We start from the raw sequence: 70,966 nt of genomic DNA on the forward strand, positions 1-70,966 counted from the left end.
AGACTCACATATTCCTCAACTCTTGGGTCTAGTGTGGTGGATTATACAATCACTGACCTGGACCCCTGCGATATCAACGCATTCACTGTCAGGCAGCAATCCCCCCTCTCAGACCATAACCAAATAAATGTGTACCTTAAACTTTCTGCCCAAACTACAGACACAAAAAAGGAACCCAGTAAGCTACATAAAATAAACCAGACATACAGATGGGCCCCAGACAGTGGAGATAAATTCATCACAGCACTAAATTCACCTGATCTCACAAGTAAAATTTCAAAATTTAAAGAAAATCTATATGAGATCACCAGAGATGGGGTAAACATGGCCATAGAGGATATAAATATGATCTTTCATGAGGCAGCTGTAAAAGCCGACCTCGTGAAACAGAAGAGGAAGAGTCACAAAAGACAAAATAAAAATAAGAAATGGTTTGACCACGAATGCAAAAATGCCAGAAAAGACCTGAGAAAAATATCAAACCAAAAGCATCGCCAACCAAACAATCCGGACCTACGTACTAGATACAATGAAACCCTCAAAAGATATAAACACACCATTAGGAACAAAACACAAAACTATACCCACAAAATACTAGAAGAAATTGAAAACTCCACCAACCCAAAACAATTCTGGGAAATGTGGAATAACCTGAGTACAACACAATTGCAAGCATTACCAATCCAAGATGGCGACATCTGGAGAACACATTTTGAAAACCTCTACAAAGACATCCCAATAAACGAAACAAACCCAAGTCAACATCAGGTCACAGAAAAACTCCACACATTAGAAGCAACAATCAAAGACAACCAAAACCCTCTAGACTCCCCAATCACATGGAAAGAAATGGCCACAAAAACAAAATCTCTCCACCTAAAGAAAGCCTGTGGCCCAGACAACATCAAAAATGAAATGCTCAAGTTCAGCAATATGGAGATGCAGGGTGCGGTACTCAAATTATTCAACATCATATTACGTTCAGGCTGTTTTCCCGATATCTGGTGCCAAGGACTAATCTCCCCCATATATAAAAGCGGAAACAAATCAGACCCAAATAACTACCGCGGCATCTGTGTCAACAGTTGTCTAGGGAAGTTATTCTGCAGTATTCTAAATAGTAGATTACTTGATTTTCTTAACAAACATAATATCCTCAGAAAAAACCAAATAGGCTTTCTCCCAAAACACCGCACCGCCGACCATATCTATACCCTTCACACCCTCATTGAAAAACATATACACCAAACAAAAAATGGGAAAATATTCGCCTGTTTCATCGACTTCAAGAAAGCCTTTGACTCTATATGGCACGAAGGGCTCTATTATAAACTTCTTCAATGTGGAATAGGGGGCAAAGTCTATGACCTTATTAAATCAATGTATCTGAAAAACAAATGCGGGGTCAAAATTGGAGACAAACGCACCGACTTCTTCACCCAGAGAAGAGGCGTCCGGCAGGGCTGCAATTTGAGCCCGACCCTGTTCAACATATACATAAATGAATTAGCAGACATGCTGGAGCAAAGCGAGTCACCAGGTCTCCGTCTCCTGGATGGAGAAGTGAAATCCCTGTTCTATGCGGACGACCTGGTTCTGCTGTCTCCCACAGAACAGGGATTACAGCAACAACTAGACCTACTCGACAAATACTGCCAAAATTGGGCTCTAACAGTAAATCTAAAGAAAACCAACATCATGATTTTTCAAAAAAGGCCCAGATGTCAGGAAAACAAATACCAGTTTACCCTCAGTGATATCACTATAGGACACACTATGAGCTACACCTACCTTGGTCTAACTATTACAGCATCAGGGAGCTTCAGCATAGCAGTGAATGCACTAAAAGAAAAAGCCCGAAGAGCCCTATATGCAATAAAAAGAAAATTCTACAACATCCAAATCCCAATCAAAATCTGGCTCAAAATATTTGACAGCATAATCCTGCCCATTGCACTGTACGGTAGTGAAGTATGGGGCCCGCTAAATCACCAAAGCTACACTAAATGGGAAAAACACACAATAGAAGCCCTACATGCAGAATTCTGCCGAAGCATCCTTCGCACCCAAAGAAAAACGCCAACAAATGCATGCAGAGCCGAACTAGGCAGATACCCACTGATAATAAACATCCAAAAACGAGCACTAAACTTCCTAAATCACCTCAAATCTAGCTCCCCAGACACCCTTCATTTCAAAGCCTTTCAGACCCAAGAGCTAAACCCAGAAAAGAGTCCCCTGAGTCAGCTGCTACGGAAACTAAGTACTCAGCCGGACCCTGACCAGCCCCAGACCAACACAGCCGTCCAAACACCAATCCGAGTGAACCAAATCATTAAAAAATGCAAAGAAACCTACCTGGAACATTGGAACAAAATAACCGAAAGCCAAAGCAGATTAGAATGTTACCGGGCCCTAAAAAGAGAATATAAACTGGCAGACTACCTCACGACCATCAGAGACACAAAACAGAGACAGACCCTCACCAGGTACAGACTAAGCGACCACCAACTGGAAATTGAAAAAGGCAGATACAAGAAATCCTGGCAGCCTAGAGAGAATAGAATATGCGATCAATGTATGGCTGGCGAGGTTGAAACAGAAATGCATTTCCTCCTAAAATGCGAAAAATTCAACACATCAAGAAACATATTATTCAACAAGCTAAGCCAAACAACCCCAGATTTCAAGGAATTGGATGATCTGTCAAAATTGAGATTAGTCCTAGGAGAAGGAGACAGACCATACCTTGGGGCCAAATATGTAACAACATGTCACAACCTGAGGACTGTTTAAAATTAAGACTGTTTAAAATTAATATTGAACGTACCAAATGAAGTACAAAGACTGTTTAAAATTAATATTGTTTAAAAGTAATATTGTATGTACCCAACAAATGTCAAATCGATTGACACCTACAGAATGTTGGAAAACTGTACCTTTTTGCTATGTAAGCTTTGGCAATATGGTTCTCTGTAAACTTTCATGCCAATAAAGCATTTTAATTGGAATTGGAATTGGAATTGGAATTGGGTGTGTGAGAGAAATAGAGATTGGGAGTGTGAGAGAGAGAGATTGGGAGTGTGACAGAGAGATTGGGAGTGTGAGAGAGAGAGAGATTGGGAGTGAGAGAGAGAGAGACTGGGAGTGATAGAGAGAGAGATTTGTGGTGTGAGAGAGAGAGATTGGGAGTGTGAGAGAGAGAGAGAGAATGAGAGTGTGAGAGAGAGAGATTGGGAGTGTGAGAGAGAGACATTGGGAGTGTGAGAGAGAGAGAGACTGGGAGTGTGAGAGAGAGAGAGAATAGTAGTGTGAGAGAGAGAGATTGGGAGTGTGAGAGAGAGAGTGGGAGTGTGAGAGAGAGAGAGATTGGGAGTGAGAGAGAGAGAGATTGGGATTGTGAGAGAGAGAGTGACTGGGAGTGAGAGGGAGAGATTGGGAGTGTGAGAGAGACAGAGACTGGGATTGAGAGAGAGAGAGATTGGGATTGTGAGAGAGAGAGACATTGGGAGTGAGAGAGAGAGATTGGGAGTGTGAGGGAGAGAGACTGGGAGTGAGAGAGAGAGAGAGATTGGGAGTATGTGAGAGAGATTGATTGGGAGTGTGACAGAGAGAGAGATTGGGAGTGAGAGAGAGAGAGAGATTGGGAGTGTGAGAGAGAGAGAGATTGGAAGTGAGAGAGAGATTGGGAGTGAGAGAGAAAGAGACTGGGATTGAGAGAGAGAGAGATTGGGAGTGTGAGAGGGGGAGAGCCTGGGAGTGTGAGAGAGAGAGAGAATAGTAGTGTGAGAGAGAGAGAGATTGGGAGTGTGAGAGAGAGAGATTGGAAGTGTGAGAGAGAGAGAGATTGGGAGTGTGAGAGAGAGAGAGATTAGGAGTGAGAGAGAGAGAGATTGGGAGTGTGAGAGAGAGAGAGACTGGGAGTGAGAGAGAGAGATTGGGAGAGAGAGAGAGAGAAAGACACTGGGAGTGAGAGAGAGAGAGATTGGGAGTGTGAGAGAGAGAGAGATTGCAAGTGTGAGAGAGAGAGTGATTGGGACTGTGAGAGACAGAGAGATTTGGAGTGTGAGAGAGATTGGGAGTGTGAGAGAGAGATTGGGAGTGTGAGAGAGAGAGAGACTGGGAGTGTGTGAGAGAGGGAGACTGGGAGTGTGAGAGAGAGAGAGACTGGGAGTGTGAGAGAGAGAGAGACTGGGAGTGTGAGAGAGAGAGAGATTGGGAGTGTGAGAGAGAGAGATGGGGAGAGTGAGAGAGAGAGAGGTTGGGAGTGTGAGAGAGAGAGAGATTGGGAGTGTGAGAGAGAGAGAGATTGGGAGTGAAAGAGAGGGAGAGATTGGGAGTGTGAGAGAGGGAGAGATTGGGTGTGAGAGAGAGAGATTGGGAGTGTGAGAGAGAGAGACTGGGAGTGTGAGAGAGAGAGGTTGGGACTGTGAGAGGGAGAGATTGGGAGTGTGAGAGAGAGAGAGTGATTAGGTGTGTCAGAGAGAGAGATTGGGAGTGTGAGAGGGAGAGAGATTGGGAGTGTCAGAGAGAGAGATTGGGAGTGTGAGAGAGAGAGAGATTGGGAGTGAGAGAGCGAGAGAGAGATTGGGGGTGTGAGAGAGAGAGACTGGGCGTGTGAGAGAGAGATTGGGAGTGTGAGAGAGAGAGAGATTGGGAGTGTGAGGGAGAGAGACTGGGAGTGAGAGAGAGAGATTGGGAGTGTGAGAGAGAGAGAGATTGGGTGTGTGAGAGAGAGAGAGAGATTGGGAGTGTGAGAGAGAGAGATTCGGAGTGTGACAGAGAGATTGGGAGTGTGAGAGAGAGAGAGATTGGGATTGAGAGAGAGAGCGACTTGGGGTGATAGAGAGAGAGAGATTTGTGGTGTGAGAGAGAGAGATTGGGAGTGTGAGAGAGAGACATTGGGAGTGTGAGAGAGAGAGACTGGGAGTGTGAGAGAGAGAGAGAATAGTAGTGTGAGAGAGAGAGAGATTGGGAGTGTGAGAGAGAGTGGGAGTGTGAGAGAGAGAGAGATTGGGAGTGTGATAGAGAGAGAGATTGGGAGTGAGAGAGAGAGAGATTGGGAGTGTGAGAGAGAGAGAGACTGGGAGTGAGAGGGAGAGATTGGGAGTGTGAGAGAGACAGAGACTGGGAGTGAGAGAGAGAGAGATTGGGAGTGTGAGAGAGAGAGACATTGGGAGAGAGAGAGAGAGATTGGGAGTGTGAGAGAGAGAGACTGGGAGTGAGAGAGAGAGAGAGATTGGGAGTATGAGAGAGAGACTGATTGGGAGTGTGAGAGAGAGAGAGATTGGGAGTGAGAGAGAGAGAGAGATTGGGAGTGTGAGAGTGTGAGAGATTGGGAGTGAGAGAGAGATTGGGAGTGTGAGAGAAAGAGACTGGGAGTGAGACAGAGAGAGATTGGGAGTGTGAGAGAGAGAGATTGGGAGTGTAAGAGAGTTAGAGATTGGGAGTGTGAGAGAGAGAGATTGGGAGTGTGAGAGAGAGAGAGATTGGGAGTGTGAGAGAGAGAGAGATGAGGAGTGAGAGAGAGAGAGATTGGGAGTGTGAGAGAGAGAGAGACTGGGAGTGAGAGAGAGAGATTGGGAGTGAGAGAGAGAGAGAGACACTGGGAGTGAGAGAGAGAGAGATTGGGAGTGTCAGAGAGAGAGAGATTGGGAGTGAGAGAGAGAGATTGGGAGTGTGAGAGAGAGAGACTGGGAGTGAGAGAGAGAGAGAGATTGGGAGTATGAGAGAGAGAGAGATTGACAGTGGGAGAGAGAGAGAGATTGTGACTGTGAGAGAGAGAGAGATTGGGAGTGTGAGAGAGAGAGAGATTGGGAGTGTGAGAGAGAGAGAGAGATTGGGAGTGTGAGAGAGAGAGAGATTGGGAGTGAGAGAGAGAGATAGATTGGGAGTGTGAGAGAGAGAGAGATTGGGAGTGTGAGAGAGAGAGAGATTGCAAGTGTGAGAGAGAGATAGATTGGGAGTGTGAGAGACAGAGAGATTTGGAGTTTGAGAGAGATTGGGAGTGTGAGAGAGAGATTGGGAGTGTGAGAGAGAGAGAGACTGGGAGTGTGTGAGAGAGAGAGACTCGGAGTGTGAGAGAGAGAGAGACTGGGAGTGTGAGAGAGAGAGAGACTGGGAGTGTGAGAGAGAGAGAGATTGGGAGTGTGAGAGAGAGAGAGATTGGGAGTGTGAGAGAAAGAGAGATTGGGAGTGAGAGAGAGGGAGAGATTGGGAGTGTGAGAGAGGGAGAGATTGGGAGTGAGAGAGAGAGATTGGGAGTGTGAGAGAGAGAGACTCGGAGTGTGAGAGAGAGAGATTGGGACTGTGAGAGAGAGAGTTTGGGAGTGTGAGAGAGAGAGAGTGATTGGGAGTGTCAGAGAGAGAGATTGGGAGTGTGAGAGGGAGAGAGATTGGGAGTGTCAGAGAGAGAGATTGGGAGTGTGAGAGAGAGAGAGATTGGGAGTGAGAGAGAGTGAGTGAGTGAGAGAGAGTGAGAGTGGTTCTGCTGTCTCCCACAGAACAGGGATTACAGCAACAACTAGACCTACTCGACAAATACTGCCAAAATTGGGCTCTAACAGTAAATTAAAGAAAACCAACATCATGATTTTTCAAAAAAGGCCCAGATGTCAGGAAAACAAATACCAATTTACCCTAAGTGATACCGCTATAGGACACACTATGAGCTACACCTACCTTGGTCTAACTATTACAGCATCAGGGAGCTTCAGCATAGCAGTGAATGCACTAAAAGAAAAAGCCCGAAGAGCCCTATATGCAATAAAAAGAAAATTCTACAACATCCAAATCCCAATCAAAATCTGGCTCAAAATATTTGACAGCATAATCCTGCCCATTGCACTGTACGGTAGTGAAGTATGGGGCCCGCTAAATCAACAAAGCTACACTAAATGGGAAAAACACACAATAGAAGCCCGACATGCAGAATTCTGCCGAAGCACCCTTCGCACCCAAAGAAAAACGACAACAAATGCATGCAGAGCCGAACTAGGCAGATACCCACTGATAATAAACATCCAAAAACGAGCACTAAACTTCCTAAATCAACTCAAATCTAGCTCCCCAGACACCCTTCATTTCAAAGCCTTTCAGACCCAAGAGCTAAACCCAGAAAAGAGACCCCTGAGTCAGCTGCTACTGAAACTAAGTACTCAGCCAGACCCTGACCAGCCCCAGACCAACACAGCCGTCCAAACACCAATCCGAGTGAACCAAATCATTAAAAAATGCAAAGAAACCTAGCTGGAACATTGGAACAAAATAACTGAAAGCCAAAGCAGATTAGAATGTTACCGGGCCCTAAAAAGAGTATATAAACTGCCAGACTACCTCACGACCATCAGAGACACAAAACAGAGACAGACCCTCACCAGGTACAGACTAAGCGACCACCAACTGGAAATTGAAAAAGGCAGATACAAGAAATCCTGGCAGCCTAGAGAGGATAGAATATGCGATCAATGTCTGGCCGGCGAGGTTGAAACAGAGATGCATTTCCTCCTGAAATGCGAAAAATTCAACACATCAAGAAACATATTATTCAACAAGCTAAGCCAAACAACCCCAGATTTCAAGGAATTGGATGACCTGTCAAAATTGAGATTCGTCCTAGGAGAAGGAGACAGACCATACCTTGGGGCCAAATATGTAACAACATGTCACAACCTGAGGACTGTTTAAAAATTAAGACTGTTTAAAAATAATATTGAACGTACCAAATGAAGTACAAAGACTGTTTAAAATTAATATTGTTTAAAAGTAATATTGTATGTAACCAACAAATGTCAAATCGATTGAGACCTACAGAATGTTGGAAAACTGTACCTTTTTGCTATGTAAGCTTTGGCAATATGGTTCTCTGTAAACTTTCATGCCAATAAAGCATTTGAATTGGAATTGGAATTGGAATTGGATTGGGAGTGTGAGAGAGAGAGATTGGGAGTGTAAGAGAGAGAGAGATTGGGAGTGAGAAAGAGAAATTGGGAGTGTGAGAGAGAGAGAGATTGGGAGTGTGAGAGAGAGAGAGATTGGGAGTATGAGAGAGAGAGATATTGGGAGTGTGAGAGAGAGAGATTGGGAGTGTGAGAGACAGAGAGATTGGGAGTGTGAGAGAGAGATAGATTGGAAGTGTGAGAGAGAGAGAGATTGGGAGTGAGAGAGAGAGAGAGATTGGGAGTGTGAGAGTGTGAGAGATTGGGAGTGAGAGAGAGATTGGGAGTGTGAGAGAAAGAGACTGGGAGTGAGACAGAGAGAGATTGGGAGTGTGAGAGAGAGAGATTGGGAGTGTAAGAGAGTTAGAGATTGGGAGTGTGAGAGAGAGAGATTGGGAGTGTGAGAGAGAGAGAGATTGGGAGTGTGAGAGAGAGAGAGATGAGGAGTGAGAGAGAGAGAGATTGGGAGTGTGAGAGAGAGAGAGACTGGGAGTGAGAGAGAGAGATTGGGAGTGAGAGAGAGAGAGAGACACTGGGAGTGAGAGAGAGAGAGATTGGGAGTGTCAGAGAGAGAGAGATTGGGAGTGAGAGAGAGAGATTGGGAGTGTGAGAGAGAGAGACTGGGATTGAGAGAGAGAGAGAGATTGGGAGTATGAGAGAGAGAGAGATTGACAGTGGGAGAGAGAGAGAGATTGTGACTGTGAGAGAGAGAGAGATTGGGAGTGTGAGAGAGAGAGAGATTGGGAGTGTGAGAGAGAGAGAGAGATTGGGAGTGTGAGAGAGAGAGAGATTGGGAGTGAGAGAGAGAGATAGATTGGGAGTGTGAGAGAGAGAGAGATTGGGAGTGTGAGAGAGAGAGAGATTGCAAGTGTGAGAGAGAGATAGATTGGGAGTGTGAGAGACAGAGAGATTTGGAGTTTGAGAGAGATTGGGAGTGTGAGAGAGAGATTGGGAGTGTGAGAGAGAGAGAGACTGGGAGTGTGTGAGAGAGAGAGACTCGGAGTGTGAGAGAGAGAGAGACTGGGAGTGTGAGAGAGAGAGAGACTGGGAGTGTGAGAGAGAGAGAAATTGGGAGTGTGAGGGAGAGAGACTGGGAGTGAGAGAGAGAGATTGGGAGTGTGAGAGAGAGGTCCATTTTATTTCGTTTTATTGAACTATATAAATGCGTTCTTTCCACATAAGCTGCTGGAATATCCAGGGCCTCCGCTCCTCAACTTTTGGGATGAAGAGTACAGACACTGAATTCCTAAAAGCTATAAAAGACATTGATATAATTGTGTTAACAGAAACATGGTGCCAAAAGGACATGCCGACCCACTGTCCCCCAATGTACCATGAAATTATTGTGCCTTCAGTAAAGAACATTAAGACACGCAAGGGCAGAACCTCCGGGGGAATCCTGGTGTGGTATAAAGGAGAACTGAACAAACACATCTCACCGATAAAACAGGGAAAATCACACGTATGGCTAAAATTAGATAAAAATATAGGAATAGCAAAAAACGATGTTTACTTATGTGCGATCTACATACCTCCAATAGAATCGCCATATTTTGAAGAGGAGATATTTGACACTCTCCACATGGAAATCAGCCATTTCCAGGCCCAAGGAAAGGTGCTACTATGTGGGGACCTAAATGCAAGGACAGGATGTGAACCTGACTTCATAGACCCACAGGGCAACAACCATGTGTTTGGCCAGACCCCTCTATATGTCACACCAGCCATCGCAAACCGAAACAACCTCGATTGTGAAATAAATAAAAGCGGTAGGGAGGTAGTGCAACTCTGCCGAGCCTTAGGCCTGTACATAGTTAACGGTAGGTTCAGAGGGGACTCCTTAGGGAGACTCACATATTCCTCAACTCTTGGGTCTAGTGTGGTGGATTATACAATCACTGACCTGGACCCCTGCGATATCAACGCATTCACTGTCAGGCAGCAATCCCCCCTCTCAGACCATAACCAAATAAATGTGTACCTTAAACTTTCTGCCCAAACTACAGACACAAAAAAGGAACCCAGTAAGCTACATAAAATAAACCAGACATACAGATGGGCCCCAGACAGTGGAGATAAATTCATCACAGCACTAAATTCACCTGATCTCACAAGTAAAATTTCAAAATTTAAAGAAAATCTATATGAGATCACCAGAGATGGGGTAAACATGGCCATAGAGGATATAAATATGATCTTTCATGAGGCAGCTGTAAAAGCCGACCTCGTGAAACAGAAGAGGAAGAGTCACAAAAGACAAAATAAAAATAAGAAATGGTTTGACCACGAATGCAAAAATGCCAGAAAAGACCTGAGAAAAATATCAAACCAAAAGCATCGCCAACCAAACAATCCGGACCTACGTACTAGATACAATGAAACCCTCAAAAGATATAAACACACCATTAGGAACAAAACACAAAACTATACCCACAAAATACTAGAAGAAATTGAAAACTCCACCAACCCAAAACAATTCTGGGAAATGTGGAATAACCTGAGTACAACACAATTGCAAGCATTACCAATCCAAGATGGCGACATCTGGAGAACACATTTTGAAAACCTCTACAAAGACATCCCAATAAACGAAACAAACCCAAGTCAACATCAGGTCACAGAAAAACTCCACACATTAGAAGCAACAATCAAAGACAACCAAAACCCTCTAGACTCCCCAATCACATGGAAAGAAATGGCCACAAAAACAAAATCTCTCCACCTAAAGAAAGCCTGTGGCCCAGACAACATCAAAAATGAAATGCTCAAGTTCAGCAATATGGAGATGCAGGGTGCGGTACTCAAATTATTCAACATCATATTACGTTCAGGCTGTTTTCCCGATATCTGGTGCCAAGGACTAATCTCCCCCATATATAAAAGCGGAAACAAATCAGACCCAAATAACTACCGCGGCATCTGTGTCAACAGTTGTCTAGGGAAGTTATTCTGCAGTATTCTAAATAGTAGATTACTTGATTTTCTTAACAAACATAATATCCTCAGAAAAAACCAAATAGGCTTTCTCCCAAAACACCGCACCGCCGACCATATCTATACCCTTCACACCCTCATTGAAAAACATATACACCAAACAAAAAATGGGAAAATATTCGCCTGTTTCATCGACTTCAAGAAAGCCTTTGACTCTATATGGCACGAAGGGCTCTATTATAAACTTCTTCAATGTGGAATAGGGGGCAAAGTCTATGACCTTATTAAATCAATGTATCTGAAAAACAAATGCGGGGTCAAAATTGGAGACAAACGCACCGACTTCTTCACCCAGAGAAGAGGCGTCCGGCAGGGCTGCAATTTGAGCCCGACCCTGTTCAACATATACATAAATGAATTAGCAGACATGCTGGAGCAAAGCGAGTCACCAGGTCTCCGTCTCCTGGATGGAGAAGTGAAATCCCTGTTCTATGCGGACGACCTGGTTCTGCTGTCTCCCACAGAACAGGGATTACAGCAACAACTAGACCTACTCGACAAATACTGCCAAAATTGGGCTCTAACAGTAAATCTAAAGAAAACCAACATCATGATTTTTCAAAAAAGGCCCAGATGTCAGGAAAACAAATACCAGTTTACCCTCAGTGATATCACTATAGGACACACTATGAGCTACACCTACCTTGGTCTAACTATTACAGCATCAGGGAGCTTCAGCATAGCAGTGAATGCACTAAAAGAAAAAGCCCGAAGAGCCCTATATGCAATAAAAAGAAAATTCTACAACATCCAAATCCCAATCAAAATCTGGCTCAAAATATTTGACAGCATAATCCTGCCCATTGCACTGTACGGTAGTGAAGTATGGGGCCCGCTAAATCACCAAAGCTACACTAAATGGGAAAAACACACAATAGAAGCCCTACATGCAGAATTCTGCCGAAGCATCCTTCGCACCCAAAGAAAAACGCCAACAAATGCATGCAGAGCCGAACTAGGCAGATACCCACTGATAATAAACATCCAAAAACGAGCACTAAACTTCCTAAATCACCTCAAATCTAGCTCCCCAGACACCCTTCATTTCAAAGCCTTTCAGACCCAAGAGCTAAACCCAGAAAAGAGTCCCCTGAGTCAGCTGCTACGGAAACTAAGTACTCAGCCGGACCCTGACCAGCCCCAGACCAACACAGCCGTCCAAACACCAATCCGAGTGAACCAAATCATTAAAAAATGCAAAGAAACCTACCTGGAACATTGGAACAAAATAACCGAAAGCCAAAGCAGATTAGAATGTTACCGGGCCCTAAAAAGAGAATATAAACTGGCAGACTACCTCACGACCATCAGAGACACAAAACAGAGACAGACCCTCACCAGGTACAGACTAAGCGACCACCAACTGGAAATTGAAAAAGGCAGATACAAGAAATCCTGGCAGCCTAGAGAGAATAGAATATGCGATCAATGTCTGGCTGGCGAGGTTGAAACAGAAATGCATTTCCTCCTAAAATGCGAAAAATTCAACACATCAAGAAACATAGTATTCAACAAGCTAAGCCAAACAACCCCAGATTTCAAGGAATTGGATGATCTGTCAAAATTGAGATTAGTCCTAGGAGAAGGAGACAGACCATACCTTGGGGCCAAATATGTAACAACATGTCACAACCTGAGGACTGTTTAAAATTAAGACTGTTTAAAATTAATATTGAACGTACCAAATGAAGTACAAAGACTGTTTAAAATTAATATTGTTTAAAAGTAATATTGTATGTACCCAACAAATGTCAAATCGATTGACACCTACAGAATGTTGGAAAACTGTACCTTTTTGCTATGTACGCTTTGGCAATATGGTTCTCTGTAAACTTTCATGCCAATAAAGCATTTTAATTGGAATTGGAATTGGAGAGAGATTGGGACTGTGAGAGACAGAGAGATTTGGAGTGTGAGAGAGATTGGGAGTGTGAGAGAGAGATTGGGAGTGTGAGAGAGAGAGAGACTGGGAGTGTGTGAGAGAGGGAGACTGGGAGTGTGAGAGAGAGAGAGACTGGGAGTGTGAGAGAGAGAGAGACTGGGAGTGTGAGAGAGAGAGAGATTGGGAGTGTGAGAGAGAGAGATGGGGAGAGTGAGAGAGAGAGAGGTTGGGAGTGTGAGAGAGAGAGAGATTGGGAGTGTGAGAGAGAGAGAGATTGGGAGTGAAAGAGAGGGAGAGATTGGGAGTGTGAGAGAGGGAGAGATTGGGTGTGAGAGAGAGAGATTGGGAGTGTGAGAGAGAGAGACTGGGAGTGTGAGAGAGAGAGGTTGGGACTGTGAGAGGGAGAGATTGGGAGTGTGAGAGAGAGAGAGTGATTAGGTGTGTCAGAGAGAGAGATTGGGAGTGTGAGAGGGAGAGAGATTGGGAGTGTCAGAGAGAGAGATTGGGAGTGTGAGAGAGAGAGAGATTGGGAGTGAGAGAGCGAGAGAGAGATTGGGGGTGTGAGAGAGAGAGACTGGGCGTGTGAGAGAGAGATTGGGAGTGTGAGAGAGAGAGAGATTGGGAGTGTGTGGGAGAGAGACTGGGAGTGAGAGAGAGAGATTGGGAGTGTGAGAGAGAGAGAGATTGGGTGTGTGAGAGAGAGAGAGATTGGGAGTGTGAGAGAGAGAGATTGGGAGTGTGACAGAGAGATTGGGAGTGTGAGAGAGAGAGAGATTGGGATTGAGAGAGAGAGCGACTTGGGGTGATAGAGAGAGAGAGATTTGTGGTGTGAGAGAGAGAGATTGGGAGTGTGAGAGAGAGACATTGGGAGTGTGAGAGAGAGAGACTGGGAGTGTGAGAGAGAGAGAGAATAGTAGTGTGAGAGAGAGAGAGATTGGGAGTGTGAGAGAGAGTGGGAGTGTGAGAGAGAGAGAGATTGGGAGTGTGATAGAGAGAGAGATTGGGAGTGAGAGAGAGAGAGATTGGGAGTGTGAGAGAGAGAGAGACTGGGAGTGAGAGGGAGAGATTGGGAGTGTGAGAGAGACAGAGACTGGGAGTGAGAGAGAGAGAGATTGGGAGTGTGAGAGAGAGAGACATTGGGAGAGAGAGAGAGAGATTGGGAGTGTGAGAGAGAGAGACTGGGAGTGAGAGAGAGAGAGAGATTGGGAGTATGAGAGAGAGACTGATTGGGAGTGTGAGAGAGAGAGAGATTGGGAGTGAGAGAGAGAGAGAGATTGGGAGTGTGAGAGTGTGAGAGATTGGGAGTGAGAGAGAGATTGGGAGTGTGAGAGAAAGAGACTGGGAGTGAGACAGAGAGAGATTGGGAGTGTGAGAGAGAGAGATTGGGAGTGTAAGAGAGTTAGAGATTGGGAGTGTGAGAGAGAGAGATTGGGAGTGTGAGAGAGAGAGAGATTGGGAGTGTGAGAGAGAGAGAGATGAGGAGTGAGAGAGAGAGAGATTGGGAGTGTGAGAGAGAGAGAGACTGGGAGTGAGAGAGAGAGATTGGGAGTGAGAGAGAGAGAGAGACACTGGGAGTGAGAGAGAGAGAGATTGGGAGTGTCAGAGAGAGAGAGATTGGGAGTGAGAGAGAGAGATTGGGAGTGTGAGAGAGAGAGACTGGGAGTGAGAGAGAGAGAGAGATTGGGAGTATGAGAGAGAGAGAGATTGACAGTGGGAGAGAGAGAGAGATTGTGACTGTGAGAGAGAGAGAGATTGGGAGTGTGAGAGAGAGAGAGATTGGGAGTGTGAGAGAGAGAGAGAGATTGGGAGTGTGAGAGAGAGAGAGATTGGGAGTGAGAGAGAGAGATAGATTGGGAGTGTGAGAGAGAGAGAGATTGGGAGTGTGAGAGAGAGAGAGATTGCAAGTGTGAGAGAGAGATAAATTGGGAGTGTGAGAGACAGAGAGATTTGGAGTTTGAGAGAGATTGGGAGTGTGAGAGAGAGATTGGGAGTGTGAGAGAGAGAGAGACTGGGAGTGTGTGAGAGAGAGAGACTCGGAGTGTGAGAGAGAGAGAGACTGGGAGTGTGAGAGAGAGAGAGACTGGGAGTGTGAGAGAGAGAGAGATTGGGAGTGTGAGAGAGAGAGAGATTGGGAGTGTGAGAGAAAGAGAGATTGGGAGTGAGAGAGAGGGAGAGATTGGGAGTGTGAGAGAGGGAGAGATTGGGAGTGAGAGAGAGAGATTGGGAGTGTGAGAGAGAGAGACTCGGAGTGTGAGAGAGAGAGATTGGGACTGTGAGAGAGAGAGTTTGGGAGTGTGAGAGAGAGAGAGTGATTGGGAGTGTCAGAGAGAGAGATTGGGAGTGTGAGAGGGAGAGAGATTGGGAGTGTCAGAGAGAGAGATTGGGAGTGTGAGAGAGAGAGAGATTGGGAGTGAGAGAGAGTGAGTGAGTGAGAGAGAGTGAGAGTGGTTCTGCTGTCTCCCACAGAACAGGGATTACAGCAACAACTAGACCTACTCGACAAATACTGCCAAAATTGGGCTCTAACAGTAAATTAAAGAAAACCAACATCATGATTTTTCAAAAAAGGCCCAGATGTCAGGAAAACAAATACCAATTTACCCTAAGTGATACCGCTATAGGACACACTATGAGCTACACCTACCTTGGTCTAACTATTACAGCATCAGGGAGCTTCAGCATAGCAGTGAATGCACTAAAAGAAAAAGCCCGAAGAGCCCTATATGCAATAAAAAGAAAATTCTACAACATCCAAATCCCAATCAAAATCTGGCTCAAAATATTTGACAGCATAATGCTGCCCATTGCACTGTACGGTAGTGAAGTATGGGGCCCGCTAAATCAACAAAGCTACACTAAATGGGAAAAACACACAATAGAAGCCCGACATGCAGAATTCTGCCGAAGCACCCTTCGCACCCAAAGAAAAACGACAACAAATGCATGCAGAGCCGAACTAGGCAGATACCCACTGATAATAAACATCCAAAAACGAGCACTAAACTTCCTAAATCAACTCAAATCTAGCTCCCCAGACACCCTTCATTTCAAAGCCTTTCAGACCCAAGAGCTAAACCCAGAAAAGAGTCCCCTGAGTCAGCTGCTACTGAAACTAAGTACTCAGCCAGACCCTGACCAGCCCCAGACCAACACAGCCGTCCAAACACCAATCCGAGTGAACCAAATCATTAAAAAATGCAAAGAAACCTAGCTGGAACATTGGAACAAAATAACTGAAAGCCAAAGCAGATTAGAATGTTACCGGGCCCTAAAAAGAGTATATAAACTGCCAGACTACCTCACGACCATCAGAGACACAAAACAGAGACAGACCCTCACCAGGTACAGACTAAGCGACCACCAACTGGAAATTGAAAAAGGCAGATACAAATAATCCTGGCAGCCTAGAGAGAATAGAATATGCGATCAATGTCTGGCCAGCGAGGTTGAAACAGAGATGCATTTCCTCCTAAAATGCGAAAAATTCAACACATCAAGAAACATATTATTCAACAAGCTAAGCCAAACAACCCCAGATTTCAAGGAATTGGATGACCTGTCAAAATTGAGATTAGTCCTAGGAGAAGGAGACAGACCATACCTTGGGGCCAAATATGTAACAACATGTCACAACCTGAGGACTGTTTAAAATTAAGACTGTTTAAAATTAATATTGAATGTACCAAATGAATTACAAAGACTGTTTAAAATTAATATTGTTTAAAAGAAATATTGTATGTAACCAACAAATGTCAAATCGATTGACACCTACAGAATGTTTGAAAACTGTACCTTTTTGCTATGTAAGCTTTGGCAATATGGTTCTCTGTAAACGTTCATGCCAATAAAGCATTTGAATTGGAATTGGAATTGGAAATTGGATTGGGAGTGTGAGTGAGAGAGAGATTGGGTGTGTGAGAGGGAGAGAGACTCGGAGTCTGAGAGAGAGAGAGATTAGTAGTGTGAGAGAGAGAGATTGGGAGTGTGAGAGAGAGAGAGATTGGGAGTGTGAGAGAGAGAGAGATTCGGAGTGAGAGAGAGACAGATTGGGAGTGTGAGAGAGAGAGAGACTGGGAGTAAGAGAAAGAGATTGGGAGTGTGAGAGAGAGAGAGACTGGGAGTTAGAGAGAGAGAGATTGGGAGTGTAAGAGAGAGAGAGATTGGGAGTGTGAGAGAGAGAGACTGGGAGTGAGAGAGAGAGAGAGACTGGGAGTGAGAGAGAGAGAGAGATTGGGAGTATGAGAGAGAGAGAGTTTGGGAGTGTGAGAGAGAGAGAGATTGGGAGTGTGAGAGAGAGAGAGATTGGGAGTATGAGAGAGAGATTGGGAGTGTGAGAGAGAGAGATTGGGAGTGTGAGAGAGAGAGAGAGACTGGGAGTGTGAGAGAGAGAGAGATTGGGATTGTGAGAGGGAGAGAGATTGGGAGTGTGAGAGAGAGAGAGAGATTGGGAGTGTGAGAGAGAGAGAGATTGGGAGTGTGAGAGAGAGAGAGATTGGGAGTGTGAGAGAGAGAGAGATTGGGAGTGTGAGAGAGAGAGAGAGATTGCAAGTGTGAGAGAGAGAGAGATTGGGAGTGTGAGAGACAGAGAGATTTGGAGTGTGAGAGAGATTGGGAGTGTGAGAGAGTGATTTGGGAGTGTGAGACAGAGAGAGACTGGGAGTGTGTGAGAGAGAGAGACTGGGAGTGTGAGAGAGAGATAGACTGGGAGTGTGAGAGTGAGAGAGTGGGAGTGTGAGAGAGAGAGAGATTGGGAGTCTGAGAGAGAGAGAGATTGGGAGTGTGAGAGAGAGAGAGGTTGGGAGTGTGAGAGAGAGAGAATTTGGGAGTGTGAGAGAGAGAGAGATTGGGAGTGAGAGAGAGAGAGAGATTGGGAGTGTGAGAGAGAGAGATTGGGAGTGAGAGAGAGAGATTGGGAGTGTGAGAGAGAGAGACTGGGAGTGTGAGAGAGAAAGATTGGGAGTGTGAGAGAGAGAGATTGGGAGTGTAAGAGAGAGAGATTGGGAGTGTGAGAGAGAGAGAGTGATTGGGAGTGTCAGAGAGAGAGATTGGGAGTGTGAAAGGGAGAGAGATTGGGAGTGTCAGAGAGAGAGATTGGGAGTGTGAGAGAGAGATAGATTGGGATTGAGAGAGAGAGAGAATGGGCGTGTGAGAGAGAGAGATTGGGAGTGTGAGAGAGAGATACTGGGAGTGTGAGAGAGAGATTGGGAGTGTGAGGGAGAGAGATTGCGAGTGTGAGAGAGAGAGACTGGGAGTGTGAGAGAGAGATTGGGAATGTGAGAGAGAGAGAGATTGGGTGTGTAAGAGGGAGAGAGATTGGGAGTGTGAGAGAGAGAGAGATTGGGAGTGAGAGAGAGACTGGGAGTGAGAGAGAGAGAGATTGAGGGTGTGAGAGATTGAGATTGGGAATGTGAGAGAGAGAGAGAATGGGAGTGTGTGAGAGAGAGAGAGAATGGGAGTGTGAGAGAGAGATTGGGAGTGTGAGAGAGAGAGACTGCTAAATCACCAAAGCTACACTAAATGGGAAAAACATACAATAGAAGCCCTACATGCAGAATTCTGCCGAAGCATCCTTCGCACCCAAAGAAAAACGCCAACAAATGCATGCAGAGCCGAACTAGGCAGATACCCACTGATAATAAACATCCAAAAACGAGCACTAAACTTCCTAAATCACCTCAAATCTAGCTCCCCAGACACCCTTCATTTCAAAGCCTTTCAGACCCAAGAGCTAAACCCAGAAAAGAGTCCCCTGAGTCAGCTGCTACGGAAACTAAGTACTCAGCCGGACCCTGACCAGCCCAGACCAACACAGCCGTCCAAACACCAATCCGAGTGAACCAAATCATTAAAAAATGCAAAGAAACCTACCTGGAACATTGGAACAAAATAACTGAAAGCCAAAGCAGATTAGAATGTTACCGGGCCCTAAAAAGAGAATATAAACTGGCAGACTACCTCACGACCATCAGAGACACAAAACAGAGACAGACCCTCACCAGGTACAGACTAAGCGACCACCAACAGGAAATTGAAAAAGGCAGATACAAGAAATCCTGGCAGCCTAGAGAGAATAGAATATGCGATCAATGTCTGGCTGGCGAGGTTGAAACAGAAATGCATTTCCTCCTAAAATGCGAAAAATTCAACACATCAAGAAACATATTATTCAACAAGCTAAGCCAAACAACCCCAGATTTCAAGGAATTGGATGATCTGTCAAAATTGAGATTAGTCCTAGGAGAAGGAGACAGACCATACCTTGGGGCCAAATATGTAACAACATGTCACAACCTGAGGACTGTTTAAAATTAAGACTGTTTAAAATTAATATTGAACGTACCAAATGAAGTACAAAGACTGTTTAAAATTAATATTGTTTAAAAGTAATATTGTATGTACCCAACAAATGTCAAATCGATTGACACCTACAGAATGTTGGAAAACTGTACCTTTTTGCTATGTAAGCTTTGGCAATATGGTTCTCTGTAAACTTTCATGCCAATAAAGCATTTTAATTGGAATTGGAATTGGAATTGGAGAGAGACTGGGAGTGAGAGAGAGAGAGATTGGGAGTGTGAGAGAGAGAGAGATTGGGAGTGTGAGGGAGAGAGAGAGTGGGAGTGAGAGAGAGAGAGATTGTGAGTGAGAGAGAGAGATTGGGAGTGTGAGAGAGAGAGACTGGGAGTGAGAGAGAGAGAGATTGGGAGTGTGAGAGAGAGAGATTGGGAGTGTGAGTGAGTTAGAGATTGGGAGTGTGAGAGAGAGAGAGATTGGGAGTGTGATGGAGAGAGACTGGGAGTGAGAGAGAGAGATTGGGAGTGTGAGAGAGGGAGAGATTGGGAGTGTGAGGGAGAGAGACTGGGAGTGAGAGAGAGAGATTGGGAGTGTGAGAGAGAGAGAGATTGGGAGTGAGAGAGAGAGATTGGGAGTGTGAGAGAGAGAGACTGGGAGTGTGAGAGAGAGAGATTGGGAGTGTGAGAGAGAGAGATTGGGAGTGTGAGAGAGAGTGATTGGGAGTGTGAGAGAGAGAGATTGGGAGTGTGTGAGAGAGAGAGATTGGGAGTATGAGAGAGAGAGATTGGGAGTGTGTGAGAGAGAGAGATTGGGAGTATGAGGGAGAGAGAGATTGGGAGTGTGAGAGAGAGAGAGATTGGGTGTGAGAGAGAGACAGATTGGGAGTGAGAGAGAGAGATTGGGAGTGTGAGAGAGAGAGACTGGGAGTGAGAGAGAGAGAGATTGGGAGTGTGAAAGAGAGAGAGATTGGGAGTGTGGAGAGAGAGAATTTGAGTGTGAGAGAGAGAGAATGGGAGTGTGAGAGAGAGAGAGAGATTGGGAGTGTCAGAGAGAGAGATTGGGTGTGTGAGAGAGAGAGAGTGGGAGTGTCAGAGAGAGAGATTGCGAGTGAGCGAGAGAGAGTGAGATTGGGGGTGTGAGACAGAGAGAGACTGGGAGTGAGAGAGATATTGGGAGTATGAGAGAGAGAGAGATTGGGAGTGAGAGAGACAGATTGGGAGTGTGAGAGAGAGAGACAGGGAGTGAGAGAGAGAGAGAGATTGGGAGTATGAGAGAGAGAGAGATTGGGAGTGTGATAAAGAGAGATTGGGAGTGTGACAGAGAGAGAGATTGGGAGTGTGAGAGAGAGAGACATTGGGAGTATGAGAGAGAGAGAGATTGGGAGTGTGAGAGAGAGAGATTGGGAGAGTAAGAGACAGAGTGATTGGGAGTGTGAGAGAGAGAGAGATTGGGAGTGTGAGAGAGAGAGACATTGGGAGTGTGAGAGAGAGAGAGAGATTGGGAGTGTGAGAGAGAGAGAGATTGGGAGTGTGAGAGAGAGAGAGATTGGAAGTGTGAGAGAGAGCGAGATTGGGAGTGTGTGAGAGAGCGAGACTGGGAGTGTGTGAGAGAGAGAGACTGGGAGTGTGAGAGAGAGAGAGACTGGGAGTGTGAGAGAGAGAGAGACTGGGAGTGTGAGAGAGAGAGAGATTGGGAGTGTGAGAGAGAGAGAGATTGGGAGTGAGAGAGAGAGAGATTGGGAGTGTGAGAGAGAGATTGGGAGTGTGAGAGAGAGAGACTGGGAGTGAGAGAGAGAGAGATTGGGAGTGTGGGAGAGAGATAGATTGGGAGTGTGAGAGAGAGAGAGATTGGGTGTGTGAGAGAGAGAGATTGGGATTGTGAGAGAGAGAGATTGGGAGTGTGAGAGAGAGAGAGAGATTGGGAGTGTCAGAGAGAGAGATTGACAGTGTGAGAGAGAGAGAGATTGGGAGTGTCAGAGAGAGAGATTGGGTGTGTGAGAGAGAGATATGGAGTGTGAGAGAGAGAGGGATTGGATGTGTGAGAGAGAGAGAGATTGGGAGTGTGAGAGAGAGAGATTGGGAGTGTGACAGAGAGATTGGGAGTGTGAGAGAGAGAGAGATTGGGAGTGAGAGAGATAGAGACTGGGAGTGAGAGAGAGAGAGATTGGGGTGTGAGAGAGAGAGATTGGGAGTGAGAGAGAGAGAGACTGGGAGTGAGAGAGAGAGAGATTGGAAGTGTGAGAGAGAGAGATTGGGAGTGTGAGAGAGTTAGAGATTGGGAGTGAGTGAGAGAGAGTGAGATTGGGGGTGTGAGAGAGAGAGATTGGGAGTGTGAGACAGAGAGAGATTGTGTGTGTGAGAGAGAGAGATTGGGAGTGTGAGTGAGTTAGTGATTGGGAGTGTGAGAGAGAGAGAGAATGGGAGTGTGAGAGAGAGAGATTGGGAGTGTGAGAGAGAGAGGTTGGGAGTGTGAGAGAGAGAGAGAGATAGGGAGTGTCAGAGAGAAAGATTGGGAGTGTGAGAGAAAGAGAGATTGGGAATGTCAGGGAGAGAGATTGGGTGTGTGAGAGAGAGATTGGGAGTGTGAGAGAGAGATACTGGGAGTGAGAGAGAAAGAGATTGGGAGTGTGAGAGAGAGAGATTGGGAGTGTGAGTGAGTTAGAAATTGGAAGTGTGAGAGAGAGAGAGATTAGGATTGTGAGAGAGAGAGATTGGGAGTGTGAGAGAGAGAGACTGGGATTGTGAGAGAGAGAGAGAGATTGGGAGTGTCAGTGAGAGATATTGGGAGTGTGAGAGAGACAGAGATTGGGAGTGTCATAGAGAGAGATGGGGAGTGTGAGAGAGAGAGAGATTGGGAGTGTGAGAGAGAGAGAGATTGGGAGTGAGAGAGAGAGAGATTGGGAGTGTGAGAGAGAGATTGGGAGTGTGAGAGAGAAAGACTGGGAGTGAGAGAGAGAGAGATTGGGAGTGTGAGAGAGAGGTAGATTGGGAGTGTGAGAGAGAGAGAGATTGGGTGTGTGAGAGAGAGAGATTGGGATTTTGAGAGAGAGAGATTGGGAGTGTGAGAGAGAGAGAGAGATTGGGAGTGTCAGAGAGACAGATTGACAGTGTGAGAGAGAGAGAGATTGGGATTGTGAGAGAGAGAGAATGGGAGTGTGAGAGAGAGATTGGGAGTGTCAGCGAGAGTGATTGGGAGTGTGAGAGACAGAGATATTGGGAGTGTCAGAGAGAGAGATTGTGAGTGTGAGAGAGAGAGAGATTGGGAGTGAGTGAGATTGGGGGTGTGAGAGAGAGAGATTGGGAGTGTGAGAGAGGGAGATTGGGTGTGTGAGAGAGAGAGACTGGGAGTCTGAGAGAGAGATTGGGAGTGTGAGAGAGAGAGAGATTGGGAGTCTGAGGGAGAGAGACTGGGAGTGAGTGAGAGAGATTTGGAGTGTGAGAGAGAGAGAGATTGTGTGTGTGAGAGAGAGAGATTGGGAGTGAGAGTGAGTTAGTGATTGGGAGTGTGAGAGAGAGAGAGAGATTGGGAATGTGAGAGAGAGAGATTGGGAGTGTGAGAGAGAAAGGTTGGGCGTGTGAGAGAGAGAGAGAGATTGGGAGTGTCAGAGAGAGAGATTGGGAGTGTGAGAGAGAGAGAGATTGGGAGTGTCAGGGAGAGAGATTGGGTGTGTGAGAGAGATTGGGATTGTGAGAGAGAGAGAGATTGGGAGTGTGAGAGAGACAGAGATTGGGAGTGAGAGAGAGAGAGACTGGGAGTGGAGCGCGATCAATGTCTGGCTGGCGAGGTTGAAACAGAAATGCATTTCCTCCTAAAATGCGAAAAATTCAACACATCAAGGAACATATTATTCAACAAGCTTAGCCAAACAACCCCAGATTTCAAGGAATTGGATGATCTGTCAAAATTGAGATTAGTCCTAGGAGAAGGAGACAGACCATACCTTGGGGCTAAATATGTAACAACATGTCACAACCTGAGGACTGTTTAAAAGTAAGACTGTTTAAAATTAATATTGAACGTACCAAATGAAGTAGAAAGACTGTTTAAAATTAATATTGTTTAAAAGTAATATTGTATATACCCAACAAATGTCAAATCGATTGACACCTACAGAATGTTGGAAAACTGTACCTTTTTGCTATGTAAGCTTTGGCAATATGGTTCTCTGTAAACTTTCATGCCAATAAAGCATTTGAACTGAACTGAACTGAACTGAGAGAGATTGGGGTGTGAGAGAGAGAGATTGGGAGTGAGAGAGAGAGAGACTGGGAGTGAGAGCGAGAGAGATTGGGAGTGTGAGAGAGAGAGAAAGATTGGGAGTGTGAGAGAGAGAGAGCGACCACCAACTGGAAATTGAAAAAGGCAGATACAAGAAATCCTGGCAGCCTCGAGAGAATAGAATATGCGATCAATGTCTGGCCGGCGAGGTTGAAACAGAAATGCATTTCATCCTAAAATGCGAAAAATTCAACACATCAAGAAACATATTATTCAACAAGCTAAGCCAAACAACCCCAGATTTCAAGGAATTGGATGACCTGTCAAAATTGAGATTAGTCCTGGGAGAAGGAGACAGACCATACCTTGGGACCAAATATGTAACAACATGTCACAACCTGAGGACTGTTTAAAAGTAAGACTGTTTGAAATTAATATTGAACGTACCAAATGAAGTAGAAAGACTGTTTAAAATTAATATTGTTTAAAAGTAATATTGTATGTACCCAACAAATGTCAAATCGATTGACACCTACAGAATGTTGGAAAACTGTACCTTTTTGCTATGTAAGCTTTGGCAATATGGTTCTCTGTAAACTTTAATGCCAATCAAGCATTTGAATTGGAATTGGAATTGGAATTGGAATTGGAGAGAATGGGAGTGTGACAGAGAGAGATTGGGAGTATGAGAGAGAGATTGGGAGTGTGAGAGAGAGAGACTGGGAGTGAGAGAGAGAGAGATTGGGAGTGTGAGAGAGAGAGATTGGGAGTGTGAGTGAGTTAGAGATTGGAAGTGTGAGAGAGACTAGGAGTGTGCGAGAGAGAGATTGGGAGTGTGAGAGAGAGAGACTGGGAGTGTGAGAGAGACAGAGAGATTAGGAGTGTCAGAGAAAGATATTGGGAGTGTGAGAGAGAGAGAGATTGGGAGTGTCATAGAGAGAGATGGGGAGTGTGAGAGAGAGAGAGATTGGGAGTGAGAGAGAGAGAGTGAGATTGGGGGTGTGAGAGAGAGAGATTGGGAGTGTGAGAGAGGGAGATTGGGTGTGTGAGAGAGAGAGACTGGGAGTGTGAGAGAGAGATTGGGAGTGTGAGAGAGAGAGAGATTGGGAGTGGGAGGGAGAGAGACTGGGAGTGAGAGGGAGAGATTGGGAGTGTGAGAGAGAGAGAGCTTGTGTGTGTGAGAGAGAGAGAGATTGGGAGTGTGAGAGAGAGAGATTGTGAGGGTGAGAGAGAGAGAGAGATTGGGAGTGTCAGAGAGAGATATTGGGAGTGTGAGAGAGACAGAGATTGGGAGTGTCAGAGGGAGAGATTGGGTGTGTGAGAGAGAGATTGGGAGCGTGAGAGAGAGAGAGATTGGGTGTCTGAGAGAGAGAGAGATTGGGAGTGCGAGAGAGAGATTGGGAGTGTGAGAGAGAGAGAGAGATTGGGAGTGAGAGAGAGAGAGACTGGGAGTGAGAGAGAGAGAGATTGGGTGTGTGAGAGAGAGAGATTGGGAGTGTGAGAGAGAGAGATTGGGAGTATGTGAGAGAGAGAGATTGGGAGTATGAGGGAGAGAGAGATTGGGAGTGTGAGAGAGAGAGAGATTGGGAGTGAGAGAGAGACAGATTGGGAGTGAGAGAGAGAGATTGAGAGAAAATGCAAAGAAACCTACCTGGAACATTGGAACAAAATAACCGAAAGCCAAAGCAGATTAGAATGTTACCGGGCCCTAAAAAGAGAATATAAACTGGCAGACTACCTCACGACCATCAGAGACACAAAACAGAGACAGACCCTCACCAGGTACAGACTAAGCGACCACCAACTGGAAATTGAAAAAGGCAGATACAAGAAATCCTGGCAGCCTAGAGAGAATAGAATATGCGATCAATGTCTGGCTGGCGAGGTTGAAACAGAAATGCATTTCCTCCTAAAATGCGAAAAATTCAACACATCAAGAAACATATTATTCAACAAGCTAAGCCAAACAACCCCAGATTTCAAGGAATTGGATGATCTGTCAAAATTGAGATTAGTCCTAGGAGAAGGAGACAGACCATACCTTGGGGCCAAATATGTAACAACATGTCACAATCTGAGGACTGTTTAAAATTAAGACTGTTTAAAATTAATATTGAACGTACCAAATGAAGTACAAAGACTGTTTAAAATTAATATTGTTTAAAAGTAATATTGTATGTACCCAACAAATGTCAAATCGATTGACACCTACAGAATGTTGGAAAACTGTACCTTTTTGCTATGTAAGCTTTGGCAATATGGTTCTCTGTAAACTTTCATGCCAATAAAGCATTTTAATTGGAATTAGAATTGGAATTGGATTGTGAGTGTGAGAGAGAGAGACTGGGAGTGAGAGAGAGAGAGATTGGGAGTGTGAGAGAGAGATAGATTGGGAGTGTGAGAGAGAGAGAGAGATTGGGTGTTTGAGAGAGAGAGATTGGGATTGTGAGAGAGAGATTGGGAGTGTGAGAGAGAGAGAGAGATTGGGAGTGTCAGAGAGAGAGATTGACAGTGTGAGAGAGAGAGAGATTGGGAGTGTCAGAGAGAGAGATTGGCTGTGTGAGAGAGAGATTTAGAGTGTGAGAGAGAGAGGGATTGGATGTGTGAGAGAGAGAGAGATTGGGAGTGTGAGAGAGAGAGATTGGGAGTGTGACAGAGAGATTGGGGGTGTGAGAGAGAGAGATTGGGAGTGAGAGAGAGAGAGACTGGGAGTGAGAGAGAGAGAGATTGGGAGTGTGAGAGAGAGAGATTGGGAGTGTGAGAGAGTTAGAGATTGGGAGTGAGTGAGAGAGAGTGAGATTGGGGGTGTGAGAGAGAGAGATTGGGAGTGTGAGAGAGAGAGAGATTGTGTGTGTGAGAGAGAGAGATTGGGAGTGTGACTGAGTTAGTGATTGGGAGTGTGAGAGAGAGAGAGAGATTGGGAGTGTGAGAGAGAGAGATTGGGAGTCTGAGAGAGAGAGGTTGGGAGTGTGAGAGAGAGAGAGAGATAGGGAGTGTCAGAGAGAAAGATTGGGAGTGTGAGAGAGAGAGAGATTGGGAGTGTCAGGGAGAGAGATTAGGTGTGTGAGAGAGAGATTGGGAGTGTGAGAGAGAGATACTGGGAGTGAGAGAGAGAGAGATTGGGAGTGTGAGAGAGAGAGATTGGGAGTGTGAGTGAGTTAGAAATTGGAAGTGTGAGAGAGAGAGAGATTAGGATTGTGAGAGAGAGAGATTGGGAGTGTGAGAGAGAGAGACTGGGAGTGTGAGAGAGAGAGAGAGATTGGGAGTGTCAGTGAGAGATATTGGGAGTGTGAGAGAGAGAGAGATTGGGAGTGTCATAGAGAGAGATGGGGAGTGTGAGAGAGAGAGAGATTGGGAGTGTGAGAGAGAGAGAGATTGGGAGTAAGAGAGAGAGATTGGGAGTTTGAGAGAGAGAGCATTACCAATCCAAGATGGCGACATCTGGAGAACACATTTTGAAAACCTCTACAAAGACATCCCAATAAACGAAACAAACCCAAGTCAACATCAGGTCACAGAAAAACTCCACACATTAGAAGCAACAATCAAAGACAACCAAAACCCTCTAGACTCCCCAATCACATGGAAAGAAATGGCCACAAAAACAAAATCTCTCCACCTAAAGAAAGCCTGTGGCCCAGACAACATCAAAAATGAAATGCTCAAGTTCAGCAATATGGAGATGCAGGGTGCGGTACTCAAATTATTCAACATCATATTACGTTCAGGATGTTTTCCCGATATCTGGTGCCAAGGACTAATCTCCCCCATATATAAAAGCGGAAACAAATCAGACCCAAATAACTACCGCGGCATCTGTGTCAACAGTTGTCTAGGGAAGTTATTCTGCAGTATTCTAAATAGTAGATTACTTGATTTTCTTAACAAACATAATATCCTCAGAAAAAACCAAATAGGCTTTCTCCCAAAACACCGCACCGCCGACCATATCTATACCCTTCACACCCTCATTGAAAAACATATACACCAAACAAAAAATGGGAAAATATTCGCCTGTTTCATCGACTTCAAGAAAGCCTTTGACTCTATATGGCACGAAGGGCTCTAGTATAAACTTCTTCAATGTGGAATAGGGGGCAAAGTCTATGACCTTATTAAATCAATGTATCTGAAAAACAAATGCGGGGTCAAAATTGGAGACAAACGCACCGATTTCTTCACCCAGAGAAGAGGCGTCCGGCAGGGCTGCAATTTGAGCCCGACCCTGTTCAACATATACATAAATGAATTAGCAGACATGCTGGAGCAAAGCGAGTCACCAGGTCTCCGTCTCCTGGATGGAGAAGTGAAATCCCTGTTCTATGCGGACGACCTGGTTCTGCTGTCTCCCACAGAACAGGGATTACAGCAACAACTAGACCTACTCGACAAATACTGCCAAAATTGGGCTCTAACAGTAAATCTAAAGAAAACCAACATCATGATTTTTCAAAAAAGGCCCAGATGTCAGGAAAACAAATACCAGTTTACCCTCAGTGATATCACTATAGGACACACTATGAGCTACACCTACCTTGGTCTAACTATTACAGCATCAGGGAGCTTCAGCATAGCAGTGAATGCACTAAAAGAAAAAGCCCGAAGAGCCCTATATGCAATAAAAAGAAAATTCTACAACATCCAAATCCCAATCAAAATCTGGCTCAAAATATTTGACAGCATAATCCTGCCCATTGCACTGTACGGTAGTGAAGTATGGGGCCCGCTAAATCACCAAAGCTACACTAAATGGGAAAAACACACAATAGAAGCCCTACATGCAGAATTCTGCCGAAACATCCTTCGCACCCAAAGAAAAACGCCAACAAATGCATGCAGAGCCGAACTAGGCAGATACCCACTGATAATAAACATCCAAAAACGAGCACTAAACTTCCTAAATCACCTCAAATCTAGCTCCCCAGACACCCTTCATTTCAAAGCCTTTCAGACCCAAGAGCTAAACCCAGAAAAGAGTCCCCTGAGTCAGCTGCTACGGAAACTAAGTACTCAGCCGGACCCTGACCAGCCCCAGACCAACACAGCCGTCCAAACACCAATCCGAGTGAACCAAATCATTAAAAAATGCAAAGAAACCTACCTGGAACATTGGAACAAAATAAGCGAAAGCCAAAGCAGATTAGAATGTTACCGGGCCCTAAAAAGAGAATATAAACTGGCAGACTACCTCACGACCATCAGAGACACAAAACAGAGACAGACCCTCACCAGGTACAGACTAAGCGACCACCAACTGGAAATTGAAAAAGGCAGATACAAGAAATCCTGGCAGCCTAGAGAGAATAGAATATGCGATCAATGTCTGGCTGGCGAGGTTGAAACAGAAATGCATTTCCTCCTAAAATGCGAAAAATTCAACACATCAAGAAACATATTATTCAACAAGCTAAGCCAAACAACCCCAGATTTCAAGGAATTGGATGATCCGTCAAAATTGAGATTAGTCCTAGGAGAAGGAGACAGACCATACCTTGGGGCCAAATATGTAACAACATGTCACAACCTGAGGACTGTTTAAAATTAAGACTGTTTAAAATTAATATTGAACGTACCAAATGAAGTACAAAGACTGTTTAAAATTAATATTGTTTAAAAGTAATATTGTATGTACCCAACAAATGTCAAATCGATTGACACCTACAGAATGTTGGAAAACTGTACCTTTTTGCTATGTACGCTTTGGCAATATGGTTCTCTGTAAACTTTCATGCCAATAAAGCATTTTAATTGGAATTGGAATTGGACTGGGAGTGAGAGAGAGAGAGATTGGGAGTGTGAGAGAGAGGTAGATTGGGAGTGTGAGAGAGAGAGAGATTGGGTGTGTGAGAGAGAGAGATTGGGATTTTGAGAGAGAGAGATTGGGAGTGTGAGAGAGAGAGAGAGATTGGGAGTGTCAGAGAGAGAGATTGGGTGTGTGAGAGAGAGATTTAGAGTGTGAGAGAGAGAGGGATTGGGTGTGTGAGAGAGAGAGAGATTGGAGTGTGAGAGAGAGAGATTGGGAGTGTGACAGAGAGATTGGGAGTGTGAGAGAGAGAGAGATTGGGAGTGAGAGAGATAGAGACTGGGAGTGAGAGAGAGAGAGATTGGTGTGTGAGAGAGAGATTGGGAGTGAGAGAGAGAGAGACTGGGAGTGAGAGAGACAGAGATTGGGAGTGTGAGAATGAGAGATTGGGAGTGTGAGAGAGTTAGAGATTGGGAGTGAGTGAGAGAGAGTGAGATTGGGGGTTTGAGAGAGAGAGATTGGGAGTGTGAGAGAGAGAGAGTTTGTGTGTGTGAGAGAGAGAGATTGGGAGTGTGAGTGAGTTAGTGATTGGGAGTGTGAGAGAGAGAGAGAGATTGGGAGTGTGAGAGAGAGAGATTGGGAGTGTGAGAGAGAGAGGTTGGGAGTGTGAGAGAGAGAGAGAGATAGGGAGTGTCAGAGAGAAAGATTGGGAGTGTGAAAGAGAGAGAGATTGGGAGTGTCAGGGAGAGAGATTGGCTGTGTGAGAGAGAGATTGGGAGTGTGAGAGAGAGATACTGGGAGTGAGAGAGAGAGAGATTGGGAGTGTGAGAGAGAGAGATTGGGAGTGTGAGTGAGTTAGAAATTGGAAGTGTGAGAGAGAGAGAGATGAGGAGTGTGGGAGAGAGAGATTGGGAGTGTGAGAGAGAGAGACTGGGAGTGTGAGAGAGAGAGAGAGAGTAGAAAGACTGTTTAAAATTAATATTGTTTAAAAGTAATATTGTATATACCCAACAAATGTCAAATCGATTGACACCTACAGAATGTTGGAAAACTGTACCTTTTTGCAATGTAAGCTTTGGCAATATGGTTCTCTGTAAACTTTCACGCCAATAAAGCATTTGAACTGAACTGAACTGAACTGAACTGATTGGGAGTGTCAGTGAGAGATATTGGGAGTGTGAGAGAGAGAGAGATTGGGAGTGTCATAGAGAGAGATGGGGAGTGTGAGAGAGAGAGAGATTGGTGTGAGAGAGAGAGAGTGAGATTGGGGGTGTCAGAGAGAGAGATTGGGAGTGTGAGAGAGACAGAGATTGGGAGTGTCAGAGAGAGAGATTGGGTCTGTGAGAGAGAGATTGGGAACGTGAGAGAGAGAGCGATTGGGTGTCTGAGAGAGAGAGAGATTAGGAGTGTGAGAGAGAGATCGGGAGTGTGAGAGAGAGAGAGATTGGGTGTGTGAGAGAGAGAGAGAATGGGAGTGTGAGAGAGAGAGATTGGGAGTGTGACAGAGAGATTGGGAGTGTGAGAGAGAGAGATTGGGAGTGAGAGAGAGAGAGACTGGGAGTGAGAGAGAGAGAGATTGGGGGTGTGAGAGAGAGAGATTGGGAGTGAGAGAGAGAGAGACTGGGAGTGAGAGCGAGAGAGTTTGGCAGTGTGAGAGAGAGAGAGAGATTGGGAGTGTGAGAAAGAGAGAGAGAGAATGGGAGTGTGAGAGAGAGAGATTGGGAGTATGAGAGAGAGATTGGGAGTGTGAGAGAGAGAGATTGGGAGTGTGAGAGAGTTAGAGATTGGGAGTGTGAGAGAGAGAGAGATTGGAAGTGTGAGAGAGAGAGATTGGGAGTGTGAGAGAGAGAGACGGGGAGTGAGAGAGAGAGAGAGATTGGGAGTATGAGAGAGAGAGAGATTGGGAGTATGATAGAGAGAGATTGGGAGTGTGACAGAGAGAGAGATTGGGAGTGTGACAGAGAGAGAGATTGGGAGTATGAGAGAGAGAGAGATTGGGGTGTGAGAGAGAGAGATTGGGAGTGTGAGAGACAGAGATTGGGAGTGTGAGAGAGAGAGAGATTTGGAGTGTGAGAGAGAGAGACATTGGGAGTGTGAGAGAGAGAGAGAGATTGGGAGTGTGAGAGAGAGAGAGATTGGGAGTGTGAGAGAGAGCGAGATTGGGAGTGTGTGAGAGAGCGAGACTGGGAGTGTGTGAGAGAGAGAGACTGGGAGTGTGAGAGAGAGAGAGACTGGGAGTGTGAGAGAGAGAGAGACTGGGAGTGTGAGAGAGAGAGAGATTGGGAGTGTGAGAGAGAGAGAGATTGGGAGTGAGAGAGAGAGAGATTGGGAGTGTGAGAGAGAGATTGGGAGTGTGAGAGAGAGAGACTGGGAGTGAGAGAGAGAGAGATTGGGAGTGTGGGAGAGAGATAGATTGGGAGTGTGAGAGAGAGAGAGATTGGGTGTGTGAGAGAGAGAGATTGGGATTGTGAGAGAGAGAGATTGGGAGTGTGAGAGAGAGAGAGAGATTGGGAGTGTCAGAGAGAGAGATTGACAGTGTGAGAGAGAGAGAGATTGGGAGTGTCAGAGAGAGAGATTGGGTGTGTGAGAGAGAGATTTAGAGTGTGAGAGAGAGAGGGATTGGATGTGTGAGAGAGAGAGTGATTGGGAGTGTGAGAGAGAGAGATTGGGAGTGTGACAGAGAGATTGGGAGTGTGAGAGAGAGAGAGATTGGGAGTGAGAGAGATAGAGACTGGGAGTGAGAGAGAGAGAGATTGGGGTGAGAGAGAGAGAGATTGGGAGTGAGAGAAAGAGAGACTGGGAGTGAGAGAGAGAGAGATTGGGAGTGTGAGAGAGAGAGATTGGGAGTGTGAGAGAGTTAGAGATTGGGAGTGAGTGAGAGAGAGTGAGATTGGGGGTGTGAGAGAGTGAGATTGGGTGTGTGAGACAGAGAGAGATTGTGTGTGTGAGAGAGAGAGATTGGGAGTGTGAGTGAGTTAGTGATTGGGAGTGTGAGAGAGAGAGAGATTGGGAGTGTGAGAGAGAGAGATTGGGAGTGTGAGAGAGAGAGGTTGGGAGTGTGAGAGAGAGAGAGAGATAGGGAGTGTCAGAGAGAAAGATTGGGAGTGTGAGAGAAAGAGAGATTGGGAATGTCAGGGAGAGAGATTGGGTGTGTGAGAGAGAGATTGGGAGTGTGAGAGAGAGATACTGGGAGTGAGAGAGAGAGAGATTGGGAGTGTGTGAGAGAGAGATTGGGAGTGTGAGTGAGTTAGAAATTGGAAGTGTGAGAGAGAGAGAGATTAGGATTGTGAGAGAGAGAGATTGGGAGTGTGAGAGAGAGAGACTGGGAGTGTGAGAGAGAGAGAGAGATTGGGAGTGTCAGTGAGAGATATTGGGAGTGTGAGAGAGAGAGAGATTGGGAGTGTCATAGAGAGAGATGGGGAGTGTGAGAGAGAGAGAGATTGGGAGTGTGAGAGAGAGAGAGATTGGGAGTGAGAGAGAGAGAGATTGGGAGTGTGAGAGAGAGATTGGGAGTGTGAGAGAGAAAGACTGGGAGTGAGAGAGAGAGAGATTGGGAGTGTGAGAGAGAGGTAGATTGGGAGTGTGAGAGAGAGAGAGATTGGGTGTGTGAGAGAGAGAGATTGGGATTTTGAGAGAGAGAGATTGGGAGTGTGAGAGAGAGAGAGAGATTGGGAGTGTCAGAGAGACAGATTGACAGTGTGAGAGAGAGAGAGATTGGGATTGTGAGAGAGAGAGAATGGGAGTGTGAGAGAGAGATTGGGAGTGTCAGAGAGAGTGATTGGGAGTGTGAGAGACAGAGATATTGGGAGTGTCAGAGAGAGAGATTGTGAGTGTGAGAGAGAGAGAGATTGGGAGTGAGTGAGAGAGAGTGAGATTGGGGGTGTGAGAGAGAGAGATTGGGAGTGTGAGAGAGGGAGATTGGGTGTGTGAGAGAGAGAGACTGGGAGTCTGAGAGAGAGATTGGGAGTGTGAGAGAGAGAGAGATTGGGAGTCTGAGGGAGAGAGACTGGGAGTGAGTGAGAGAGATTGGGAGTGTGAGAGAGAGAGAGATTGTGTGTGTGAGAGAGAGAGATTGGGAGTGAGAGTGAGTTAGTGATTGGGAGTGTGAGAGAGAGAGAGAGATTGGGAATGTGAGAGAGAGAGATTGGGAGTGTGAGAGAGAAAGGTTGGGTGTGTGAGAGAGAGAGAGAGATTGGGAGTGTCAGAGAGAGAGATTGGGAGTGTGAGAGAGAGAGAGATTGGGAGTGTCAGGGAGAGAGATTGGGTGTGTGTGAGAGATTGGGATTGTGAGAGAGAGAGAGATTGGGAGTGTGAGAGAGACAGAGATTGGGAGTGAGAGAGAGAGAGACTGGGAGTGGAGCGCGATCAATGTCTGGCTGGCGAGGTTGAAACAGAAATGCATTTCCTCCTAAAATGCGAAAAATTCAACACATCAAGGAACATATTATTCAACAAGCTTAGCCAAACAACCCCAGATTTCAAGGAATTGGATGATCTGTCAAAATTGAGATTAGTCCTAGGAGAAGGAGACAGACCATACCTTGGGGCTAAATATGTAACAACATGTCACAACCTGAGGACTGTTTAAAAGTAAGACTGTTTAAAATTAATATTGAACGTACCAAATGAAGTAGAAAGACTGTTTAAAATTAATATTGTTTAAAAGTAATATTGTATATACCCAACAAATGTCAAATCGATTGACACCTACAGAATGTTGGAAAACTGTACCTTTTTGCTATGTAAGCTTTGGCAATATGGTTCTCTGTAAACTTTCATGCCAATAAAGCATTTGAACTGAACTGAACTGAACTGAGAGAGATTGGGGTGTGAGAGAGAGAGATTGGGAGTGAGAGAGAGAGAGACTGGGAGTGAGAGCGAGAGAGATTGGGAGTGTGAGAGAGAGAGAGAGATTGGGAGTGTGAGAGAGAGAGAGCGACCACCAACTGGAAATTGAAAAAGGCAGATACAAGAAATCCTGGCAGCCTCGAGAGAATAGAATATGCGATCAATGTCTGGCCGGCGAGGTTGAAACAGAAATGCATTTCCTCCTAAAATGCGAAAAATTCAACACATCAAGAAACATATTATTCAACAAGCTAAGCCAAACAACACCAGATTTCAAGGAATTGGATGACCTGTCAAAATTGAGATTAGTCCTGGGAGAAGGAGACAGACCATACCTTGGGACCAAATATGTAACAACATGTCACAACCTGAGGACTGTTTAAAAGTAAGACTGTTTGAAATTAATATTGAACGTACCAAATGAAGTAGAAAGACTGTTTAAAATTAATATTGTTTAAAAGTAATATTGTATGTACCCAACAAATGTCAAATCGATTGACACCTACAGAATGTTGGAAAACTGTACCTTTTTGCTATGTAAGCTTTGGCAATCTGGTTCTCTGTAAACTTTAATGCCAATCAAGCATTTGAATTGGAATTGGAATTGGAATTGGAATTGGAGAGAATGGGAGTGTGACAGAGAGAGATTGGGAGTATGAGAGAGAGATTGGGAGTGTGAGAGAGAGAGACTGGGAGTGAGAGAGAGAGAGATTGGGAGTGTGAGAGAGAGAGATTGGGAGTGTGAGTGAGTTAGAGATTGGAAGTGTGAGAGAGACTAGGAGTGTGCGAGAGAGAGATTGGGAGTGTGAGAGAGAGAGACTGGGAGTGTGAGAGAGACAGAGAGATTAGGAGTGTCAGAGAAAGATATTGGGAGTGTGAGAGAGAGAGAGATTGGGAGTGTCATAGAGAGAGATGGGGAGTGTGAGAGAGAGAGAGATTGGGAGTGAGAGAGAGAGAGTGAGATTGGGGGTGTGAGAGAGAGAGATTGGGAGTGTGAGAGAGGGAGATTGGGTGTGTGAGAGAGAGAGACTGGGAGTGTGAGAGAGAGATTGGGAGTGTGAGAGAGAGAGAGATTGGGAGTGGGAGGGAGAGAGACTGGGAGTGAGAGGGAGAGATTGGGAGTGTGAGAGAGAGAGAGAGCTTGTGTGTGTGAGAGAGAGAGAGATTGGGAGTGTGAGAGAGAGAGATTGTGAGGGTGAGAGAGAGAGAGAGATTGGGAGTGTCAGAGAGAGATATTGGGAGTGTGAGAGAGACAGAGATTGGGAGTGTCAGAGGGAGAGATTGGGTGTGTGTGAGAGAGATTGGGAGCGTGAGAGAGAGAGAGATTGGGTGTCTGAGAGAGAGAGAGATTGGGAGTGCGAGAGAGAGATTGGGAGTGTGAGAGAGAGAGAGAGATTGGGAGTGAGAGAGAGAGAGACTGGGAGTGAGAGAGAGAGAGATTGGGTGTGTGAGAGAGAGAGATTGGGAGTGTGAGAGAGAGAGATTGGGAGTATGTGAGAGAGAGAGATTGGGAGTATGAGGGAGAGAGAGATTGGGAGTGTGAGAGAGAGAGAGATTGGGAGTGAGAGAGAGACAGATTGGGAGTGAGAGAGAGAGATTGGGAGTGTGAGAGAGAGAGACTGGGAGTGAGAGAGAGAGAGATTGGGAGTGTGAGAGAGAGAGAGATTGGGAGTGTGGAGAGAGAGAATTTGAGTGTGAGAGAGAGAGAATGGGAGTGTGAGAGAGAGAGAGATTGGGAGTGTCAGAGAGAGAGATTGGGTGTGTGAGAGAGAGAGAGTGGGAGTGTCAGAGAGAGAGATTGTGAGTGAGCGAGAGAGAGTGAGATTGGGGGTGTGAGAGAGAGAGAGACTGGGAGTGAGAGAGAGATTGGGAGTGTGAGAGAGAGAGAGATTGCGAGTGAGAGAGAGAGATTGGGAGTGTGAGAGAGAGAGACGGGGAGTGAGAGAGAGAGAGAGATTGGGAGTATGAGAGAGAGAGAGATTGGGAGTGTGATAGAGAGAGATTGGGAGTGTGACAGAGAGAGAGATTGGGAGTGTGAGAGAGAGAGACATTGGGAGTATGAGAGAGAGAGAGATTGGGAGTGTGAGAGAGAGAGATTGGGAGTGTGAGAGACAGAGTGATTGGGAGTGTGAGAGAGAGAGAGATTGGGAGTGTGAGAGAGAGACATTGGGAGTGTGAGAGAGAGAGAGAGATTGGGAGTGTGAGAGAGAGAGAGATTGGGAGTGTGAGAGAGAGAGAGATTGGAAGTGTGAGAGAGAGCTTGATTGGGAGTGTGTGAGAGAGCGGGACTGGGAGTGTGTGAGAGAGAGAGACTGGGAGTGTGAGAGAGAGAGAGACTGGGAGTGTGAGAGAGAGAGAGACTGGGAGTGTGAGAGAGAGAGAGATTGGGAGTGTGAGAGAGAGAGAGATTGGGAGTGAGAGAGAGAGAGATTGGGAGTGTGAGAGAGAGATTGTGAGTGTGAGAGAGAGAGACTGGGAGTGAGAGAGAGAGAGATTGGGAGTGTGAGAGAGAGATAGATTGGGAGTGTGAGAGAGAGAGAGAGATTGGGTGTGTGAGAGAGAGAGATTGGGATTGTGAGAGAGAGATTGGGAGTGTGAGAGAGAGAGGGAGATTGGGAGTGTCAGAGAGAGAGATTGACAGTGTGAGAGAGAGAGAGATTGGGAGTGTCAGAGAGAGAGATTGGGTGTGTGAGAGAGAGATTTAGAGTGTGAGAGAGAGAGGGATTGGATGTGTGAGAGAGAGAGAGATTGGGAGTGTGAGAGAGAGAGATTGGGAGTGTGACAGAGAGATTGGGAGTGTGAGAGAGAGAGATTGGGAGTGAGAGAGAGAGAGACTGGGAGTGAGAGAGAGAGAGATTGGGAGTGTGAGAGAGAGAGATTGGGAGTGTGAGAGAGTTAGAGATTGGGAGTGAGTGAGAGAGAGTGAGATTGGGGGTGTGAGAGAGAGAGATTGGGAGTGTGAGAGAGAGAGAGATTGTGTGTGTGAGAGAGAGAGATTGGGAGTGTGACTGAGTTAGTGATTGGGAGTGTGAGAGAGAGAGAGAGATTGGGAGTGTGAGAGAGAGAGATTGGGAGTCTGAGAGAGAGAGGTTGGGAGTGTGAGAGAGAGAGAGAGATAGGGAGTGTCAGAGAGAAAGATTGGGAGTGTGAGAGAGAGAGAGATTGGGAGTGTCAGGGAGAGAGATTAGGTGTGTGAGAGAGAGATTGGGAGTGTGAGAGAGAGAGAGAGATTGGGAGTGTGAGAGAGAGAGATTGGGAGTGTGAGTGAGTTAGAAATTGGAAGTGTGAGAGAGAGAGAGATTAGGATTGTGAGAGAGAGAGATTGGGAGTGTGAGAGAGAGAGACTGGGAGTGTGAGAGAGAGAGAGAGATTGGGAGTGTCAGTGAGAGATATTGGGAGTGTGAGAGAGAGAGAGATTGGGAGTGTCATAGAGAGAGATGGGGAGTGTGAGAGAGAGAGAGATTGGGAGTGTGAGAGAGAGAGAGATTGGGAGTAAGAGAGAGAGAGATTGGGAGTGTGAGAGAGAGATTGGGAGTTTGAGAGAGAGAGACTGGGAGTGAGAGAGAGAGAGATTGGGAGTGTGAGAGAGAGGTAGATTGGGAGTGTGAGAGAGAGAGAGATTGGGTGTGTGAGAGAGAGAGATTGGGATTTTGAGAGAGAGAGATTGGGAGTGTGAGAGAGAGAGAGAGATTGGGAGTGTCAGAGAGAGAGATTGGGTGTGTGAGAGAGAGATTTAGAGTGTGAGAGAGAGAGGGATTGGGTGTGTGAGAGAGAGAGAGATTGGAGTGTGAGAGAGAGAGATTGGGAGTGTGACAGAGAGATTGGGAGTGTGAGAGAGAGAGAGATTGGGAGTGAGAGAGATAGAGACTGGGAGTGAGAGAGAGAGAGATTGGGGTGTGAGAGAGAGATTGGGAGTGAGAGAGAGAGAGACTGGGAGTGAGAGAGACAGAGATTGGGAGTGTGAGAATGAGAGATTGGGAGTGTGAGAGAGTTAGAGATTGGGAGTGAGTGAGAGAGAGTGAGATTGGGGGTTTGAGAGAGAGAGATTGGGAGTGTGAGAGAGAGAGAGTTTGTGTGTGTGAGAGAGAGAGATTGGGAGTGTGAGTGAGTTAGTGATTGGGAGTGTGAGAGAGAGAGAGAGATTGGGAGTGTGAGAGAGAGAGATTGGGAGTGTGAGAGAGAGAGGTTGGGAGTGTGAGAGAGAGAGAGAGATATGGAGTGTCAGAGAGAAAGATTGGGAGTGTGAAAGAGAGAGAGATTGGGAGTGTCAGGGAGAGAGATTGGCTGTGTGAGAGAGAGATTGGGAGTGTGAGAGAGAGATACTGGGAGTGAGAGAGAGAGAGATTGGGAGTGTGAGAGAGAGAGATTGGGAGTGTGAGTGAGTTAGAAATTGGAAGTGTGAGAGAGAGAGAGATGAGGAGTGTGGGAGAGAGAGATTGGGAGTGTGAGAGAGAGAGACTGGGAGTGTGAGAGAGAGAGAGAGAGTAGAAAGACTGTTTAAAATTAATATTGTTTAAAAGTAATATTGTATATACCCAACAAATGTCAAATCGATTGACACCTACAGAATGTTGGAAAACTGTACCTTTTTGCAATGTAAGCTTTGGCAATATGGTTCTCTGTAAACTTTCACGCCAATAAAGCATTTGAACTGAACTGAACTGAACTGAACTGATTGGGAGTGTCAGTGAGAGATATTGGGAGTGTGAGAGAGAGAGAGATTGGGAGTGTCATAGAGAGAGATGGGGAGTGTGAGAGAGAGAGAGATTGGTGTGAGAGAGAGAGAGTGAGATTGGGGGTGTCAGAGAGAGAGATTGGGAGTGTGAGAGAGATAGAGATTGGGAGTGTCAGAGAGAGAGATTGGGTCTGTGAGAGAGAGATTGGGAACGTGAGAGAGAGAGCGATTGGGTGTCTGAGAGAGAGAGAGATTAGGAGTGTGAGAGAGAGATCGGGAGTGTGAGAGAGAGAGAGATTGGGAGTGTGAGAGAGAGAGATTGGGAGTATGTGAGAGAGAGAGATTGGGAGTATGAGGGAGAGAGAGATTGGGAGTGTGAGAGAGAGAGAGATTGGGAGTGAGAGAGAGACAGATTGGGAGTGAGAGAGAGAGATTGGGAGTGTGAGAGAGAGAGACTGGGAGTGAGAGAGAGAGAGATTGGGAGTGTGAGAGAGAGAGAGATTGGGAGTGTGGAGAGAGAGAATTTGAGTGTGAGAGAGAGAGAATGGGAGTGTGAGAGAGAGAGAGATTGGGAGTGTCAGAGAGAGAGATTGGGAGTGTGAGAGAGAGAGAGTGGGAGTGTCAGAGAGAGAGATTGTGAGTGAGCGAGAGAGAGTGAGATTGGGGGTGTGAGAGAGAGAGAGACTGGGAGTGAGAGAGAGATTGGGAGTGTGAGAGAGAGAGAGATTGCGAGTGAGAGAGAGAGATTGGGAGTGTGAGAGAGAGAGACGGGGAGTGAGAGAGAGAGAGAGATTGGGAGTATGAGAGAGAGAGAGATTGGGAGTGTGATAGAGAGAGATTGGGAGTGTGACAGAGAGAGAGATTGGGAGTGTGAGAGAGAGAGACATTGGGAGTATGAGAGAGAGAGAGATTGGGAGTGTGAGAGAGAGAGATTGGGAGTGTGAGAGACAGAGTGATTGGGAGTGTGAGAGAGAGAGAGATTGGGAGTGTGAGAGAGAGACATTGGGAGTGTGAGAGAGAGAGAGAGATTGGGAGTGTGAGAGAGAGAGAGATTGGGAGTGTGAGAGAGAGAGAGATTGGAAGTGTGAGAGAGAGCTTGATTGGGAGTGTGTGAGAGAGCGGGACTGGGAGTGTGTGAGAGAGAGAGACTGGGAGTGTGAGAGAGAGAGAGACTGGGAGTGTGAGAGAGAGAGAGACTGGGAGTGTGAGAGAGAGAGAGATTGGGAGTGTGAGAGAGAGAGAGATTGGGAGTGAGAGAGAGAGAGATTGGGAGTGTGAGAGAGAGATTGTGAGTGTGAGAGAGAGAGACTGGGAGTGAGAGAGAGAGAGATTGGGAGTGTGAGAGAGAGATAGATTGGGAGTGTGAGAGAGAGAGAGAGATTGGGTGTGTGAGAGAGAGAGATTGGGATTGTGAGAGAGAGATTGGGAGTGTGAGAGAGAGAGAGAGATTGGGAGTGTCAGAGAGAGAGATTGACAGTGTGAGAGAGAGAGAGATTGGGAGTGTCAGAGAGAGAGATTGGGTGTGTGAGAGAGAGATTTAGAGTGTGAGAGAGAGAGGGATTGGATGTGTGAGAGAGAGAGAGATTGGGAGTGTGAGAGAGAGAGATTGGGAGTGTGACAGAGAGATTGGGAGTGTGAGAGAGAGAGATTGGGAGTGAGAGAGAGAGAGACTGGGAGTGAGAGAGAGAGAGATTGGGAGTGTGAGAGAGAGAGATTAGGAGTGTGAGAGAGAGATCGGGAGTGTGAGAGAGAGAGAGATTGGGTGTGTGAGAGAGAGAGAGAATGGTGTGAGAGAGAGAGAGTGAGATTGGGGGTGTCAGAGAGAGAGATTGGGAGTGTGAGAGAGACAGAGATTGGGAGTGTCAGAGAGAGAGATTGGGTCTGTGAGAGAGAGATTGGGAACGTGAGAGAGAGAGCGATTGGGTGTCTGAGAGAGAGAGAGATTAGGAGTGTGAGAGAGAGATCGGGAGTGTGAGAGAGAGAGAGATTGGGTGTGTGAGAGAGAGAGAGAATGGGAGTGTGAGAGAGAGAGATTGGGAGTGTGACAGAGAGATTGGGAGTGTGAGAGAGAGAGAGATTGGGAGTGAGAGAGAGAGAGACTGGGAGTGAGAGAGAGAGAGATTGGGGGTGTGAGAGAGAGAGATTGGGAGTGAGAGAGAGAGAGACTGGGAGTGAGAGCGAGAGAGTTTGGCAGTGTGAGAGAGAGAGAGAGATTGGGAGTGTGAGAAAGAGAGAGAGAGAATGGGAGTGTGAGAGAGAGAGATTGGGAGTATGAGAGAGAGATTGGGAGTGTGAGAGAGAGAGATTGGGAGTGTGAGAGAGTTAGAGATTGGGAGTGTGAGAGAGAGAGAGATTGGAAGTGTGAGAGAGAGAGATTGGGAGTGTGAGAGAGAGAGACGGGGAGTGAGAGAGAGAGAGAGATTGGGAGTATGAGAGAGAGAGAGATTGGGAGTATGATAGAGAGAGATTGGGAGTGTGACAGAGAGAGAGATTGGGAGTGTGACAGAGAGAGAGATTGGGAGTATGAGAGAGAGAGAGATTGGGGTGTGAGAGAGAGAGATTGGGAGTGTGAGAGACAGAGATTGGGAGTGTGAGAGAGAGAGAGATTTGGAGTGTGAGAGAGAGAGACATTGGGAGTGTGAGAGAGAGAGAGAGATTGGGAGTGAGAGAGAGAGAGAGATTGGGAGTGTGAGAGAGAGAGAGATTGGAAGTGTGAGAGAGAGCGAGATTGGGAGTGTGTGAGAGAGCGAGACTGGGAGTGTGTGAGAGAGAGAGACTGGGAGTATGAGAGAGAGAGAGACTGGGAGTGTGAGAGAGAGAGAGACTGGGAGTGTGAGAGAGTGAGAGATTGGGAGTGAGAGAGAGAGAGATTGGGATTGTGAGAGAGAGATTGGGAGTGTGAGAGAGAGAGACTGGGAGTGAGAGAGAGAGAGATTGGGAGTGTGAGAGAGAGATAGATTGGGAGTGTGAGAGAGAGAGAGATTGGGTGTGTGAGAGAGAGAGATTGGGATTGTGAGAGAGAGAGATTGGGAGTGTGAGACAGAGAGAGAGATTGGGAGTGTCAGAGAGAGAGATTGACAGTGTGAGAGAGAGAGAGATTGGGAGTGTCAGAGAGAGAGATTGGGTGTGTGAGAGAGAGATTAGAGTGTGAGAGAGAGTGGGATTGGGTGTGTGAGAGAGAGAGAGATTGGGAGTGTGAGAGAGAGAGATTGGGAGTGTGACAGAGAGATTGGGAGTGTGAGAGAGAGAGAGATTGGGAGTGAGAGAGATAGAGACTGGGAGTGAGAGAGAGAGAGATTGGGGTGTGATAGAGAGAGATTGGGAGTGAGAGAGAGAGAGACTGGGAGTGAGAGAGAGAGAGATTGGGAGTGTGAGAGAGAGAGATTGGGAGTGTGAGAGAGTTAGAGATTGGGAGTGAGTGAGAGAGAGTGTGATTGGGGGTGTGAGAGAGAGAGATTGGGAGTGAGAGAGAGAGAGATTGTGTGTGTGAGAGAGAGAGATTGGGAGTGTGAGTGAGTTAGTGATTGGGAGTGTGAGAGAGAGAGAGAGATTGGGAGTGTGAGAGAGAGAGATTGGGAGTGTGAGAGAGAGAGGTTGGGAGTGTGAGAGAGAGAGAGAGATAGGGAGTGTCAGAGAGAAAGATTGGGAGTGTGAGAGAGAGAGAGATTGGGAGTGTCAGGGAGAGAGATTGGATGTGTGAGAGAGAGATTGGGAGTGTGAGAGAGAGATACTGGGAGTGAGAGAGAGAGAGATTGGGAGTGTGAGAGAGAGAGATTGGGAGTGTGAGTGAGTTAGAAATTGGAAGTGTGAGAGAGAGAGAGATTAGGAGTGTGTGAGAGAGAGATTGGGAGTGTGAGAGAGAGAGACTGGGAGTGTGAGAGAGAGAGAGAGATTGGGAGTGTCAGTGAGAGATATTGGGAGTGTGAGAGAGAGAGAGATTGGGAGTGTCATAGAGAGAGATGGGGAGTGTGAGAGAGAGAGAGATTGGGAGTGTGAGAGAGAGAGAGATTGGGAGTGAGAGAGAGAGAGATTGGGAGTGTGAGAGAGAGATTGGGAGTGTGAGAGAGAGAGACTGGGAGTGAGAGAGAGAGAGATTGGGAGTGTGAGAGAGAGGTAGATTGGGAGTGTGAGAGAGAGAGAGATTGGGTGTGTGAGAGAGAGAGATTGGGATTGTGAGAGAGAGAGATTGGGAGTGTGAGAGAGAGAGAGAGATTGGGAGTGTCAGAGAGAGAGATTGACAGTGTGAGAGAGAGAGAGATTGGGAGTGTCAGAGAGAGAGATTGGGTGTGTGAGAGAGAGATTTAGAGTGTGAGAGAGAGAGGGATTGGGTGTGTGAGAGAGAGAGAGATTGGGAGTGTGAGAGAGGGAGATTGGGAGTATGACAGAGAGCTTGGGAGTGTGAGAGAGAGAGAGATTGGGAGTGAGAGAGATAGAGACTGGGTGTGAGAGAGAGAGAGATTGGGGTGTGAGAGAGAGAGATTGGGAGTGAGAGAGAGAGAGACTGGGAGTGAGAGAGAGAGAGATTGGGAGTGTGAGAGAGAGAGATTGGGAGTGTGAGAGAGTTAGAGATTGGGAGTGAGTGAGAGAGAGTGAGATTGGGGGCGTGAGAGAGAGAGATTGGGAGTGTGAGAGAGAGAGAGTTTGTGTGTGTGAGAGAGAGGGATTGGGAGTGTGAGTGAGTTAGTGATTGGGAGTGTGAGAGAGAGAGAGAGATTGGGAGAGTCAGAGAGAGAGATTGGGAGTGTGAGAGAGAGAGGTTGGGAGTGTGAGAGAGAGAGAGAGATAGGGAGTGTCAGAGAGAAAGATTGGGTGTGTGAAAGAGAGAGAGATTGGGAGTGTCAGGGAGAGAGATTGGGTGTGTGAGAGAGAGATACTGGGAGTGAGAGAGAGAGAGATTGGGAGTGTGAGAGAAAGAGATTGGGAGGGTGAGTGAGTTAGAAATTGGAAGTGTGAGAGAGAGAGAGATTAGGAGTGTGAATGAGAGAGATTGGGAGTGTGAGAGAGAGAGACTGGGAGTGTGAGAGAGAGAGAGATTGGGAGTGTCAGTGAGAGATATTGGGAGTGTGAGAGAGAGAGAGATTGGGAGTGTCATAGAGAGAGATGGGGAGTGTGAGAGATAGAGAGATTGGGAGTGAGAGAGAGAGAGTGAGATTGGGGGTGTCAGAGAGAGAGATTGGGAGTGTGAGAGAGACAGAGATTGGGAGTGTTAGAGAGAGAGATTGGGTCTGTGAGAGAGAGATTGGGAGCGTGAGAGAGAGAGAGATTGGGTGTCTGAGAGAGAGAGAGATTAGGAGTGTGAGAGAGAGATTGGGAGTGTGAGAGAGAGAGAGATTGGGTGTGTGAGAGAGAGAGAGATTGGGAGTGTGAGAGAGAGAGATTGGGAGTGTGACAGAGAGATTGGAAGTGTGAGAGAGAGAGAGATTGGGAGTGAGAGAGAGAGAGACTGGGAGTGAGAGAGAGAGAGATTGGGGGTGTGAGAGAGAGAGATTGGGAGTGAGAGAGAGAGAGACTGTGAGTGAGAGCGAGAGAGATTGGGTGTCTGAGAGAGAGAGAGATTAGGAGTGTGAGAGAGAGATTGGGAGTGTGAAAGAGAGAGAGATTGGGTGTGTGAGAGAGAGAGAGATTGGGAGTGTGAGAGAGAGAGATTGGGAGTATGAGAGAGAGATTGGGAGTGTGAGAGAGAGAGATTGGGAGTGTGAGAGAGTTAGAGATTGGGAGTGTGAGAGAAAGAGAGATTGGAACTGTGAGAGAGAGAGATTGGGAGTGTGAGAGAGAGAGACGGGGAGTGAGAGAGAGAGAGAGATTGGGAGTATGAGAGAGAGAGAGATTGGGAGTGTGATAGAGAGAGATTGGGAGTGTGACAGAGAGAGAGATTGGGAGTGTGACAGAGAGAGAGATTGGGAGTATGAGAGAGAGAGAGATTGGGAGTGTGAGAGAGAGGTAGATTGGGAGTGTGAGAGAGAGAGAGATTGGGTGTGTGAGAGAGAGAGATTGGGATTGTGAGAGAGAGAGATCAAAATCTGGCTCAAAATATTTGACAGCAAAATCCTGCCCATTGCACTGTACGGTAGTGAAGTATGGGGCCCGCTAAATCACCAAAGCTACACTAAATGGGAAAAACACACAATAGAAGCCCTACATGCAGAATTCTGCCGAAGCATCCTTCGCACCCAAAGAAAAACGCCAACAAATGCATGCAGAGCCGAACTAGGCAGATACCCACTGATAATAAACATCCAAAAACGAGCACTAAACTTCCTAAATCACCTCAAATCTAGCTCCCCAGACACCCTTCATTTCAAAGCCTTTCAGACCCAAGAGCTAAACCCAGAAAAGAGTCCCCTGAGTCAGCTGCTACGGAAACTAAGTACTCAGCCGGACCCTGACCAGCCCCAGACCAACACAGCCGTCCAAACACCAATCCGAGTGAACCAAATCATTAAAAAATGCAAAGAAACCTACCTGGAACATTGGAACAAAATAACCGAAAGCCAAAGCAGATTAGAATGTTACCGGGCCCTAAAAAGAGAATATAAACTGGCAGACTACCTCACGACCATCAGAGACACAAAACAGAGACAGACCCTCACCAGGTACAGACTAAGCGACCACCAACTGGAAATTGAAAAAGGCAGATACAAGAAATCCTGGCAGCCTAGAGAGAATAGAATATGCGATCAATGTCTGGCTGGCGAGGTTGAAACAGAAATGCATTTCCTGCTAAAATGCGAAAAATTCAACACATCAAGAAACATATTATTCAACAAGCTAAGCCAAACAACCCCAGATTTCAAGGAATTGGATGATCTGTCAAAATTGAGATTAGTCCTAGGAGAAGGAGACAGACCATACCTTGGGGCCAAATATGTAACAACATGTCACAACCTGAGGACTGTTTAAAATTAAGACTGTTTAAAATTAATATTGAACGTACCAAATGAAGTACAAAGACTGTTTAAAATTAATATTGTTTAAAAGTAATATTGTATGTACCCAACAAATGTCAAATCGATTGACACCTACAGAATGTTGGAAAACTGTACCTTTTTGCTATGTACGCTTTGGCAATATGGTTCTCTGTAAACTTTCATGCCAATAAAGCATTTTAATTGGAATTGGAATTGGATTGGGAGTGTGAGAGAGAGAGAGAGATTGGGAGTGTCAGAGAGAGAGATTGACAGTGTGAGAGAGAGAGAGATTGGGAGTGTCAGAGAGAGAGATTGGGTGTGTGAGAGAGAGATTTAGAGTGTGAGAGAGAGAGGGATTGGGTGTGTGAGAGAGAGAGAGATTGGGAGTGTGAGAGAGGGAGATTGGGAGTGTGACAGAGAGCGTGGGAGTGTGAGAGAGAGAGAGATTGGGAGTGAGAGAGATAGAGCCTGGGAGTGAGAGAGAGAGAGATTGGGGTGTGAGAGAGAGAGATTGGGAGTGAGAGAGAGAGAGACTGGGAGTGAGAGAGAGAGAGATTGGGAGTGTGAGAGAGAGAGATTGGGAGTGTGAGAGAGTTAGAGATTGGGAGTGAGTGAGAGAGAGTGAGATTGGGGGCGTGAGAGAGAGAGATTGGGAGTGTGAGAGAGAGAGAGTTTGTGTGTGTGAGAGAGAGAGATTGGGAGTGTGAGTGAGTTAGTGATTGGGAGTGTGAGAGAGAGAGAAAGATTGGGAGAGTGAGAGAGAGAGATTGGGAGTGTGAGAGAGAGAGGTTGGGAGTGTGAGAGAGAGAGAGAGATAGGGAGTGTCAGAGAGAAAGATTGGGTGTGTGAAAGAGAGAGAGATTGGGAGTGTCAGGGAGAGAGATTGGGTGTGTGAGAGAGAGATACTGGGAGTGAGAGAGAGAGAGATTGGGAGTGTGAGAGAGAGAGATTGGGAGGGTGAGTGAGTTAGAAATTGGAAGTGTGAGAGAGAGAGAGATTAGGAGTGTGAATGAGAGAGATTGGGAGTGTGAGAGAGAGAGACAGGGAGTGTGAGAGAGAGAGAGATTGGGAGTGTCAGTGAGAGATATTGGGAGTGTGAGAGAGAGAGAGATTGGGAGTGTCATAGAGAGAGATGGGGAGTGTGAGAGATAGAGAGATTGGGAGTGAGAGAGAGAGAGTGAGATTGGGGGTGTCAGAGAGAGAGATTGGGAGTGTGAGAGAGACAGAGATTGGGAGTGTTAGAGAGAGAGATTGGGTCTGTGAGAGAGAGATTGGGAGCGTGAGAGAGAGGGAGATTGGGTGTCTGAGAGAGAGAGAGATTAGGAGTGTGAGAGAGAGATTGGGAGTGTGAGAGAGAGAGAGATTGGGTGTGTGAGAGAGAGAAAGATTGGGAGTGTGAGAGAGAGAGATTGGGAGTGTGACAGAGAGATTGGAAGTGTGAGAGAGAGAGAGATTGGGAGTGAGAGAGAGAGAGACTGGGAGTGAGAGAGAGAGAGATTGGGGGTGTGAGAGAGAGATTGGGAGTGAGAGAGAGAGAGACTGTGAGTGAGAGCGAGAGAGAATGGGTGTCTGAGAGAGAGAGAGATTAGGAGTGTGAGAGAGAGATTGGGAGTGTGAAAGAGAGAGAGATTGGGTGTGTGAGAGAGAGAGAGATTGGGAGTGTGAGAGAGAGAGATTGGGAGTATGAGAGAGAGATTGGGAGTGTGAGAGAGAGAGATTGGGAGTGTGAGAGAGTTAGAGATTGGGAGTGTGAGAGAAAGAGAGATGGAAGTGTGAGAGAGAGAGATTGGGAGTGTGAGAGAGAGAGACGGGGAGTGAGAGAGAGAGAGAGATTGGGAGTATGAGAGAGAGAGAGATTGGGAGTGTGATAGAGAGAGATTGGGAGTGTGACAGAGAGAGAGATTGGGAGTGTGACAGAGAGAGAGATTGGGAGCATGAGAGAGAGAGAGATTGGGAGTGTGAGAGAGACAGATTGGGAGTGTGAGAGACAGAGTGATTGGGAGTGTGAGAGAGAGAGAGATTTGGAGTGTGAGAGAGAGAGACATTGGGAGTGTGAGAGAGAGAGATAGATTGGGAGTGTGAGAGAGAGAGAGATTGGATGTGTGAGAGAGAGAGATTGGGATTGTGAGAGAGAGAGATTGGGAGTGTGAGAGAGAGAGAGAGATTGGGAGTGTCAGAGAGAGAGATTGACAGTGTGAGAGAGAGAGAGATTGGGAGTGTCAGAGAGAGAGATTGGGTGTGTGAGAGAGAGATTTAGAGTGTGAGAGAGAGAGGGATTGGGTGTGTGAGAGAGAGAGAGATTGGGAGTGTGAGAGAGAGAGATTGGGAGTGTGACAGAGAGATTGGGAGTTTGAGAGAGAGAGAGATTGGGAGTGAGAGAGATAGAGACTGGGAGTGAGAGATAGAGAGATTGGGGTGTGAGAGAGAGAGATTGGGAGTGAGAGAGAGAGAGACTGGGAGTGAGAGAGAGAGAGTTTGGGAGTGTGAGAGAGAGAGATTGGGAGTGTGAGAGAGTTAGAGATTGGGAGTGAGTGAGAGAGAGTGAGATTGGGGGTGTGAGAGAGAGAGATTGGGAGTGTGAGAGAGAGAGAGATTGTGTGTGTGAGAGAGAGAGATTGGGAGTGTGAGTGAGTTAGTGATTGGGAATGTGAGAGAGAGAGAGAGATTGGGAGTGTGAGAGAGAGAGATTGGGAGTGTGAGAGAGAGAGGTTGGGAGTGTGAGAGAGAGAGAGAGATAGGGAGTGTCAGAGAGAAAGATTGGGAGTGTGAGAGAGAGAGAGATTGGGAGTGTCAGGGAGAGAGATTGGGTGTGTGAGAGAGAGATTGGGAGTGTGAGAGAGAGATACTGGGAGTGAGAGAGAGAGAGATTGGGAGTGTGAGAGTGAGAGATTGGGAGTGTGAGTGAGTTAGAAATTGGAAGTGTGAAAGAGAGAGAGATTGGGTGTGTGAGAGAAAGAGAGATTGGGAGTGTGAGAGAGAGAGATTGGGAGTATGAGAGAGAGATTGGGAGTGTGAGAGAGAGAGATTGGGAGTGTGAGAGAGTTAGAGATTGGGAGTGTGAGAGAAAGAGAGATTGGATGTGTGAGAGAGAGAGATTGGGAGTGTGAGAGAGAGAGACGGGGAGTGAGAGAGAGAGAGAGATTGGGAGTATGAGAGAGAGAGAGATTGGGAGTGTGATAGAGAGAGATTGGGAGTGTGACAGAGAGAGAGATTGGGTGTGTGACAGAGAGAGAGATTGGGAGTATGAGAGAGAGAGAGATTGGGAGTGTGAGAGAGACAGATTGGCAGTGTGAGAGACAGATTGATTGGGAGTGTGAGAGAGAGAGAGATTTGGAGTGTGAGAGAGAGAGACATTGGGAGTGTGAGAGAGAGAGATAGATTGGGAGTGTGAGAGAGAGAGAGATTGGGTGTGTGAGAGAGAGAGATTGGGATTGTGAGAGAGAGAGATTGGGAGTGTGAGAGAGAGAGAGAGATTGGGAGTGTCAGAGAGAGAAATTGACAGTGTGAGAGAGAGAGAGATTGGGAGTGTCAGAGAGAGAGATTGGGTGTGTGAGAGAGAGATTTAGAGTGTGAGAGAGAGAGGGATTGTGTGTGTGAGAGAGAGAGAGATTGGGAGTGTGAGAGAGAGAGATTGGGAGTGTGACAGAGAGATTGGGAGTGTGAGAGAGAGAGAGATTGGGAGTGAGAGAGATAGAGACTGGGAGTGAGAGAGAGAGAGATTGGGGTGTGAGAGAGAGAGATTGGGAGTGAGAGAGAGAGAGACTGGGAGTGAGAGAGAGAGAGATTGGGAGTGTGAGAGAGAGAGATTGGGAGTGTGAGAGAGTTAGAGATTGGGAGTGAGTGAGAGAGAGTGAGATTGGGGGTGTGAGAGAGAGAGATTGGGAGTGTGAGAGAGAGAGAGATTGTGTGTGTGAGAGAGAGAGATTGGGAGTGTGAGTGAGTTAGTGATTGGGAATGTGAGAGAGAGAGAGAGATTGGGAGTGTGAGAGAGAGAGATTGGGAGTGTGAGAGAGAGAGATTGGGAGTGTGAGAGAGTTAGAGATTGGGAGTGAGTGAGAGAGAGTGAGATTGGGGGTGTGAGAGAGAGAGATTGGGAGTGTGAGAGAGAGAGAGATTGTGTGTGTGAGAGAGAGAGATTGGGAGTGTGAGTGAGTTAGTGATTGGGAATGTGAGAGAGAGAGAGAGATTGGGAGTGTGAGAGAGAGAGATTGGGAGTGTGAGAGAGAGAGGTTGGGAGTGTGAGAGAGAGAGAGAGATAGGGAGTGTCAGAGAGAAAGATTGGGAGTGTGAGAGAGAGAGAGATTGGGAGTGTCAGGGAGAGAGATTGGGTTTGTGAGAGAGATTGGGTGTGTGAGAGAGATTGGGAGTGTGAGAGAGAGAGAGATTGGGAGTGTCAGAGAGAGAGATTGGGAGTGTGAGAGAGAGAGAGATTGGGTGTGTCAGGGAGAGAGATTGGGTTTGTGAGAGAGATTGGGTGTGTGAGAGAGATTGGGAGTGTGAGAGAGAGAGAGATTGGGAGTGAGAGAGACAGAGACTGGGAGTGAGAGAGAGAGAGATTGTGGGTGTGAGAGGGAGAGATTGGGAGTGAGAGAGAGAGAGACTGGGAGTGAGAGCGAGAGAGATTGGGAGTGTGAGAGAGAGAGAGAGATTGGGAGTGTGAGAGAGAGAGACTGGGAGTGAGAGAGAGAGAGATTGGGAGTGTGAGAGAGAGAGATTGGGAGTGTGAGTGAGTTAGAGATCGGGAGTGTGAGAGAGAGAGAGATTAGGAGTGTGCGAGAGAGAGATTGGGAGTGTGAGAGAGAGAGACTGGGAGTGTGAGAGAGACAGAGAGATTGTGAGTGTCAGAGAGAGATATTGGGAGTGTGAGAGAGAGAGAGATTGGGAGTGTCATAGAGAGAGATGGGGAGTGTGAGAGAGAGAGAGATTGGGAGTGAGAGAGAGAGAGGAGAGAGACCGAGCACCCGTGAGCAAAACAGCAGCCGGGGGATCGGAGCCAGAACAGCGCAGGAAAACCCGGGAACAGAGAGAGAGAAACCGGGAACAGAGAGAGAGAACTCCAAAACAGGGAGAGAGAGAGAGCAGAGCCCGAGCAGCAACCGGAGCACGGAGCCTGAAGCCGGAGAAAGGCCCGAGGAACCGGGCCGAGCGAGGCACCGGAGAGAAGGAGAGCGAGCAGCAACAGGAGTAGACACAGACCGGGAGGAGCGGCCCGAGCCAGTCAAAGAGGCGAGTGGAGAGGTAGGGGTGCCGGATCGGGTCGGGCCTGGAGAGCGAGCAAGCCCGGGGCCTGAAACCCGAGAAACTCCGGGGTCGGAGAAACTCGGACAAACACCGGGCCGGGACAGCACAGCCGAGCCGAGGGGCTGGGGCCAGGGCAGAAGCCCGGAGAGAGCGTTGGGAGCTGAGAGCTGAGAGCGCGAAATTTGAACGAAGGGAAACGGCTGAAAGGAGAAAAGGAGCAAAGAGAGGTAACTGCACCTAGAGAGAGAGAGACGGAGCGAGAGAGCGTGAGAGAGAGAGAGAGAGAGGAGAGGAAACACCAGCTGGAGAGAAAAAGCCGGAGAAATAAGTTTTACCTAACTCTACCTAAGTTTCATTTTAGTTAAAGTTAGTTCGGAAAAAGTTTAATTTTATTTAAATTTAGCTCGAAAAAAAAAAAAAACCTGAAAAAAGAACAACAAACCCGCGAGGAAAAGGAATAGAAACCCGAGAGAAACGATAAACTACCCGAACCAAGAGCCTGTGAGAAAAAGAGAAAGATAAACCTTTAAGAGCAGCTATATCAAAGATGAACCCCTGAAAAACTCCCAATTTTGGACCTAAAAGTGGGCTAAGGTGGAACACGACACAAAAAAGAGAAAAAAAAAAAGTTATCTATCTGAGACAAAAAACAAACGACTACAATGAGCAGGGAAATGATATATCCTGAGCAATGCACAAAAAATAAAGCAAAGGAAAAATACAAGTACACAACACTAAAAAATAACCCAGAAATCCTCTACGTGGACTATACCACACACAAAGGGACTAAGCTGAAGAACAACCTCATATTCTACACCGAATACGTCACCACCTGGAAGGAGACTTTACAAAAACACTACACATACGTCTCCAGTGAAGGTATTGGCAGTGGAGGCAGACTGAAAATATGTAAAGATGGAAACCTAGATAAAGATGACCCCCTGCTAACCATAAGCTACTACAACAAAAATAGAAAGATCATGATACAGGGGAATGTGGAAAATCTGGACACCTTCGAAAAGGAATTCCCCCAGTTGAAAACTAAGGCAGACACAAAGAGGACCAATGGACAGGAAGCAAAAGAGAGTCGAACAGAGGATGAGGAGAGCCAAGTGGAGGAAGAAGAAGAGAGACCAGCAGAGGAAAACACCTCCCTGTACATCTCCACCCCCCCCACACCTCTCAACGAAAACAAAATGATGAAAGAGAATCTGGCCAAACTAGAACTTGATTTCAACGAATACAGAGAAACACTGGCCAAGAATTTGAAGGAGGAATTCAAACAGCTAAAAACGGAACACGAGTCCACCATCCACAAGCTAAGAAAGACCATAGAGGAGCAAAGAAATGAGATCAAAGAACTCCGTACTCAACTAAACAAAATGAAGGAGACCGTAGAAAGGCTCAGCAGGCAACACAAACCTCTTAAGGTCCAAAAACCTGAGGACACAAAAACAACACACACAAGGACACAGAACCCGCCGGATGCCACCCCACACGAAGACACACCGAAAGCCACAAACCCCGCTCCAACCAGCCCTCAGTCGAGTCATGCCCAGACTACTGCTACCCAGTCCTCACACACAGGAACACAAAAACCGACAGATACCCCCCCAAACGAGGACACACCGAAAGCCCCAAACCCCGCTCCTGCCACACAACATATCCCAGAAACCCAGCCAACAACCAGCCACCAGGCGAGTCCTACCCAGACTACTGTTACCCAGTCTGATAAACCAGCCCCTCAGGCGGTCCTGCTGACCGACTCCAACGGAAAGTTTCTGGACCCCCAGAGGCTGTTCCCAGACCATCAAGTCCTGAAAAAATGGTGCAGCAACACAGGCCAAGCAATGAAGATCCTGAACAAAGAATCCCTTGGAAGCCCCAAATGGATTGTGATCCACACAGGCACGAACGACCTACGCACCCTACAGGAAGGCACGGCTTGGGCGGTGAGCAGGATGGCAGAAAAGGCCAGCAGGGAATTCCCCGAGGCGCGGATCGTGATCTCCACACTACTGCCCAGAAAGGACATCCCAGCCTATATAATCCACAACACCAACAGGGAGATCGACACGAGATGTTCTGTCCTCCCCAACGTCTCCCTGGCCCATCATCCAAACATCAACACAAGGGACCTCTATGACGAAATACATCTACTCAAACAGCGGATGGGGGTCTTCGCAAGAAACCTCATAAACACTGCCAAAAGACGCAGCCCTCCCACCCCCCCTACCATTGGGAGCCCAAACAGGACCACCAATGTCCCCCACCCCCCTTTACAAAACCGACAACAGAACCGTGCTTTTATACCTGACCCAAGACCCCCCTCGAGACCACAGACTGTAGACCAAGAACTGAGAAAGATCATGACGATGCTGAACAGCCTGATAGAAAGCCGGAGAAATTATTAATATTGTTATTTATCATTATCATTATTGTTATCTTATCAGTATTATTACTATTATTAGATAGATATATGTGCATGCCTCATGAAATTTATACTAAATCATCACTTAGCATTATAGAAAATAGTGTTTCCACACTCATCCCACAAAATAGGTCCATTTTATTTCGTTTTATTGAACTATATAAATGCGTTCTTTCCACATAAGCTGCTGGAATATCCAGGGCCTCCGCTCCTCAACTTTTGGGATGAAGAGTACAGACCCTGAATTCCTAAAAGCTATAAAAGACATTGATATAATTGTGTTAACAGAAACATGGTGCCAAAAGGACATGCCGACCCACTGTCCTCCAATGTACCATGAAATCATTGTGCCCTCAGTAAAGAACACTAAAACACGCAAGGGCAGAACCTCCGGGGGAATATTGGTGTGGTATAAGGGAGAACTGGACAAACACATCTCACCGGTAAAACAGGGGAAATCACACGTATGGCTAAAACTAGATAAAAATATAGGAATAGCAAAAAAAGATGTTTACTTATGTGCGATCTACATACCTCCAATAGATTCGCCATATTTCGAAGAGGAGTTATTTGATACTCTCCACATGGAAATCAGCCATTTCCAGGCCCAAGGAAAGGTGATAATATTTGGGGACCTAAATGCAAGGACCGGTTGTGAACCTGACTTCATAGACCCACAGGGAAACAACCATGTGTTTGGCCAGACCCCTTTAGATGTCACACCAGCCATCGCAAATCGGAACAACCTTGATCGTGAAATAAATAAAAGCGGTAGGTAGGTAGTGCAACTCTGCCGAGCCTTAGGCCTGTACTTAGTTAATGGTAGGTTCGGAGGGGACTCCCTAGGGAGACTCACATACTCCTCAACTCTTGGGTCTAGTGTGGTGGACTATACAATCACTGACCTGGACCCCTGCGATATCAACGCATTCACTGTCAGGCAGCAATCCCCCCTCTCAGACCATAACCAAATAAATGTGTACCTTAACCTTTCTGCCCAAACTACAGACACAAAAAAGGAACACAGTAAGCTACATAAAATAAACCAGACATACAGATGGGCCCCAGACAGTGGAGATAAATTCATCACAGCACTAAATTCAACTGATCTCACAAGTAAAATTTCAAAATTTAAAGAAAATCTATATGAGATCACCAGAGATGGTGTAAACACGGCCATAGAGGATATAAACATGATCTTCCATGAGGCAGCTGTAAAAGCCGACCTCGTGAAACAGAAGAGGAAGCATCAAAAAAGACAAAATAAAAATATGAAATGGTTTGACCACGAATGCAAAAATGCCAGAAAAGACCTGAGAAAAATATCAAACCAAAAGCATCGGCAACCAAACAATCCAGACCTACGTACTAGATACAATGAAACCCTCAAAAGATATAAACACACCATTAGGAACAAAACACAAAACTATACCCACAAAATACTCGAAGAAATTGAAAACTCCACCAATCCAAAACAATTCTGGGAAATGTGGAATAACCTGAGTACAACACAATTGCAAGCATTACCAATCCAAGATGGCGACATCTGGAGAACACATTTTGAAAACCTCTACAAAGACATCCCAATAAACGAAACAAACCCAAGTCAACATCAGGTCACAGAAAAACTCCACACATTAGAAGCAACAATTAAAGACAACCAAAACCCTCTAGACTCCCCAATCACATGGAAAGAACTGGCCACAAAAACAAAATCTCTCCACCTAAAGAAAGCCTGTGGCCCAGACAACATCAAAAATGAAATGCTAAAGTTCAGTAATATGGAGATGCAGGGTGCGATACTCAAACTATTCAACATCATATTACGCTCAGGCTGTTTTCCCGATATCTGGTGCCAAGGACTAATCTCCCCCATATATAAAAGTGGAAACAAATCAGACCCAAATAACTACCGCGGCATCTGTGTCAACAGTTGTCTAGGGAAGTTATTCTGCAGTATTCTAAATAGTAGATTACTTGATTTTCTTAACAAACATAATATCCTCAGAAAAAACCAAATAGGCTTTCTTCCAAAACACCGCACCGCCGACCATATCTATACCCTTCACACCCTCATCGAAAAACATAAACACCAAACAAAAAATGGGAAAATATTCGCCTGTTTCATCGACTTCAAGAAAGCCTTTGACTCTATATGGCACGAAGGGCTCTATTATAAACTTCTTCAGTGTGGAATAGGGGGCAAAGTCTATGACCTTATTAAATCAATGTATCTGAAAAACAAATGCGGGGTCAAAATTGGAGACAAACGCACCGATTTCTTCACCCAGAGAAGAGGCGTCCGGCAGGGCTGCAATTTGAGCCCGACCCTGTTCAACATATACATAAATGAATTAGCAGACATGCTGGAGCAAAGCGAGTCACCAGGTCTCCGTCTCCTGGATGGAGAAGTGAAGTCCCTGTTCTATGCGGACGACCTGGTTCTGCTGTCTCCCACAGAACAGGGATTACAGCAACAACTAGACCTACTCGACAAATACTGCCAAAATTGGGCTCTAACAGTAAATCTAAAGAAAACCAACATCATGATTTTTCAGAAAAGACCCAGATGTCAGGAAAACAAATACTAGTTTACCCTCAGTGATACCACTATAGGACACACTATGAGCTACACCTACCTTGGTCTAACTATTACAGCATCAGGGAGCTTCAGCATAGCAGTGAATGCACTAAAAGAAAAAGCCCGAAGAGCCCTATATGCAATAAAAAGAAAATTCTACAACATCCAAATCCCAATCAAAATCTGGCTCAAAATTTTTGACAGCATAATCCTGCCCATTGCACTGTACGGTAGTGAAGTATGGGGCCCGCTAAATCACCAAAGCTACACTAAATGGGAAAAACACACAATAGAAGCCCTACATGCAGAATTCTGCCGAAGCATCCTTCGCACCCAAAGAAAAACGCCAACAAATGCATGCAGAGCCGAACTAGGCAGATACCCACTGATAATAAACATCCAAAAACGAGCACTAAACTTCCTAAATCACCTCAAATCTAGCTCCCCAGACACCCTTCATTTCAAAGCCTTTCAGACCCAAGAGCTAAACCCAGAAAAGAGTCCCCTGAGTCAGCTGCTACTGAAACTAAGTACTCAGCCGGACCCTGACCAGCCCCAGACCAACACAGCCGTCCAAACACCAATCCGAGTGAACCAAATCATTAAAAAATGCAAAGAAACCTACCTGGAACATTGGAACAAAATAACCGAAAGCCAAAGCAGATTAGAATGTTACCGGGCCCTAAAAAGAGAATATAAACTGGCAGACTACCTCACGACCATCAGAGACACAAAACAGAGACAGACCCTCACCAGGTACAGACTAAGCGACCACCAACTGGAAATTGAAAAAGGCAGATACAAGAAATCCTGGCAGCCTAGAGAGAATAGAATATGCGATCAATGTCTGGCTGGCGAGGTTGAAACAGAAATGCATTTCCTCCTAAAATGCGAAAAATTCAACACATCAAGAAACATATTATTCAACAAGCTAAGCCAAACAACCCCAGATTTCAAGGAATTGGATGATCTGTCAAAATTGAGATTAGTCCTAGGAGAAGGAGACAGACCATACCTTGGGGCTAAATATGTAACAACATGTCACAACCTGAGGACTGTTTAAAAGTAAGACTGTTTAAAATTAATATTGAACGTACCAAATGAAGTAGAAAGACTGTTTAAAATTAATATTGTTTAAAAGTAATATTGTATATACCCAACAAATGTCAAATCGATTGACACCTACAGAATGTTGGAAAACTGTACCTTTTTGCTATGTAAGCTTTGGCAATATGGTTCTCTGTAAACTTTCATGCCAATAAAGCATTTGAACTGAACTGAACTGAACTGATTGGGAATGTGAGAGAGATTGGGAGTGTGAGAGAGAGAGAGAGAGATTGGGAGTGAGAGAGAGAGAGATTGGGAGTGAGAGAGAGAGAGATTGGGAGTGTGAGAGAGAGAGATTGGGAGTGTGAGAGAGAGAGATTGGGAGTGTGAGAGAGAGAGAGATTTTGGAGTGTGAGAGAGAGAGGGATTGGGAGTGTGAGAGAGAGAGATTGGGAGTGTGAGAGAGAGCGAGATTGGAAGTGTGAGAGAGAGCGAGATTGGGAGTGTGTGAGAGGGCGAGACTGGGCGTGTGTGAGAGAGAGAGACTGGGAGTGAGAGAGAGAGAGAGACTGGGAGTGTGAGAGAGAGAGATTGGGAGTGTGAGTGAGTTAGTGATTGGGAGTGTGAGAGAGAGAGAGAGATTTGGAGTGTGAGAGAGAGAGATTGGGAATGTGAGAGAGAGAGTTTGGGAGTGTGAGAGAGAGAGAGAGATAGGAAGTGTAAGAGAGAAAGTTTGGGAGTGTGAGAGAGAGAGAGATTGGGAGTGTCAGGGAGTGAGATTGGGTGTGTGAGAGAGAGATTGGGAGTGTGAGAGAGAGAGAGATTGGAAGTGTGAGAGAGAGCGAGATTGGGAGTGTGTGAGAGGGCGAGACTGGGAGAGTGTGAGAGAGAGAGACTGGGAGTGTGAGAGAGAGAGAGACTGGGAGTGTGAGAGAGAGAGAGACTGGGAGTGTGAGAGAGAGAGAGATTGGGAGTGTGAGAGAGAGAGTGATTGGGAGAGTGAAAAGTAGAGATTGGGAGTGTGAGAGAGAGAGATTGGGAGTGTGAGAGAGTGAGAGATTGGGAGTGAGAGGGAGAGAGAGATTGGGAGTGTGAGAGACAGAGACTGGGAGTGAGAGAGAAAGAGATTGGGAGTGTGAGAGAGAGAGATTGGGAGTGTGAGTGAGTTAGTGATTGGGAGTGTGAGAGAGAGAGAGATTGGGTTTGTGAGAGAGAGAGATTGGAAGTGTGACAGAGAGAGGTTGGGAGTGTGAGAGAGAGAGAGAGATAGGGAGTGTCAGAGAGAGAGATTGGCAGTGTGAGAGAGAGAGAGATTGGGAGTGTGAGAGAGAGAGAGATTGGGTGTGTGAGAGAGTGAGAGATTGGGAGTGTGAGAGAGAGAGATTGCGAGTGTGACAGAGAGATTGGGAGTGTGAGAGAGAGAGAGAGATTGGGAGAGAGAGAGACAGAGACTGGGAGTGAGAGAGAGAGAGATTGGGGGTGTGAGAGAGAGAGATTGGGAGTGAGAGAGAGAGAGACTGGGAGTGAGAGAGAGAGAGATTGGGAGTGTGAGAGAGAGAGATTGGGAGTGTGAGAGAGTTACAGATTGTGAGTGTGAGAGAGAGTGAGATTGGGGGTGTGAGAGAGAGAGATTGGGAGTGTGAGAGAGAGAGAGATTGTGTGTGTGAGAGAGAGAGATTGGGAGTGTGAGTGAGTTAGTGATTGGGAGTGTGAGAGAGAGAGAGATTGGGAGTGTGAGAGAGAGAGATTGGGAGTGTGAGAGAGAGAGGTTGGGATTGTGAGAGAGAGAGAGAGATAGGGAGTGTCAGAGAGAAAGATTGGGAGTGTGAGAGAGAGAGAGATTGGGAGTGTCAGGGAGAGAGATTGGGTGTGTGAGAGAGAGATTGGGAGTGTGAGAGAGAGAGAGATTGGGAGTGTGAGAGTGAGAGAGATTGGGAGTGAGAGAGAGAGAGACTGGGAGCGAGAGAGAGAGAGATTGTGGGTGTGAGAGAGATAGATTGGGAGTGTGAGGGAGAGAGACTGGGAGTGAGAGAGAGAGAGATTGGGAGCGTGAGAGAGAGAGATTGGGAGTGTGAGTGAGTTAGAGATTGGGAGTGTGAGGGAGAGAGTGAGATTGGGGGAGTGAGAGAGAGAGACTGGGATTGTGAGAGAGAGATTGGGAGTGTGAGAGAGAGAGAGATTGGGAGTCTGAGGGAGAGAAACTGGGAGTGAGAGGGAGAGATTGGGAGTGAGAGAGAGAGAGAGTGTGTGTGTGATAGAGAGAGAGATTGGGAGTGTGAGAGAGAGAGATTGTGCGTGTGAGAGAGAGAGAGAGATTGGGAGTGTAAGAGAGAGAGATTGGGTGTGTGAGAGAGAGATTGGGAGCGTGAGAGAGAGAGAGATTGGGTGTCTGAGAGAGAGAGAGATTGGGAGTGTGAGAGAGAGAGATTGGGAGTGTGACAGAGAGATTGGGAGTGTGAGAGAGAGAGAGATTGGGAGTGAGAGAGAGAGAGATTGGGAGTGAGAGAGAGAGAGGTTGGGAGTGTGAGAGAGAGAGTGAGATTGGGAGTGTGAGAGAGAGAGAGATTGGGAGTGTGAGAGAGAGAGACATTGGGAGTGTTAAAGAGAGAGATTGGGAGTGTGAGAGATAGAGATTGGGAGTGTGAGAGAGAGAGAGATTGGAAGTGTGAGAGAGAGCGAGATTGGGAGTGTGTGAGAGGGCGAGTCTGGGCGTGTGTGAGAGAGAGAGACTGGGAGTGAGAGAGAGAGAGAGACTGGGAGTGTGAGAGAGAGAGATTGGGAGTGTGAGTGAGTTAGTGATTGGGAGTGTGAGAGAGAGAGAGAGATTTGGAGTGTGAGAGAGAGATTGGGAATGTGAGAGAGAGAGTTTGGGAGTGTGAGAGAGAGAGAGAGATAGGAAGTGTAAGAGAGAAAGATTGGGAGTGTGAGAGAGAGAGAGATTGGGAGTGTCAGGGAGTGAGATTGGGTGTGTGAGAGAGAGATTGGGAGTGTGAGAGAGAGAGAGATTGGAAGTGTGAGTGAGAGCGAGATTGGGAGTGTGTGAGAGGGCGAGACTGGGAGAGTGTGAGAGAGAGAGACTGGGAGTGTGAGAGAGAGAGAGACTGGGAGTGTGAGAGAGAGAGAGACTGGGAGTGTGAGAGAGAGAGAGATTGGGAGTGTGAGAGAGAGAGTGATTGGGAGAGTGAGAAGTAGAGATTGGGAGTGTGAGAGAGAGAGAGATTGGGAGTGTGAGAGAGTGAGAGATTGGGAGTGAGAGAGAGAGAGATTGGGAGTGTGAGAGAGAGATTGGGAGTGTGAGAGAGAGAGACTGGGAGTGAGAGAGAAAGAGATTGGGAGTGTGAGAGAGAGAGATTGGGAGTGTGAGTGAGTTAGTGATTGGGAGTGTGAGAGAGAGAGAGATTGGGTTTGTGAGAGAGAGAGATTGGAAGTGTGAGAGAGAGAGGTTGGGAGTGTGAGAGAGAGAGAGAGATAGGGAGTGTCAGAGAGAGAGATTGGCAGTGTGAGAGAGAGAGAGATTGGGAGTGTGAGAGAGAGAGAGATTGGGTGTGTGAGAGAGTGAGAGATTGGGAGTGTGAGAGAGAGAGATTGCGAGTGTGACAGAGAGATTGGGAGTGTGAGAGAGAGAGAGAGATTGGGAGAGAGAGAGACAGAGACTGGGAGTGAGAGAGAGAGAGATTGGGGGTGTGAGAGAGAGAGATTGGGAGTGAGAGAGAGAGAGACTGGGAGTGAGAGAGAGAGAGATTGGGAGTGTGAGAGAGAGAGATTGGGAGTGTGAGAGAGTTACAGATTGTGAGTGTGAGAGAGAGTGAGATTGGGGGTGTGAGAGAGAGAGATTGGGAGTGTGAGAGAGAGAGAGATTGTGTGTGTGAGAGAGAGAGATTGGGAGTGTGAGTGAGTTAGTGATTGGGAGTGTGAGAGAGAGAGAGATTGGGAGTGTGAGAGAGAGAGATTGGGAGTGTGAGAGAGAGAGGTTGGGATTGTGAGAGAGAGAGAGAGATAGGGAGTGTCAGAGAGAAAGATTGGGAGTGTGAGAGAGAGAGAGATTGGGAGTGTCAGGGAGAGAGATTGGGTGTGTGAGAGAGAGATTGGGAGTGTGAGAGAGAGAGAGATTGGGAGTGTGAGAGTGAGAGAGATTGGGAGTGAGAGAGAGAGAGACTGGGAGGGAGAGAGAGAGAGATTGTGGGTGTGAGAGAGATAGATTGGGAGTGTGAGAGAGAGAGACTGGGAGTGAGAGAGAGAGAGATTGGGAGCGTGAGAGAGAGAGATTGGGAGTGTGAGTGAGTTAGAGATTGGGAGTGTGAGAGAGAGAGTGAGATTGGGGGAGTGAGAGAGAGAGACTGGGATTGTGAGAGAGAGATTGGGAGTGTGAGAGAGAGAGAGATTGGGAGTCTGAGGGAGAGAAACTGGGAGTGAGAGGGAGAGATTGGGAGTGAGAGAGAGAGAGAGTGTGTGTGTGATAGAGAGAGAGATTGGGAGTGTGAGGGAGAGAGATTGTGCGTGTGAGAGAGAGAGAGAGATTGGGAGTGTAAGAGAGAGAGATTGGGAGTGTGAGAGAGACAGAAATTGGGAGTGTCAGAGAGAGAGATTGGGTGTGTGAGAGAGAGATTGGGAGCGTGAGAGAGAGAGAGATTGGGTGTCTGAGAGAGAGAGAGATTGGGAGTGTGAGAGAGAGAGATTGGGAGTGTGACAGAGAGATTGGGAGTGTGAGAGAGAGAGAGATTGGGAGTGAGAGAGAGAGAGATTGAGAGTGAGAGAGAGAGAGGTTGGGAGTGTGAGAGAGAGAGTGAGATTGGGAGTGTGAGAGAGAGAGAGATTGGGAGTGTGAGAGAGAGAGACATTGGAGTGTTAAAGAGAGAGATTGGGAGTGTGAGAGAGAGAGATTGGGAGTGTGAGAGAGAGAGAGATTGGAAGTGTGAGAGAGAGCGAGATTGGGAGTGTGTGAGAGGGCGAGACTGGGCGTGTGTGAGAGAGAGAGACCGGGAGTGTGAGAGAGAGAGAGACTGGGAGTGTGAGAGAGAGAGATTGGGAGTGTGAGTGAGTTAGTGATTGGGAGTGTGAGAGAGAGAGAGAGATTTGGAGTGTGAGAGAGAGAGATTGGGAATGTGAGAGAGAGAGGTTGGGAGTGTGAGAGAGAGAGAGAGATAGGAAGTGTAAGAGAGAAAGATTGGGAGTGTGAGAGAGAGAGAGATTGGGAGTGTCAGGGAGTGAGATTGGGTGTGTGAGAGAGAGATTGGGAGTGTGAGACAGAGAGAGATTGGGAGTGTGAGAGACAGAGGATTGGGAGTGAGAGAGAGAGAGACTGGGAGTGAGAGAGAGAGAGATTGGGGGTGTGAGAGAGAGAGATTGGGAGTGTGAGAGAGAGAGACTGGGAGTGAGAGAGAGAGAGATTGGGAGCGTGAGAGAGAGAGATTGGGAGTGTGAGTGAGTTCGAGATTGGGAGTGTGAGAGAGAGAGTGAAATTGGGGGTGTGAGAGAGAGAGACTGGGAGTGTGAGAGAGAGATTGGGAATGTGAGAGAGAGAGAGATTGGGAGTCTGAGGGAGAGAGACTGGGAGTGAGAGGGAGAGATTGGGAGTGAGAGAGAGAGAGATTGTGTGTGTGATAGAGAGAGAGATTGGGAGTGAGAGAGAGAGATTGGGAGTGTGAGAGAGAGAGACTGGGAGTGAGAGAGAGAGAGATTGTGAGTGTGAGAGAGAGAGAGAGATTGGGAGTGTCAGAGAGAGAGATTGGGAGTGTGAGAGAGAGAGTGTTTGGGAGTGTGGAGAGAGAGATTTTGAATGTGAGAGAGAGAATGGGAGTGTGAGAGAGAGAGAGATTGGGAGTGTCAGAGAGAGAGATTGGGAGTGTGAGAGTGAGAGAGATTGGGAGTGTCAGAGAGAGAGAGATTGGGAGTGTGAGAGAGAGAGATTGGCAGTGTGAGAGACAGAGGTATTGGGAGTGAGAGAGAGAGAGAGATTGGGAGTGAGAGAGAGAGAGTGAGATTGGGGGTGTGAGAGAGAGAGAGACTGGGAGTGAGAGAGAGATTGGGAGTGTGAGAGAGAGAGAGATTGGGAGTGAGAGAGAGAGATTGGGAGTGTGAGAGAGAGAGACGGGGAGTGAGAGAGAGAGAGAGATTGGGAGTATGAGAGAGAGAGAGATTGGGAGTGTGAGAGAGAGAGATTGGGAGTGAGGGAGAGAGAGAGATTGGGATTGTGAGAGAGAGAGAGATTGGGAGTATGAGAGAGAGAGAGATTGTGAGTGTGAGAGAGAGATTGGGAGTGTGAGAGGCAGTGATTGGTAGTGTGAGAGAGAGAGAGATTGGGAGTGAGAGAGAGAGATTGGGAGTGTGAGAGAGAGAGACTGGGAGTGTGAGAGAGAGTGATTGTGAGTGTGAGAGAGACAGAGAGATTGGGAGTGTCAGAGAGAGAGATTGGGAGTGTGAGAGAGAGAGTGTTTGGGAGTGTGGAGAGAGAGATTTTGAGTGTGAGAGAGAGAGAATGGGAGTGTGAGAGAGAGAGAGATTGGGAGTATGAGAGAGAGAGAGATTGGGAGTGTGAGAGAGAGAGAGATTGGGAGTATGAGAGAGAGAGAGATTGGGAGTGTGAGAGAGAGAGATTGGCAGTGTGAGAGACAGAGGGATTGGGAGTGAGAGAGAGAGAGAGATTGGGAGTGAGAGAGAGAGATTGGGAGTGTGAGAGAGAGAGACTGGGAGTGTGAGAGAGAGAGATTGTGAGTGTGAGTGAGAGAGAGAGATTGGGAGTGTCAGAGAGAGAGATTGGGAGTGTGAGAGAGAGAGTGTTTGGGAGTGTCAGGGAGTGAGATTGGGTGTGTGAGAGAGTGATTGGGAGTGTGAGAGAGAGAGAGATTGGGAGTGTGAGAGACAGAGAGATTGGGAGTGAGAGAGAGAGAGACTGGGAGTGAGAGAGAGAGAGATTGGGGGTGTGAGAGAGTGAGATTGGGAGTGTGAGAGAGAGAGACTGGGCGCGGGAGAGAGAGAGAGATTGGGAGCGTGAGAGAGAGAGATTGGGAGTGTGAGTGAGTTAGAGATTGAGAGTGTGAGAGAGAGAGTGAAATTGGGGGTGTGAGAGAGAGAGACTGGGAGTGTGAGAGAGAGATTGAGAGTGTGAGAGAGAGAGAGATTGGGAGTCTGAGGGAGAGAGACTGGGAGTGAGAGGGAGAGATTGGGAGTGAGAGAGAGAGAGATTGTTTGTGTGATAGAGAGAGAGATTGGGAGTGTGAGAGAGAGATTGTGAGTGTGAGAGAGAGAGAGAGATTGGGAGTGTCAGAGAGAGAGATTGGGAGTGTGAGAGAGACTGAGATTGGGAGTGTCAGAGAGAGAGATTGGGTGTATGAGAAAGAGATTGGGAGCGTGAGAGAGAGAGAGATTGGGTGTCTGAGAGAGAGAGAGATTGGGAGTGTGAGAGAGAGAGATTGGGAGTGCGACAGAGAGATTGGGAGTGTGAGAGAGAGAGAGATTGGGAGTGAGAGAGAGAGAGACTGGGAGTGAGAGAGAGAGATTGGGTGTGTGAGAGAGAGAGATTGGGAGTGTGAGAGAGAGAGACTGGGAGTGTGAGAGAGAGAGAGATTGGAAGTATGAGGGAGAGAGAGATATGGAGTGTGAGAGAGAGAGTGATTGGGAGTGAGAGAGAGAGATTGGGAGTGTGTGAGAGAGCGATTGGGAGTGTCAGAGAGAGAGATTGGGAGTGTGAGAGAGAGAGTTTGCGAGTGAGAGAGAGAGAGAGAGATTGGGGGTTGGGGGTGTGAGAGAGAGAGATTGGGAGTGTGAGAGAGAGAGATTCGGTGTGTGAGAGAGAGAGTCTGGGAGTGTGAGAGAGAGATTGGGAGTGTGAGAGAGAGAGAGATTGGAAGTCTGAGGGAGAGAGACTGGGAGTGAGAGAGAGAGATTGAGGGTTTGAGAGAGAGAGAGATTGGGTGTGTGAGAGAGAGAGAGCTTCACTACCGTACAGTGCAATGGGTAGGATTATGCTGTCAAAAATTTTGAGCCAGATTTTGATTGGGATTTGGATGTTGTAGAATTTTCTTTTTATTGCATATAAGGCTCTTTGGGCTTTTTCTTTTAGTGCATTCACTGCTATGCTGAAGCTCCCTGATGCTGTAATAGTTAGACCAAGGTAGGTGTAGCTCATAGTGTGTCCTATAGTGGTATCACTGAGGGTAAACTGGTATTTGTTTTCCTGACATCTGGGTCTTTTCTGAAAAATCATGATGTTGGTTTTCTTTAGATTTACTGTTAGAGCCCAATTTTGGCAGTATTTGTCGAGTAGGTCTAGTTGTTGCTGTAATCCCTGTTCTGTGGGAGACAGCAGAACCAGGTCGTCCGCATAGAACAGGGACTTCACTTCTCCATCCAGGAGACGGAGACCTGGTGACTCGCTTTGCTCCAGCATGTCTGCTAATTCATTTATGTATATGTTGAACAGGGTCGGGCTCAAATTGCAGCCCTGCCGGACGCCTCTTCTCTGGGTGAAGAAATCGGTGCGTTTGTCTCCAATTTTGACCCCGCATTTGTTTTTCAGATACATTGATTTAATAAGGTCATAGACTTTGCCCCCTATTCCACACTGAAGAAGTTTATAATAGAGCCCTTCGTGCCATATAGAGTCAAAGGCTTTCTTGAAGTCGATGAAACAGGCGAATATTTTCCCATTTTTTGTTTGGTGTTTATGTTTTTCAATGAGGGTGTGAAGGGTATAGATATGGTCGGCGGTGCGGTGTTTTGGAAGAAAGCCTATTTGGTTTTTTCTGAGGATATTATGTTTGTTAAGAAAATCAAGTAATCTACTATTTAGAATACTGCAGAATAACTTCCCTAGACAACTGTTGACACAGATGCCGCGGTAGTTATTTGGGTCTGATTTGTTTCCACTTTTATATATGGGGGAGATTAGTCCTTGGCACCAGATATCGGGAAAACAGCCTGAGCGTAATATGATGTTGAATAGTTTGAGTATCGCACCCTGCATCTCCATATTGCTGAACTTTAGCATTTCATTTTTGATGTTGTCTGGGCCACAGGATTTCTTTAGGTGGAGAGATTTTGTTTTTGTGGCCAGTTCTTTCCATGTGATTGGGGAGTCTAGAGGGTTTTGGTTGTCTTTAATTGTTGCTTCTAATGTGTGGAGTTTTTCTGTGACCTGATGTTGACTTGGGTTTGTTTTGTTTTTTGGGATGTCTTTGTAGAGGTTTTCAAAATGTGTTCTCCAGATGTCGCCATCTTGGATTGGTAATGCTTGCAATTGTGTTGTACTCAGGTTATTCCACATTTCCCAGAATTGTTTTGGATTGGTGGAGTTTTCAATTTCTTCGAGTATTTTGTGGGTATAGTTTTGTGTTTTGTTCCTAATGGTGTGTTTATATCTTTTGAGGGTTTCATTGTATCTAGTACGTAGGTCCGGATTGTTTGGTTGCCGATGCTTTTGGTTTGATATTTTTCTCAGGTCTTTTCTGGCATTTTTGCATTCGTGGTCAAACCATTTCTTATTTTTATTTTGTCTTTTGTGATGCTTCCTCTTCTGTTTCACGAGGTCGGCTTTTACAGCTGCCTCATGGAAGATCATATTTATATCCTCTATGGCCGTGTTTACACCATCTCTGGTGATCTCATATAGATTTTCTTTAAATTTTGAAATTTTACTTGTGAGATCAGGTGAATTTAGTGCTGTGATGAATTTATCTCCACTGTCTGGGGCCCATCTGTATGTCTGGTTTATTTTATGTAGCTTACTGTGTTCCTTTTTTGTGTCTGTAGTTTGGGCAGAAAGTTTAAGGTACACATTTATTTGGTTATGGTCTGAGAGGGGGGATTGCTGCCTGACAGTGAATGCGTTGATATCGCAGGGGTCCAGGTCAGTGATTGTATAGTCCACCACACTAGACCCAAGAGTTGAGGAGTATGTGTGTCTCCCTAGGGAGTCCCCTCTGAACCTACCATTAACTATGTACAGGCCTAAGGCTCGGCAGAGTTGCACTACCTCCCTACCGCTTTTATTTATTTCACGATCAAGGTTGTTCCGATTTGCGATGGCTGGTGTGACATCTAAAGGGGTCTGGCCAAACACATGGTTGTTTCCCTGTGGGTCTATGAAGTCAGGTTCACAACCGGTCCTTGCATTTAGGTGCCCACATATTATCACCTTTCCTTGGGCCTGGAAATGGCTGATTTCCATGTGGAGAGTATCAAATAACTCCTCTTCGAAATATGGCGAATCTATTGGAGGTATGTAGATCGCACATAAGTAAACATCTTTTTTTGCTATTCCTATATTTTTATCTAGTTTTAGCCATACGTGTGATTTCCCCTGTTTTACCGGTGAGATGTGTTTGTCCAGTTCTCCCTTATACCACACCAATATTCCCCCGGAGGTTCTGCCCTTGCGTGTTTTAGTGTTCTTTACTGAGGGCACAATGATTTCATGGTACATTGGAGGACAGTGGGTCGGCATGTCCTTTTGGCACCATGTTTCTGTTAACACAATTATATCAATGTCTTTTATAGCTTTTAGGAATTCAGGGTCTGTACTCTTCATCCCAAAAGTTGAGGAGCGGAGGCCCTGGATATTCCAGCAGCTTATGTGGAAAGAACGCATTTATATAGTTCAATAAAACGAAATAAAATGGACCTATTTTGTGGGATGAGTGTGGAAACACTATTTTCTATAATGCTAAGTGATGATTTAGTATAAATTTCATGAGGCATGCACATATATCTATCTAATAATAGTAATAATACTGATACGATAACAATAATGATAATGATAAATAACAATATTAATAATTTCTCCGGCTTTCTATCAGGCTGTTCAGCATCGTCATGATCTTTCTCAGTTCTTGGTCTACAGTCTGTGGTCTAGAGGGGTTCTTGGGTCAGGTATAAAAGCACGGTTCTGTTGTCGGTTTTGTAAAGGGGGGTGGGGGACATTGGTGGTCCTGTTTGGGCTCCCAATGGTAGGGGGGGTGGGAGGGCTGCGTCTTTTGGCAGTGTTTATGAGGTTTCTTGCGAAGTATGGGGCCCGCTAAATCACCAAAGCTACACTAAATGGGAAAAACACACAATAGAAGCCCTACATGCAGAATTCTGCCGAAGCATCCTTCGCACCCAAAGAAAAACGCCAACAAATGCATGCAGAGCCGAACTAGGCAGATACCCACTGATAATAAACATCCAAAAACGAGCACTAAACTTCCTAAATCACCTCAAATCTAGCTCCCCAGACACCCTTCATTTCAAAGCCTTTCAGACCCAAGAGCTAAACCCAGAAAAGAGTCCCCTGAGTCAGCTGCTACTGAAACTAAGTACTCAGCCGGACCCTGACCAGCCCCAGACCAACACAGCCGTCCAAACACCAATCCGAGTGAACCAAATCATTAAAAAATGCAAAGAAACCTCCCTGGAACATTGGAACAAAATAACCGAAAGCCAAAGCAGATTAGAATGTTACTGGGCCCTAAAAAGAGAATATAAACTGGCAGACTACCTCACGACCATCAGAGACACAAAACAGAGACAGACCCTCACCAGGTACAGACTAAGCGACCACCAACTGGAAATTGAAAAAGGCAGATACAAGAAATCCTGGCAGCCTAGAGAGAATAGAATATGCGATCAATGTCTGGCTGGCGAGGTTGAAACAGAAATGCATTTCCTCCTAAAATGCGAAAAATTCAACACATCAAGAAACATATTATTCAACAAGCTAAGCCAAACAACCCCAGATTTCAAGGAATTGGATGATCTGTCAAAATTGAGATTAGTCCTAGGAGAAGGAGACAGACCATACCTTGGGGCTAAATATGTAACAACATGTCACAACCTGAGGACTGTTTAAAAGTAAGACTGTTTAAAATTAATATTGAACATACCAAATGAAGTAGAAAGACTGTTTAAAATTAATACTGTTTAAAAGTAATATTGTATATACCCAACAAATGTCAAATCGATTGACACCTACAGAATGTTGGAAAACTGTACCTTTTTGCTATGTAAGCTTTGGCAATATGGTTCTCTGTAAACTTTCATGCCAATAAAGCATTTGAACTGAACTGAACTGATTGGGAGTGTGAGAGAGAGAGAGATTGAATTGTGTGAGAGAGAGAGATTGGGAGTGAGGGAGAGAGAGACTGGGGGTGAGAGAGAGAGAGATTGGGGGTGTGAGAGAGCGAGATTGGGAGTGTGAGAGAGAGAGACTGGGAGTGTGAGAGTGAGAGAGAGATTGGGAGTGTGAGAGAGAGAGAGATTGGGAGTGTGAGAGAGAGAGAGATTGGGAGTGTGAGAGAGAGAGAGATTGGGAGTGTGAGAGAGAGAGAGATTGGGAGTGTGAGAGAGAGAGAGATTGGGAGTGAGAGAAAGAGAGAGATTGGGAGTGTGAGAGAGAGATTGAGAGTGTGAGAGAGAGAGACTGGGAATTGAAAAAGGCAGATACAAGAAATCCTGGCAGCCTAGAGAGAATAGAATATGCGATCAATGTCTGGCCGGCGAGGTTGAAACAGAGATGCATTTCCTCCTAAAATGCGAAAAATTCAACACATCAAGAAACATATTATTCAACAAGCTAAGCGAAACAACCCCAGAATTCAAGGAATTGGATGACCTGTCAAAATTGAGATTAGTCCAAGGAGAAGGAGACAGACCATACCTTGGGGCCAAATATGTAACAACATGTCACAACCTGAGGACTGTTTAAAATTAAGACTGTTTAAAATTAATATTGAACGTACCAAATGAAGTACAAAGACTGTTTAAAATTAATATTGTTTAAAAGTAATATTGTATGTAACCATCAAATGTCAAATCGATTGACACCTACAGAATGCTGGAAAACTGTACCTTTTTGCTATGTAATCTTTGGCAATATGGTTCTCTGTAAACTTTCATGCCAATAAAGCATTTGAATTGGAATTGGAATTGGATTGGAAGTGTGAGATAGAGAGATTGGGAGTGTGAGGGAGAGAGATTGGGAGTGTGAGAGAGAGAGATTGGGAGTGTGAGAGAGAGAGAGAGATTGGGAGTTTCAGAGAGAGAAATAAGGTGTCTGAGAGACAGAGAGATTGGGAGCGCCAGAGAGAGAGATTGGGTGTGTGAGAGAAAGATTGGGAGTGGGGGAGAGAGAGAGATTGGGTGTGTGAGAGAGAGGGAGATTGGGAGTGTGAGAGTGAGAGATTGGGATGTGACAGAGAGATTGGGAGTGTGAGAGAGAGAGAGATTGGGAGTGAGAGAGAGAGAGACTGGGAGTGAGAGAGAGAAAGATTGGGGTTGTGAGAGAGAGAGATTGGAAGTGTGAGAGAGAGAGACTGGGAGTGTGAGAGAGAGAGACTGGGAGTGAGAGCGAGAGAGATTGGGAGTGTGAGAGAGAGTGAGAGATTGGGAGTGTGAGAGAGAGAGAGAATGTGAGTGTGAGAGAGAGAGATTGGGAGTATGAGAGAGAGATTGGGAGTGTGAGAGAGACAGAGATTGGGAGTGTCAGAGAGAGAGATTGGGTGTGTGAGAGAGAGATTGGGAGCGTGAGAGAGAGAGAGATTGGGTGTCTGAGAGAGAGAGAGATTGGGAGTGTGAGAGAGAGAGATTGGGAGTTCGACAGAGAGATTGGGAGTGTGAGAGAGAGAGAGATTGGGAGTGAGAGAGAGATAGACTGGGAGTGAGAGAGAGAGATTGTGGGTGTGAGAGAGAGATTGGGAGTGTGAGAGAGAGAGTGGGAGTGTGAGAGAGAGAGAGATTGGGAGTGAGAGAGAGAGAGACTGGGAGTGAGAGAGAGAAAGATTGGGGGTGTGAGAGAGAGAGATTGGAAGTGTGAGAGAGAGAGACTGGGAGTGTGAGAGAGAGAGACTGGGAGTGAGAGCGAGAGAGATTGGGAGTGTGAGAGAGAGAGAGAGATTGGGAGTGTGAGAGAGAGAGAGAATGTGAGTGTGAGAGAGAGAGATTGGGAGTATGAGAGAGAGATTGAGAGTGTGAGAGAGACAGAGATTGGGAGTGTCAGAGAGAGAGATTGGGTGTGTGAGAGAGAGATTGGGAGCGTGAGAGAGAGAGAGATTGGGTGTCTGAGAGAGAGAGAGATTGGGAGTGTGAGAGAGAGAGATTGGGAGTTCGACAGAGAGATTGGGAGTGTGAGAGAGAGAGAGATTGGGAGTGAGAGAGAGATAGACTGGGAGTGAGAGAGAGAGATTGTGGGTGTGAG

The sequence above is a fragment of the Somniosus microcephalus genome, chromosome 4, assembly GCF_052327205.1.
Source record: "Somniosus microcephalus isolate GS21.2 chromosome 4, FLI_Smic_1.0, whole genome shotgun sequence".
NCBI lineage: Eukaryota > Metazoa > Chordata > Chondrichthyes > Squaliformes > Somniosidae > Somniosus > Somniosus microcephalus.